Raw genomic sequence first — 72,089 nt, 5'->3', positions numbered from 1 at the left:
ATTGACTCAAGAGCCTCCCATTTATACAACCATGGGGGTTTCCCTTCATACAATTCCATAACACCTGCAGTAAGACTGCAAAATTTGATTCTCGAAGCATGTTCCATCTATTCTTGAATTCCCAAGGCACACTCCCAGTAGCAAAATCATAGACAGCAGCTTCAAAATCAGATTCAATCCAAATATCCATAAAACCATTTTCTATAGCAATCTCAACACTTTCTATGATAGCATAGCATTATGCTCTATAATTAGTAGCTACGCCCAACCCTTTAGTGTAAGTTATAAGAAATGCGCCCTCATTGTTCCTAAAGGTAGAACCCCAACCAGCTGGACCTGGGTTCCCCATATACTTAGAATGTCCTTATCTGTATGTCTCATGTACTTCTTCGTTAAGTGCCCTGCACAAGAAACTTGCCTTCTGACATATCTCTCACAGAACTGGAGATTGAGGTTGTTGCCTTCAAAAAACACCATATTCCTATGCAACCACTAACTCACGACTCCCCCAACAATAGCAGCTTGCCATAAGTCCTTGATCAAAGGACTTTGATTCTGCACGTGTCAATGCACCCTGCAGTTTCTGAAAATATCTAACTCCGAACTTGCTTGCGACCCACCTTCACAACTGTTTTGCAACTGGACATTCCCATAACAAATGCTGTAGATTTTCAGAACTTCCTTTGCAAACACAACATCTGGTAGCGAGGGTCACTCCTATCCTCTGGACTCTCTCCTGTGTAACTGCACAATTACTCGTTAACTTCCATGTTTGTACCAGAAGTCTTGGGATGAATACAGCTCTTCCACACTAACTTGTGCCATTTTAACTTGTCCTTCTTTTTCCTTATCAATTCAAAGGCCGAACCTGTTGAGAAGTCCCCTTTATGATCTGGACACCACACCATTGTGTCTTCCCCTTCAACTATTGGTTTGTTCATGACTTCCGTGCAAGTCCCATGCTCGTGCAGCAGCTCTTTGAAATTATCAGGAGGTCTCCACTAGCCATTCACTAAAAAATGACTGACTTCAGCAGTGCATTTTTAAGTACAGCATCATATAAGTTTAACACTTGCTTAAGTGAAAAATTACCCAACCAATTATCCCTCCATAGGTCGATACAGTTGCCATTACCCACCACCCACTGGGAGTTAGGCTTTATCTCTTTCAGTGTCCATTTTATACCCCTCCATATGGATGAAGGTTTATAAAATTTAATCATATCTCCCCTTTTGTTGAAAAACTTGCTTCTCATAAAGTTAGAGAATTCATCTTTCCCTGTGAGCACCTGCCAAGCCAATTTCCTGAGCATGCTCTGGTTCGCTTCTCTCATTCTCCTCAGGCCAAGACCACCTTCATTTAGTGGCTTACAACAGTTTTCCCAGCTAACAATGACTCTTACTACAAGTTGTCTCCAGACCACAAGTTGTTTCTCATAAGTGTTTCCGCCTCTTGTATGATCCCTTTTGGCCATTTGTAAATAGCCATATTGTCGATGGGGATACTACATAACACTGATTTGATAAAGTAGCTCGACCTTGAAACAAAAGCAACTTCCCTAACCAGCTTGTAAGCTTCTTCTTGATCTTGTCTAATACGCAGTTCATGAATCACAACAACTTTGGTTACCCTCCCTTGCACAATAGGAACTCCCAAATAAGTCTCTGGAAAGCTACCTACTTTAATTGCCAATTCTTGCTGAATCACATATCTTCTAACCACTGTAATAGCCCCAGGAAAAATAGCTTGCTTTTGTCTTGACTAACACATTGCCCAGAAGACATCTCATACTTCTCAAAGAACTCCTTGATATACCTTATACCCCTTATATCTCCTTTTGCAAAGACAAAAATGTCATCTGCAAATAATAAGTGATCAGACCCCAAAGTCTTCTTTACTTTAACCATTGGCTTGGTATATCCATTGTCCTTTAGATAATTTAACCCTCTGCTTAAAACATCCTCAGCTAGAGCAAACAACAATGGGGAAAAAGGATCTCCCTGTCTCAACCCCCTACCAGTTTAAAAATATCCACATGGACCTCCATTAATTAGTACCAAGAGTTTAGTAGAGTACTGACAATAGTCATAACCCAGTTTATCCAATGCTAAGAGAAGCCAAACTTCCCCATAACCATCCGCAAGAAATCCCAATTTAAAGCGTCATATGCTCGCGAGATGTCTATCTTAATAGCCACATTACCGCCATATATTTTCTACTTAAGCTCATTTGCCATCTCTGAAGCACACCCTATGTTAGATTGTATACATCTACCATGCAGCTTGTTCCTTTTACACCAGCTTGTCAATGATCACATTGAGCCTGATTTGCATCACTTTAGACAGAATTTTCTTGAGAGAGTTCCCCATGCAAATTGGTCTGAATCTAGAAATCCTAGTTGCACCTTTGTCCTTTGGGATTAAAGTGATGAAATGAAAATTAAGTCCAGAAGGTAACTCTCCCTCCACAAAGAAAGATCTCACTGCTCTAACAACATCCGCTTTATTATGCTCCAACAATGTTAGTAAGAAAACCCTTGGAACCCATCTGGTCCAGGAGAACTTCCTTGACTCATTGCAAACACAGCATGCTCAATTTCCACAGAATAAGTAATCGCAGTCAACAACACATTATCGTACTCAGTTACCAAGCTAAGCATCAGGTCCACAAGTGTATCATCAACATGTCCTTCCTTATACTGAAATCTTTTGTCAAAAAAATCCACTATATACTTCTTAATATCCTCTTGTTCCACTACTATTTGATCCTCTTCAGTGTGTACCTCACATAATAGAGATGCACTTTGCCTGATCTTATATAGGCATTGGAAGTATGCTCAATTCCTCTCTCCTTCACCATACCATGTTGCTTTACATTTTTGCTGCATCATAAACTCCTATCCATCAAAACCTCACTGAGTTGAACCTCTTTCTGCATAACTTCTTGCTCCCAGTCTTCATTATCCTCCGCATTTTTTGCTAGTTGTTCCTGTGCTTCAGTTAAGTCTCTCTATCCTTTACTTATGTTATTGTCCGCCATTCCCAAACACCTCAAAGTTCCACTTCTTTAGGTCTTGTTTAAGTCTTTTAAGCTTTGATTCACCACATAGAGCGGTGCACCCCATAAGTATTGGTTCCAACTGTTTTTGACTAACTCCATGAATCCTTCATGCCTTAACCAACATTTATTGAATCTAAAAGGAATGTTTGGTGGCTTAGGTACCTTGACTCAACCACCAGCAATAGGTGAATGATCAGACCCCAACCTACACCCCATTTTGTAACTCCAACCTGAGAACTTGTCTTCCCAAGCACTATTAAAGAAGCATCTGTCTAGTTTACCATAGATTCTATTCCTCCCTTGCTGATTATTACACCAGGTTTTGTCAGGTCCCAAATAATGGCTCTCAATCATTTCACAATTATTGATCACCTCCAGGAAATCATTCATAGCACTTCTAGCAGGAGGTCTGCCTCCCTTCTTTTTTTCATACCGCAAAACAATGTTAAAGTCTCCCTGCAGTAGCCATGGTGCCTGTGAATTGATGACCCTTAGATCATTCCATAACCCCCTTCTATTGACAACACTACAACTAGCATGAACAAAAGTCATAATAGCACCATCACTCAACAGTAATATGCTGGCTAGAGCTGAAGTGCTGAACAGACATCTCACTTGAATCCCAATTCTATAGAAGACCCACAGATTTCCAAAATGAGACTCAGAGTCATTATGAATAATATGATGAGAGAAATTATTTAACCCCAAAGAACTGATATTTTTGTGCTTAGGTTTCACCATAGGCTCAGCCAGGAATAAAATGTCAGGCTTTTTAACAGCAACAAGTTCCTTTATTCTGTCTAAAGCAATTAACTTCTTAGTCCTGTTGATATTCCAAAAGAGTGTCCTCATAAGTTCAGGGAGAATAGCAATCTCTTACGGCCTTGGTCTTTAAAGACACAATCCCTTTCTTTGTCTGCTTTCTTTTCTGAGTTTTTGGTGGCGACTTATCCTGTCGAGGAACACTCACGCACCCTTGAGTAGGAGATCTACCAGTAAGTCTCACTGCCTCTCACTACACCCTCTTGAGTAGGAGTGGAGACCTGGCCTGTTTCATCATCTTCTTGTCTTACCAAATCAGTTTCTAATTCTGGAGATTCTGGAACACTCTCCTCTCCTTCACGCACATCAAAAACATTGTTTGTAACCAAAGCTTGCCAAACCGGAGACATAAGGGAGCAGCTAGTATCCATAGTATCCAACACCACATCCCCAACAGAACCCTCCTCTTCCTGTTCATGTCCTCCTTCTATCGTCATGACTGGATCTTCTTGAACCTCATTCTCTACCAATTCCATGTAGCATCTTCAAAAACAGCGGGACATCCTCTTCAGGAGTGGCATGAGCCTCTTCAACATTCTGAACAGTATTATTTTGTTTGGCAATCCCTTCACCCTCAGATACTGCTTCAACAGTAACTATTGGATTTCGATTTCCAACATCTATCTGCTTTCTTCTCCATTCCTTTTTCGATTCCTTGACAGGCCCTCAGGCATGTTAACCTTAGCAACTGGTTCCTTAGCCTGCTCCTTATTCAACATTTCTTTTTTCTTTTTCAAAATCCTTCTTCAAGAATTTACAGTCACAATGTGGCCTACAGTTTTGCAATTGTTACAAAACTTAGGCAACTTACCAACAGAAACATCTTGCCAAAATTCAATATCAGTGTTCTCCACTTCCACCAAAATTTTGTCAGGAATTGTTTGGGTCATATCAACATCCACTAGTACGCTAGCGTAGTATCCCATGTCTCTATCTAGTGTGTTCCTGTCCACATGAATAGTTCTTCCCGTGGACATAAGCACATCGACTTCCCAATACGCTTTACTAAGCCCTGGAAACTTAATCCAAACAGAGGACATTGTATTCTTATACTTTTCCACAAAAATTTGTCCATTTTGAGAATCGAAGGGGCTGACCCCCAAACCAAATTTTCTCATATTCATCCTGATTTTCAAGATTAAAAACCAAGAAGCCCTTCCCCAAGGGTGAAATTTTAATGATGTGAGTAAAATGGTCAAATTTTAAAGTTAACTTTAAAATTTGACATATCAGTTGCCATTTTCCTCACATCAGTGATGTTAAGTCCTTTGAAATCTAAGCGCGCTACCAAGGCAAACTTATAGAATTCAATACCTTTATCAACGGATCTGGCAGATATCTTAATCGAAGGTGTTTCACCTCTCATTCCTGGTGTGGGTAGATCGGAAATATCAACAGTTCTTGACCTCCTATCACGAGCTTTGTCTGCATAAGCTTCTTTCCCAGCTTGCTGCCTCACTACCACTGTGTTTGCAGTTGAAGTTCCAGTTGTATTTAAACTCGAGTTTGTCTTCTCCACCAGTAAAGGAGCTTCCTTTCCAACGCCGTTTTGAGTCTGTTGTGTACCAACGACCTGACTAGGAGCAGGAGGTTGCTCAAACTCAGATATATCCATGGAGTCAGAGCAAAAAGAACTCGAAAAATGGAGTACGAAATCCAACTTGAAGTGTTTAAATCCAACAGAACAATTCAAGCATGCCACCATCAAGCCATATCAAAAGGTAGAAGAGATTCTAGTAGACAGAAGTATCACTCAAGCACATGGTAATTGTCATGAAAGCTTAAATTTTAGCATTTGAGTTTATTGTTGCCTTTTACTTTCACTTACTGCTTGCAAGCTTATGAGCCCCAAGCGCCCCACATGATCTGAGTCGCCTATGCATGTCCAACTTCACTTACAACATTCACTTTTGCAACTAATCAACCATATGTCTAAATTCTAGACAAAACTGACCAATCTTGCAAGTTATTAACCGTATATTGAAACACTAATAATGAGAAGTGGCAGAACTACATACAATAAAATATGGTGCAATGTACATAAACATTTTTTATTTACTTGTTTAATTTCTTGCTTGGTATCGCTTAGAACAATATTGCAACTAGGCAAAAGTTTCTTCCCTGGGATAGCAAGATTGATGTCCAAGGAGAAAATAAAAAATTATCTTCCTCACGGTAAGGATTCACAGATATCTAGGATCCATGTGCACAAAATATAATCTGTATTCTAGTAGACACTAGACAGCTAAATGCTCCCACCCAGCTTAAGCAGGAAAAAACCCCCACCCCCAAGAAAAAGGTCCAAACACACATACAAACAACCACCTTTTAATCACATGCAGATTAAAAAGCTTCATGATATCAGTTGTTGCTAGTGCCAACTCTGCCACAACCAGAGCCTCCTGCTGAGATTCTATCCCTCTAAGCTTAAAGTCTCACGTGTTCTATAATAGAAATAATCTCAAATCACCTTATTCTCATAGACGCATCCCACACTTAACAAACAATACGCTATATTCTAGCATACTGAGAATCTATATTCTATATTCTAGCATATTGAGAATCTAACAATAATAGGAATCCAAATAAGTTAATCGGAATAAAATGGTCAGAGCACTTCGGATAGTACAAATATATGCATGTTATAGATATTGAAAAATGTGTTCATCAACAAATAAGTGAAATTTATAAGGAAATTTATTATGTCTTGAAAGATTTAAAGTTTGGAACTAAAGAGTGGGCATGGGCACCTTAAGCATTTAAAGCAAAGAAGATACCTTCAACAGTAAATTGCACTGTTCTATTGTGCACTCCATGAAATAAGGGTAAAATGTCAGTTCAATTTGGTGAATTTGTTAAACCATAGAGGAATATTCCCCAGTGATAATCCCCACCCAGCTTGGAGGTCTTCTAGAAAATAAAGTTGGAGGAAGCTTGGATTATATAGCTGTACAGTCGGTCAACCATTTACTGTTTTGTTGTCCCTTCTCTTGGCATGTTTGGTTGTATTTTCATGAGGTATCTGAGTTACATTGGATAAGTCCTGGTCGGGTGGCGGATCTCTTTTCTCAATGTCCAGGTTCATTTTCATCCAGAGGCCAATGTATTTGGAATATGGTTCCATTTACAATCATGTGGGGCATATGGTTGGACCGTAATAGATGACAGTTTGAGGGTAGAGCTATGGATATCAGAAGGTCATCCTGACCACAAAATGCCTTATTTGCTATTGGAGTAAAGTGTTTGTGAATTTTAGAAACATCTATTTTAAGACTTTTGTTGCAAGATGGGGAGATATTATTTTAAGAGATGGTGGGGTTGTTAGGGTTTCAGTTTTTGATGATGTTCTTGTGATTATTATTTTAATTTTTTCCTTTTCTTCTTGTACTCGTACATTATCTCAACCCACATTCAAATGGGAACTGATTTCTAGTTGAGTAGTAGGATTTGCATATTTTTTAGGGCTCCACCAACTTACATATTCAATTGACTTCTCTGTTCTCATTACTTTATTCTATTGTCTGTGTCGATGCCTGTGGTTGGTAGTCAATAAATTTGCTTACTAGGCACCAATGTGTCTATAGGATTTGAACCAATGATAACACTATCAACTGCACAACCATAACGGGTGACTGGGTGTGGAGAGAGATGCTCAGAGAGTCACTTTCTGTCATCTTAATTTCCAGTAGTTTAAAGAACAACATACTTAGCATACATGTTTAGAAGCTATCTAGCTCCGATGGTTTCAGAAAGAAAAAAAAAAATCGCAACATAACTATGTTAATTTAGATTGCAGTTGAGTAGACTTAATCTCAAATCATATCCCAATAGATCTAATCTAACAACTAATAATAATACTACGACAAAGTATAATTCACCTTTTTCCAGCAAAGGAGAGGTGGGGCATCTAAATTTCACGGTAAGCAAGAATGACCCATTAGAACTTTCATAATGGAGTGGCTTAATATAGTTTTGAACTCATATTACAAAGTTGATATGCAAAAAATTCACCAGTCCTTGAAGACTGTATAAGGGGTTAAGCTAATGAGTCAACATTTTTGCACAATTATAAGTAAGCTAACCTTTACGTGCCCACCAAGCTTGCCTTCATGTTTTTTTAGCAGCAGGGGTAGTACCAGAAATTGGAGGGTCCATAAGCAAATTCATCCTAGCAAGACAGTAGATGTGTATAAGAAGAGTAGCAAATGTTTTATATGAGCATAAAATAAGCATAAATACTACAGAATTCCCACGATAAATAACATAAAATTTCCCATTACGAATCAAGAATGAAGACCCACCTTTCATTTTCCTTTTGGATGGAAAAGGATATTAGGAAGACAATAAGAGAACGCTCTTGCTTTGGCTCTCAGTAAAGCACAAATAGAGCAAATGAATATATAATAGGCTGGGATTTACAGTAGGCCCAAACTAACTTGAAGACGCTGGCCTAGTTTGAAAAGTGAAAAGGAGGCAATTAGTCTCCTACTCTCCCTGTGTCATCAGTCATCATTTCACTAACAGTTGACAGACCCAAATAACGCTTAAGCATGAAACACAGTCAAATAATGGTACTTTGACCAGGCATTCTCTGTAAATCTTTCTCCTTCACGGCGACTCGAACTTTTAACATATTTTCCCATTTCCCATCTTCACCATACATGTTTGATAACAACAAGTAATAGCCTGCATGCTCAGGATCTAGCCTCAATAAATTCTTGGCTGCAATCTCTCCCATCTTGATGTTGTTGTGAATCCTACAAGCACCAAGCAAGGCTCCCCAAACATGGGGTCCTGATGGAACCGCCATCTGATCAATCAAATGCATGGCCTCATCCAATTTCCCTGTTCGGCCGAGAAGATCAACCATGATACTGTAATGCTCCAAAGTAGGTTCAATGTGGAAGTCACGCACCATCCTATTAAATATTTCAATCCCCTCGTCTACCAAACCAGTATGACTACAAGCAGATAAGACTGAGAGGAAGGTAATATTATTAGGTTTAACTGCTGAGCTCTCCGTCAGTCGATTGAAAACTCCAATGGCTTCTTGACCAAGGCCATGAATTCCATAACCAGCGATCATTGCACTCCAAACAACGATATCTCTTTTGTTCATCCCCTCAAACACCTTTACTGAGTTATCTAAACTACCAGACTTTGAATACAAGTCTATCAACGCAGCTCCAACATAAACTTTGTCATCAAATCCACTACTAATTAAGTACGCATGGAGACAAAGTGCTTGCTGAAGAACCCCAAGTTTTGAACAAGCCATGAGAACTTTGACCATTGTAACAGCATCAGGACGACAACCATTCAACAACATTCTACTGAAAAGCTGCAATGACTCGTTTGGTAGCCCATTCTGAGCATACCCACTTATCAAAACAGACCACAAGACAACATCCTTCTGAGGTGTTCTTTTGAAGAGATATACTGCTTCCTCAAGGCACGAGCACTTCACGTACATGTCAATAAGAGCTGTAGAAACCGACTTTTCTATTTCAAAGGCTTTTCGCCTAGCCAATTCATGGATCCTCCTACCTTCACTAATATTGCAAGCAACAGCACATGCCTGTAAAGCACTGACTACAGTGACTGAATTGAATTCTACTCTCTTCTCAACCATCTCGTTGAAAAGACCCAATGCTTCAGTAGTCTTCCCGTTCTGAGTATAGCAACCAATCATAGAGCTCCATGAAATAATATCTTTTTCATCCATCAGGCCAAACAACTTTCTCGCATTATCAACTGAACCCGTCTTCGCGTACATATTCAACAAGGAATTAACCAAAGACAAACCAGTATTAAATCCCATCCTAATCACAAACCCATGAACAGATTTTCCAGTCAAAAGAAACCCCAATTGCACACAAGCAGTAAGGGCGCTAACAAGCGTCACTGGATCAGGAACAACACCATGTTTCAGAACCATTTTAGAAAAAAATGACAATGCTTCTTCAGCATTACCATTCTGTTGATACCCAGTAACCATAGAAGTCCACAAAACAACATCAGGTTCACAAAACTCTTGAAAAACTCGTAAAGCATCACCCATCTCTCCACACTTGGAATACAACTCTATTAAAGCTGAACCCACAAACATATCAGACCCAATCTTCTTCTCACTCTTCTTAACAAACCCATGAATCGTCCTTCCCATTTCAAGCTCCAACAAACCCGCACAAGCTTTAACAACAATGGGTATAGTAAAATTATCAGGCATTTCAGTTGTAGTAGAAATAGAACAAACCATGTTTTGAAAAAGACGAATGGTCTCTTCCCATTTTCTTTCTTTGTTGTAACTTCGAAGTGTTGCATTCCATAAGTATACACTTCGCTGAGGAGTTTGTTCAAATATTTTACGCACATGATGTATAGATGAGTGTTTTGAGTATAAAGAGACTAACTTGGTAGCAAAGAAACTGTCATGGGTATGTCCATTTTTTAGGATTTGAGTGTGTACTTGTGAAACAGTTCTTCCATCTTTACAGGCTTCTACAAGGTTTATGAGTAGTTGTCTGTTTTTCATACATAAAATGGAGTGGGCGGTGGGTTAATATAGGTTTCAACAATCCTTCAAGACTGTAAAAGTGGTTGAGCTTTTTGGACAATTGTAAGTAGGCTAACCTTTACGTGCCCATCAATCAAGATTGCAGGGTGGTACCAGAACCCCATAAGCAAATTCATTCTAGCAAGAAAGTAGATAAATGTTTTATATAGGAACATAAATATTCCATTACGAATCAAGAATGAAGACCCACCTGTGTGTTTTTCCCTCTTTTAGGAAGACAAAAAGAGAACGTTTTTGCTTTGACTCTCGGTAAATGAATTTACAACGGGCCGGGCTGGGCTTTACATTAGATACACAGTTGTATATTATTCCAAGCTAAAATAAGCTATGTTTGGTTTGATTATTGAGACTATAGCTTATCAATCTAACCAAAACCATATCTATCTTCTTCTTTTTTGGTTACAAAACCAGCACATATATATACTAGTATACATCATAACAGTGGGGGTGAGCGAAGCCCCTGGTATGCTATGGTTATTCAACAAAGTTACTCATTGAACCACATTGGATTGATGACAAACTCCCCCAATATCCAGAAGCAATAACTCTATTGCCTACCCATCAATGGATCAAAGAGACATTGGATTGGATGTTATGATAAACTCCCCTCAATATCCAAAAGCAGTAACTCTATTTCCTACCCCATCAATGGATCAATAGGAGCAGCCCCTGAACACACTATCAGTCTCACCTAGTAGATGGTACCTTGATTTTAACAGATATGATGAAAAAAAAAAGAGGTTTCAGATGAAATTGTAACTGGACAGAAAAGACCTCGTCAACTTTATTAAGAAATTTACTACAATCTCCATTAATGTGGTCCAATAGAATCTAACAACTTCATTATACAGGACCAATAGAATCTATAAACAACTTCAACATATCTACACACTGAGTCAGTGCATTACCAAACTACAAAAAAGAGCACGAGTGCATGCATTATTATTCAAATATTCATATGAATAATGCCCCATAACTGAGCTCGAACACAATTTAAAGTTTTTGGCCTGGGCACACCACTAAACGAACCTACATTCATTTTCACTAGTAACAGTACCAAATATGAATAATGCCCCATAACTGAGCTCGAACACAATTTAAAGTTTCTGGCCTGGGCACACCACTAAGCGCACCTACATTCGTTTTCACTAGTAACAGTGCCAAATATCCACCTTTCCAATAGAGACTAATAGCATCAGCTTGGTGGTGTTATCCATTGAAACAAGATATTAAAAAACCATTCTACAATAGGATTATCATAGAAGCAATCACCCAATTACAAGCAACATAAGTAGATTGTTCCAATTGCCTATCAAATGGAACCCAAGTTCAACACACAAAAGTTCCAAACCAAAACAAAGGAACATAATTGCAGCTTTTGGTTCCATCTACTTAGCCACTTAGACGAAATTAAACAATGAATGAACATAGAAATCAATCTTAATTGATCATAGTGATGAGAGAGAAAAATACCTAATTGCACTTTCATTCGTTCTTCCTTAAATTCAGAGCGAAAAAATTCATAGACTAAGCAGTTTCTTTGTTGATGGGGTATCGAGAGAGAGATGGGAGAGGGCGGGAGAGAAATTTTGAGCAGAGATAAGAATCGTAGCAGAGATAAGAGAGGAGAGGAGACGAGGGGCATCGAGAGAGAGAGAGATGAGGGGGGGCGAGGGAAAATGAGGACAGACATAAACCAACCAAAAGCCTTTTTGGGCCACGTACCCCCCACCCGGCCCTAGATCGTTCGCTCTACTCACTTGACTAGTATACTGCTACGCAGTGGGGGTGAGGGCGTGAGCGGAGAGGGAGAGTGGAGAGGGAGGAGTAGAGAGGGAGAGATTGAGAGGGCGTGGAGAGGAGAGGGAGAGAGACAAAGAGATGAGGAATGAGGACAGACAGACATAAACCAATCAATTTACAATTTGGGCCACATTCCCCTCCCTCGGCACAGAACGTTCGCTCCGCTCACGTGATTATAGAACTAGATAACTGCAAATAGTGGGGGCGTGAGTGGAGGTGGAGAAGACAGAGGGAGAGATGAGTTTGTGGTGGAGAGAGAGAGAGTTGGATTTGGTTGAGAAAGAAGGAGGGAGATTGAGAATGCGTGGAGAGGGAGAGGGATGAAGAGAATAGAAGAGATGAGGACAGACAGACAGAAACTAACCAAACACTTTTTTGTCTGCGTACCCCTTTTCTACTAAGAACGTTCGCTCCGCTCACTTGATTAAAGGAGTACATTAAAAGTCAGAGCAACATTTTGGTAGAGTATTTATGTCAGAAGAGCTATAAGCCCATTTAGCTAGATCATGAGCCTCACCATTAAAATATATTCTTAACCATCTAAAACATGAAAAATTAAATAATATTAGCAGTTTTGATAATTGCTTTTGTAATGTTTTGTAAAGACTAAGCAATACTAGACTCCTGGGAGCTCAAACTGTTGATAACGTTGATGTTGTCCCCCTCAAAAAGAAATTTTCCTCCTCTTAAGTGTTGTGCCAGCTTCACAGCTACCTCGGTTGCAAGAAGTTCACTCTCCTCTACTGAATTTGCTATGAATCTCCTCACTGCAGCAGCAAGTAAAGCTCATTCTTCATTCCAAGTCATAGCAACAGCAACTCCTGATAGAGATCTCTTATTGAAAGCAGTGTCAAACCTAACATTTATAGAATCTGGCATGTGAGCGATGTTACTTATATGATAATGCAAAGTAGATATATTATTGTTACTAGTTACTAGTAAATGTTGAAGCATGTGGGTTATGGTTTGAATTTATATTCCTACGTGTAGTGTTAACAGAAGACGTTGGGTTTAGATTCTCCCTGTCAAAAGCTTTGAGTCTTCTTTCCCATTGAATCATTGTAGCTATTAGTATAGACCCCCTATCCGTTGCTCCCCTATCAAACTTCTCCAAATTCCTATTATCCCACATGGTTTGCAGTAGGATGCATGCATACACACCCAAATTTGCTATGTCAGGGACCTTGTTTTCACACCATTTCATGATCTCATCCACCCATCTTATAATTGACCATCTTATAATGGTGAAGCAAACCACAAAGCTTTTACCCAATCAGATTCAAAAAATATGTGTTCCACATTTTCTTTTTTCCTTAAGCAAAAACCACACATAGTATCATTGTTCCTAATCCTCTTCTGTATCTTCTCTCCAGTTGGCAATATGTCCATATATAATTTCTACATGAAAACTTATTCCCTAGCTGCAAGACGAGCTCTCCAAATCCTTCTAATAGTTTTTGCTTGAAAAGTAGAGTCACATCCTTCCCAATCTTTTGCTTTGAGCATATGAAAAGCAGATTTGACAGATAATTTTCCTTTAGTACCAGGCCACTAGGTTAACTCATCCTCCCCTCCATCATGTGATCTAATGTGTGTTCCTTTAGGGGTGCAAACGGATAGGTTCGGATGCGGATATGTCTATATCCGAATCCGAAAATTTATACCGATCCGATGGATATTAAAAAAATTATCCGAATCCGATTTCGGATATCCGAAATGGATATCGGATAATATCCGATCCGAAAATTAAAATTAATTAAAATTTTATTTGTTTTGAATAATTCATTTTACCACTATAAAAACTAGTATAAATATATATATTTCTCATTTATTATTATTATTTTGTTATTATAGTTTTATATTATTAGTTTATAATTTTATATAATATTTTATATAATAAAAAATGAATAAATTAATTATATATAATAACTATTAATTTTTTAAATCGGATCGGATATTATCGGATGCGGATATGGCAGTATCCGAATCCGTATCCGAAACCAGTTCAAACATAAAAAAAATATCTGAATCCGAATCCGAATCTGAAATTTTTGGATAATATCCGATTTTTCGAATACGAATTTGAATCGGATTCGAATATTTGGATATCCACTTACACCCCTAGTTCCCCTTGATAAGCCCTGCTACTATAGGATCAAAAACTTCATCAATAAGTTGATCATTCCATGCTGATCTTTCCTTATTCATGAGATTTTTCACTTTCCAGTATTTATGAATCCCCACTGGTGGGTGCACATCCTTTATAACTATAGGATGATCATGGAACATAAGCCAAGGATCATTGAACAAAGAGGTGCGAGCACCATCCCGATGGTCCAGATAGACCTTTTATGCACCAGATCAAAACTTTTATTGACCCTCTCCAGAAGTAAGAGGCATTAGGTGGTAACTTTTGTTCTGTCCCCATACCTTTTTTTCCATAAGCCGCATAAAAAGTTTTAAACCAGATTGAATTCTCATCCTTTAAAGCTCTCCAACTCTGTTTAGCCAACAGAGCTTTGTTCATATCAAAAAATTTCCTAAAACCTAGTCCTCTAAGGACTTAGGCTTGCAAAGTTTATCACACTCAATAGTGTGGATACTCTTAGATTCATCATGCCCATGCCACCAAAATTCCCTACACACTTTATCCATATTGTCACAAACAGATACAGGAAAGGAATACGAGGTCATGGCATAAAGGGGTGTAGCTTGAGCTACAGCTTGGATCAAAATTGTTCTACCAGCTTGGGATAAGAGCCTGGCTCTCTAACCTTTTATCTTATTATGTACAATATCCACCAAATAATCAAAATCAGCTTTCTTACTATCAGTGAGTAAAATAGGTACCCCTAGGTACTTATCTTCAGTTGAAAATTCTCTCATGTTTCAGTATTTTATCAAAATTTTCTTGTGTTTAGCATGCACATTCCTACTAAATAGATACTAGATTTATCAAAATTTATCTTTTGGCTAGAGGCCAGACAATGCTCATGCAGAATATCTTTAAGAACACCTGCTTCAGTTAAAGAAGCTTTAGTGAAAAACAGTAAATCATCAACATATAGTAAATGAGCAATGGGAGAAACATACTTCCTAATTTTAATACCATGTATAGCATGATCATTTTCAGCTTTATTAATCATGCGCGAGAGAGCTTCAGAAATAAGAATAAAAAGATAAGGAGATAAAGAATCCCCTTTGAGAGAAGAACTGTTCCAAATGAGAGCCATTAAAGAGCACTTTAAAATAAACAAAAGATAAACATTGATTAATAAAAGTTCTCCATTTTTAATAGAAACCAAGCTTTTCAAAAATATTATTTAGAAAATATCACTCTACTCTATCATATAAGTCTTAGCCATATCAAGTTTTAAAGTTATCTAGCCTTCCTTCTTCTTATACATGTTCTTCATGTTGTGAAACACTTCACTAGCAAGGCCTATGTTATTCCCTATATTTCTACTCTTAACAAAAGCTCCTTGAAAAGGGGACACTATCTTATGAATATGACACTTTAATCTATTAGCTACAAGTTTTGAAATAATTTTATAAACAAAATTGCAAAGACTGATGGGTCTAAATTTTGAAACATGTTCAAGAGAGGAACTTTTAGGAATTAAAGAAACAAAAGTTTCATTGAACTTGGGGTTTAAGACACCATTATAGAAAACATCTTGGACACAATCAATAATCGCTGGTCCTACCATATCCCAAGTAGTTTGGAAGAAAACCCCTAGAAGCCATAGGTCCAGGGGCTTTAAGGGAGCCCATTTTTTTTACCACCAACCAGATATCATCACCAGAAGGAATTTTAACAAACATATCATTTTCAATATCAGTAATACATGGAATAAAAAGATAGTCTATATCAGCATTATTCACAGGCATATTAGATTTACATAAGTCTTGAAAGAAAGAGTTTATGTTCTTACCAATCATGTCCCTACCTTCTAGCCAGTTGTCATTATCATCCTTCAACTTATCGATACAACTTTTCCTTCTTCTATAGATAGTAAAAGTATGAAAAAACTTGGTATTCCTACCTTGTTCTTTCAGCCAAAGAGCCCCCGATTTTTGGGGCCAAAGGTCTTCTTCCTTATCAAGCCAGTCATTAAGTTGACTTTTAAGATCTCTAATCTCTTCACATATGACCTCAGATAGAGTATTTTTCATAAGCTCCTCAAGCCAATTTTGAATCTTTCTAATATTGGAAAAGACATTCCCAAAAACATATTTATTCCATTTTTAAAGTTTTATTCTAGTTTTTGTAAGTTTAGTTAAAACATTGCAGTCCAATTTATTATGATTAGCAGCATTCCATGATTCCTCAATAGTAGGAATACAAGAAGAATCTTTAAACCATATGTTAAAAAATCTAAATGGTCTATACACTTTACCACTGTTACCTTTCAAGTTGATGTTCAAAACTAAATGATCAGATGTAGCACAAACAACAAATTTCACAGAAACATGTGGAAACAATTCAAGCCAAGTTAGGGTAACCATAACTCTATCTAATTTTTCCATAATATGACCTTTAAATCTATGATTGTTAGACCAGGTAAATTTAGGCCTAGAGCAACCTAAATCATTCAAGCCAAAATCATTAATAAAGGCATTGAAATCAAGCATGCATTTAGTAACAATAAATCTACCACCAATTTTTTCATGCAAAGATGTTATGACATTGAAATCCTCCAGAAGAACCCAAGGCCCAGGGATTTTGGGTGCCAAATCCCTAAGCTCATTCTAGACTCTAAGTCTATTACTTGAAACAGGTTCACCATCCACTAAGGTAAAGCACCAAGAATGTAAATCAGGATAGCTTGTGATGTTACCTGTCACATGATTTTGTGTTTCTCCCAAGATATCCAGTTGCACTCCGTCCTTCCAAAAGATTGCTAAGCCACCACTAGCCCCAACAGCTGGTAAACAGAACTTGCCCTTATAATTAATATTATTACCTAATTTTTCTATCCTCTTCTCCTTTGCCTTAGTTCCCAAAAGACATATTATATCTGGTTGATGTTGCCGGATAAGGTCCTTTAGATTATGAACAACTGTGGATGTTCCTATTCCACGACAATTCCATGTTATCATTGAGAGAGAGTCAGCTGTTAGGGAACAACCACCGAAGTGTTCAAAATAAATATCTGGTTCGCCGACAAGTAACTACTCAAGTCATTGAAGACAGGTGATCAAATCAAATAAAGCTTTCAAGTCTCCATGTCCACAACCAACAATAAAACCTCATATATTTAGAGCCCAGCTCAAAAAGAGTCTGCTTAGGTAGAGATGCTTTTCCCTCAGGGCAGGGCTAGCATAAAAGGGAGCAGTGGACTCTGTCACTCCGATAGTCCTAAAGGGGAGTAGGCTCCGCGGTGTTCCGATTTTTTTAGACAAAATCAAAGAGCACCTAGTTTGGATTTCCGATTTTTCCTACAGGATTGAGGAATCAAATTTGTAATGGCATATAGAAGAGCATCAACCAAGACCAGAAATGTTTTTATCCTGACTGGAAGATGAGACTTGGTGGTGCTAGACCCCCGTTGGGAGAGAAGCTCAAGAGAGCTAGTGGTGGTGGTAGAGTTAGACATAGAGAGAGAGAGATCTTCGGTGATCAGATACGGTCGTGGTGTTGCGTTGCCGGATCACAAGGCAATGAGAGAAACTGTTGGGAGTTGATTAGAAAGCAGGGAGGACTTGGGGAGAGAGATGTAGAAGTGCCACTAGGGCGGTGGTGCTCCAATGAGCACCGAAGATGGTGATAGGACACCTTAAGGTGGAGCTCTAATGAGCGCCGAAATAGAGCACAACGGCTCTAATTTGGACCGTTGAGGTATGTGTAGTTGGAGACTAAAGTCACCTAAAAAATCGCCTATGACACCACGGGAGCAAAGTCAGCAAAGCCTATGACGTCACGGGACCAAAACCATATCTATCTAGACGCGATGATGAAATAAAAAAATCTACACGACATGACGATCACGTACTCCTGGTTTACTTGATTTGGGTGTATGTAGTCCACTTATGGACATTCCATAACAACATATGGGAAATGGAACACACATTATGGTAATTAGGTTGCATACTTGCATTTTTTTTAAGTATAACTAAGTTTTAAGAAAAATCAACATAAAATTTTCATCATGAAGTCTCAACTTTACCGAATTGAGATGACAGTAAAAAGACAATACATAAAATAAGAGCTTTTACTATCATTACAATTACTGGTTTACTACGGTATGGACACATACTATTTACTAACTCCATTTGCTTATTGATCAACTACCACTAATATGTGTAAATTCAACAATACTTTTAATTATATATATGCCTTTATTATTATTTTTTATTTGTTCGCACCATGCTGTTTAATCCGTTTATATGTTTAGATGAAGATGAAATCGTCGATTTTTTATTTTATCATCTTTTTTTCAAGAAAGTGTTAAAGATGAAACACTTTGTTTGTTTTTATGGTTGCACATTGCTTGCTGCAAAGTTCATAGATTATGTTATGGTATTAAATTTTTGTGCTAAATCCTACCATAATTGTCTTTTTAACGAGTAGTCCCAGATTATATATGTGATTTCTACCACACGGGAAACCATTGAAGATATCTATCCATAGAGAAAATGAAAAGATTGGCAGGGACCGGACCTTTCCCATTCTTATCAAAAAATTCAAACCAACCACAACTTCGACTTAATTAGAACAAAATATATTACCATATATTGTGATTGGGTAAACTTTGTTTGATTGATAATCTATATATTGATTTATATGCTCACTGTATATAGGGCTATATCGGATTGATGTGGACTGTTGTTCTTTTTTTTTTTGGGTTGTATTGATATATAGAATAATGATATTTTTATAAACGAATCTAGAAACTCATGTTTCAACATAAAGTGCGCGGCTTATTTCTAACTTTTGTTTGACCAAACCACACAACTACATGATACTATGATACCATATCCACTATGTTCATTAATTATCCATGTTGTATGGTTTTGAAGCTAGCTTATTTCTTGATTATTTGTTTTGTACTTAGTTAAAAATGTAAGGATTAAGAGTTGTCTTATGAATATGGTCTCATTGTTGTTCATGACTATGTTTTTATAAATGAGTCTTATAATATGACTTCGTATTGTTATGATTGATATACACTAGAACAAAATTCTCTAACAATTGACTCTTTTTCTTAAATATTAGGGGAACAATCATCATTTTCAGAGACAATTATTTTATTATATGATTTGGAGGTTATAAGATTTAGAGTGTTTGAAGTTAGAGTTGATCTTGAATATATTTGGGAGTATGCTGGTATCAAGTATCATGTTAGTCATGGAGGGAAACAAAATCTTTTGTGACCACAAACAAATGAGGGAAAGATGGAAACGAGGGCTTCCAAGTGAAAGCGAGAGAGAAAGCAAGAGAGTGTGGTATCAGAAAGAGAGCTAAAAGTGAAGAGAACATGGAAAAAAAATAAAGAAAGTGAAAAAGGGAGCTAAGAGGGTCGAAGGGAAATAAAATTGAGCAAGGAAAAGGATACTGAGGAAACAGAGAAGATAAAAAGTGTGTGAAAGATGTTTGAAAATAAAATAAAACTTTGTAAAGGTATGCGACTTGCCTTAATTATCTTGATAGTTAAGAATAACATAAAAAAAAAAAAAAAAAAGCAAAATTTTAAATGGTTGTTTGTTTCTCGAGTCTTCCTTTCTCATCCTGTTCTTTAGACATTTTGCACTGGACACATTTAGGTTCATTATTAGTCAGCAAAGTCAATCTTGGTTGGCTTCAACAGTTCTAGATGGGATGATATTGCAATTAGAAAAACATTTCAACCTTATTATCTTGGTTCTCCTATTCCAGTTGCTACTTTAGATCTGTACAATTGGATTTCTAGACATTTGTGGGTGCCTTGCGGTAATAGCCTAAAGAATTTAGCAGAACACTTACATACAAAGAAACCAGCTCATTGTAGTCTGGGTGATGTGAAGTCGACAATGGAAGTGTTTAAGAAATTTTGTGTGGAAATGAAGTTCCATAATATAGAGTTGGAGTTGTTAAGAAATCTTAAAATATTTGAAGGCACAAATTTTTTCAATTCACTATTTTTTGTGGAATCTTAAATAGCTTTCATAACATTTTTTTTTAACACATATAGTTGGACTAATAAAAAGAAAAATAAGCCTAAAGGTACATAACTTAATTTTGAATTAGTTTTTATCCCATTTTTATGATGTACATCATCTTTTTCCTTGATTACCAACTATAAGTTACGTACTATCTGTGAGTTTTGATGCTATAACATTTTGTTGTTTTGTATAACATGTTATTTGCACCATGATTTTGCAATTGAAGATTAAAGATGTGTAATCGGAATGAAAGGGTTTTTCTTATACTTGGTTGGAGTTTTTCATGCTGGTTGTCTACAACAAGGTAGTTCCTATTTGGTTATTTCTTTATCTTGTTAGGGATTTGTAGTAATCTTTTCTCGTCCACAATAATATTTTTATCTAAGAATAAATATGTGTCACAAATTATTAGATAATGACATACATCTTGATACGTACATTTTTTTTCAATGATGATCCCTTTTACTTCTATCTTTAAAGTGTTGTTGTATATATACATATGAGTATCCAATGAATTGTAAAATAGTCCAGGCCAAGCTTGAATCACTATGTGATAATATCAGCCCAATCCATTGTGATTCGAAGGAAAGTCGTCAAGTTTTCAGGCAATGTTGTTAAGATGTTCAACTGATTCAATTGATAAAGTAAATTAACATTTTCTCCACGCATGCTGCATCATTAGTTGTGCAGCCATGACTTTGAAACGATGATTGTTCTTTTCGAATTTTGGAGATGAGTTGATCGATCATAAAGATGAGTTGTTGGGAATGTGATTTACTAGAAATCAACTCACGTACGTGATGACGCCAAATGTAAATGCAAAATTGATTCTATAAAATAATAAACTAGATAGTACACCAAAACATTAGTTTGCTAAATAAGAAGTGTAGAAAATTAAAATTTGAGAAGACAATGATTCTACATGGTTCAACATACTTTGATCCTACATCTACAAAGAAAAGAAAATAAGATATTGTTGTATACCCCACAAAGATGAGTGGAAGTTTGTCTCCTGCATCGACAAGTGCCCTCATATGATGGGAGGATAAACATACACACTTAGAGCATTCCCAATGCAAGTCAATATTTTCCCCCTCTTATCACCTCCACGTATGCAGTATTTCCCCCTCTTATCACCATTTTGGTGAAAAGCAAGGTGAAGCTGCCCAATGCAAAGGTGAAAAATAATCTCGGACGGGATGTTGGATTCCGTTTGGAGGCTTTTTGATCAAGACGGAATGCAACATTCCGTCTAGTATTTTATAACGAAACGGAATGTAACATCCCGTCTGGGCTTTTATAATGAGACGGAATATAACATCCCATCTGGTGAGTCAAATATAACAGACGCGAAACAGCCCATTTTCACTTTCTTCCAGCACCTCCATTGCGATTTTCTTGCCGCCATTGCCATTTTTTTTTTTTTTTTTTTAATTTCTTCAATTCCTAATGACTTCTCCACCCCCCAATGATTCCCCACCAATCTCACCACATGAAGAGCGTAGTAGATGGTTTTGAAGTTATAAAATATATAAAAAAAAATGGCAAAAAGGATCGTCGTCAAGAACGCAAAATGTGGGCGAGGAGGATGAAATTGAACTTGGGTTTAATTTTCACCGTGTTGTGAAATCGAGGAACACCCATCATTAACGTCAACATCGGTCCAACACGTAGCAAATAGAATGGCGGAGTCTCAAGTAAGTTTTAGATTTTTTTTTATGTTAATTATTATTATTTATGTTAGTTTATATCAAGTTTGTTGTTGTGTAATTAGTTTGAATTTGTTGCATTGTGTTAAAAAAAATTGAGTTGAAATTATATCGTATTGAATAGTTTGTTGTATTGCGTGTAATATGAATGTAGAAAGTACACATATGGAAAGTGCGTTGTGCACTTTCAAATGATGTGTCATGGTGGCATTGTTTGAAATAAAAAACGGATCCTAATTTTGTCACGGTTACTAACATTATAGCCGCCACACCATTTGGGAATTTTTTAAATTAAAATTCGGGACAAAATGATCAAGCATTGTTGTTTAGGATAGTTGAGCGGTGGTGGAAATCTACCTACACATTCCATTTCCCATGGGGTGAGCTTGGGATTACCCCTCTTGATTTCACAATGCTCGCGGGTATCCCAATTGGTTATGGAGATGTCATTCCTTTTTATGAAAATTTGGAGGTTTTTACTACAGCAATGAGTTTTTTTGAAAGTTTTGATTTGGTAGAAGATGATGAGAAAGACGAGTTCTTGAGATTATCGGCTGAGCAGTTTAAGAGAGGAGCTATAAATATGAGTTGGTTTACTTCGAGATACTTGAATAGGCTAAAGGAGAAGCCGAAAGACTACCATATTGGTGATGAGTCGATCCAAGAATATGTATGTGTCTTCCTCTTCTACTTTATCGCTGCGGTATTATTCAGATACTCTATAGTTTTTTACATATCGGGTGGGGCCGCTGTCTCAAACGTAGAGAGGATGTGAGATTATAATTGGGGTCAATCCATCTTGGCGTACCTCTACTGCTGGCTAGACCTCGCAGTTGAAACGAAAGTCACTAAAGGCAATTTGTGCGGCTTTGTTTGGATTATATCGGTAAATCTTATTTATTAAGTTATTGTTTCATTTCATTTATTTATCTAGTTATTAATGTTGACATTTTCGTTATTATATATATATATAATTTTATCTATTGATTTAGTATTGCTGGTACGAACATTTTTCGTGTAATGCATCCTGTGTTGAAGAGGTTGGAAGAGAATGAGACTCATGACCTGATTCCACGTATTCAAGCATGGGGGCTTCATCTTAGGCAGAGGGGGTATGGGGATCTACCGCATAATATTTATAACACTCGTCAACAGATTGAGCTTTTAGGAGCTACCCGAATTGAGTGGCAATCCTAGGCCGAGTCCTTCATGCATATTTCAGACCCCTTATGCGGATATTCCAGATGTTCTAGAGAACACTGAGTACCGTAGGCTATCCTATATGTGTCATAGAGCAAGGTTTCTTTCTCAGTGGCGAGTGATACTTGTAGGGTCAGTAATTGCATGGTACCTTGGGGACAGATGTTGGCGTCAAGTATCTGGAGAGATTGTTATACCTTACCCACCACCCATAGATATGATAGCCTCTAATATTCTTCCTGTAACTCTTGCACACTATAGAGAAAACCCAAATGATTGGCCAGACGCAACAACTGGGTTACTTCCAAAGCATTGAGGTCTGACATTCATTTCCCAGAAAGGAGTGGAGTTGCCATAGTCACAGCCTAGGGTGTTTCATGATATTGAGATGCTGCAAAGAACTTCACAGATATTTGATGAGTCTAACCTTTGGCACTGGGGCATGATTAATTCTCAGGGGGAAGAGATGAGCATACTTATTCCACCAGCAAATGCCGCATTGGTCACAGATTTGTCAGAACAGTTTGAGCAGTTAGCCATGGTTAGTATGATTTAAATTTATTCATGATTTGTTATTATTATTCACTACATGTAACATGCATTTGTTTTGTTAAACAGGAGGAAGTAAGGTCGGAGCTTCTTAACTACAGCTCTCTCAGTTATGCCATGCATGCTTCGTTCATGGAGTCCTCTCGTTAAAGTTTTGAGTACTTACAACAAGAGCGAAATCGAACTTTGCAGATTCAGAGACGTGTGCAAGAGTTGGAGAATGCTAGAAGTGCCACACTTCAGCCAGAGAAGTGACAACGACGTAGGGGGGAGAGCTCTTCGACCGAGCCTTCTCGTAGGGGGAGGAGGTCTCAGTAGATATTTTCTTCTAGTTTGTAATAAGTGTGTGCCATTACTTGTAATATGGTGATTGGGATTGTCGTTTGTAACGACTTCTTTATTAGCAGGTTTATATTGATGAGTTTTAGATATGAATATATCAATAAAACAAAGGAGGTTATGGCAAAAAAAATTCAGGAATTATAAGTTAGTTTTTTTACAGAGTTTTTGTGTTAGACTTGGGTGTTTTTCAGGATTGTTGTTTGTCTTATTTATTATTTCCAAAGTATATTAGCAGATTTTGGATATGAATATGTCAATAAAACAAATGAGGTTATGGAAAAAAAAATTCAAAAATTATAAGTTAGTAGGTTTCCAAAGTATATTGTATAATTTTTTCAGGAATTATAAGTTGGATTTCACTAATTTTTCAGGCTTGGTTCTGACAGAAATTATTTTAGGAATTATAAATTGTATTTTCACTCATTTCCTATGTCTTGGTTCTGACAGGATTTTTTTTAGGAATTTCACTCATTTTTTCAGGTTTGGTTCTGACAGGTTTTGACAGGAATACTGTATGATGTAGACCGAGATGGAATGTAACATCCCATCTGGCAATTTAAATCGAGACAAAATGTAACATCTCGTCTGGTTAATAGGTTTCTTGATTCCATACATTGGAATTATTGATGGTGGACCATACATACACATTATTGAGGGTACGTGTGTAATCACAATGATACATTTGGATAGAATGTGAATGTGTTGTCACTTGAAAAGTGAACAAAAATTTGATAAGATGTGTTGTCAATTGGAGAGTGGACCAAAATCTAACTATCACATGTGACCTTATCACATATAACCTTACCTTTCATATTTCGTTTTACTCTTCTTTCTTTTAGATGAAACAAACAAATAGCCATCTTCTTCCCCACAACCAAGTTAAAAATTGAAAAAATGTCTAGAAAAGATAGAATTGCATTCAACTAAAGTATATGGGGAGGATCTAGTAGTAATAGTTCATCTTCTGGTTTTACCGGGTCATCTTATGGTACTTCCGCTGAAGATGACTACATGGAAAAAATAAGAGATGAGCATAATGATATGATGAGGTGAAGGAGGAGGAGGAGGTTGCAGTTATTATCCACTGCTGGGGCATTAATGACCCAAGCAGCCATTGAAGATGTGGATACAGACAAACGCAATGGATCTGTGATAGGCATAACATATACGTTTAGAGATGGTGGTGATTTACATAAACAACAGATACTAAGGGATTACTTCACAACACCTTGTAGGTGGCCTCCTCATAAGTTTAGGCGAAGGTACATGATGAGTCGAGAGCTTTTTACGTATATGTTGAAAACTGTTGCAGCATTCGACGACTACTTCCAAGACAAGGTTGATGGATTGGGTCGGCAAGCAACTTCTGGGTTGCAAAAGGGATTAGATGTAGTTGAACAATTAGCAACTGCTTGTTCGTCTGATTCAACAGATCAGTATTTTCAAATTGGAGATTCCACAGCAGCTGTATCTATGAAGCGTTAGTGCAAGGCAATAATCACGGCATTTGAGGAAGAGTACTTGAGATTACCAACTGATGCAGACACGGCAAGGATATTAGCTGAAAATGCGGCAAGGGGTTTCCGAGGAATGTTTGGATCAATCGACTGTATACATTGGGTGTGGAAGAATTGTCCAACTGGATCGGCTGGACAACATGTAGGGTACAAGAAGGAACTAACTTTGGTACTTGAAGCCGTTGCAGACAAACACTATTGGATCTGGCATTGCTTCTTTGGCTTACCAGGTTCGCATAATGACATTAACGTGCTTCATCATTCTCATGTTTTTGAATCATTAGAGCAATGTGAGACTCCTGATGTTACTTTTAATGTGAATGGTAATGTCTACGATATGGGATATTATCTTGCTGATGGTATTTACCCAAAATGGGATTTGTTCAATCTATTCGTTATCCAAGAAATAAGCATGAAAAGATCTTTAGTTAACGTCAAGAAGCTGCAAGAAAAGATATTGAAAGGACGTTTGGAGTTTTGCTGGCAAGATGACATATTGTTAAGGCTTCTGCGCGTTGTCATAGTATTGTTGTTCTTGGAGACATAATGAAGGCATGCATTATAATGCATAATATGATTGTTGAGAATGAACGTGCAAGTGGAGTGTTGAGTTGGAAAGGTCAGAGGAAATAAACAATACATATGTTTTTTCAGAAAGATGATGGTTATCATTTTGTCTATCAGATGATTCAAGTAAGAAATAAAATCATAAATGAAGTTACACATACTAATCTTCAAAAGAACTTAGTTGAGCATATTTTTAATTGGACTGGTATTGAAGAAACAACAATACCAATTTATGATCCAAATTGGTCGGATCCAGAGGAAGGAGAAGGAGGGGAAAATTAAAATGGAAATGAAAGTGTATTTCCTATGTATTTCCTAATGTGAACTATGAAGTTCCAAAGTATTTCCTATATATTTCCTAATGTGAACTATGAAGTTTTAAAATATTTCCTATATAATTCCAAAAGTGAGCTATGAAGTTCTTATGTGTTTAATGAGCTGTGTTTTAATGAACTATATTACAATGCATTTTAATTTTATTGGTAACTGTATTTCTATGAAAATAATTATATTAGAAAGAACATACATAGTGCATTAATTAAAAAAAAAAACAGTGAAATTAAAATACATAGTTCAATAATTAAAAATACATTGAAATTAAAATGCATAGTGCATTAATTAAAAAGACAGTGAAATTAAAATACATAGTGCATTAATTAAAAAGACAATGAAATTAAAATACATAGTGCATTAATTAAAAAGACAATGAAATTAAAATACATAGTGCATTAATTAAAATAAAATACTATATATTACATAAGCTTAGTTAGAGTTAGAACCACCTCTAGCCCTTGTCCATTCAGTACGTATTTCAGCTTGTTGTTGCTCGATTATAAAAGCGGTATCAGGATGGAGGACACTTGTATCGGTCGCTAAAATCTTAGCTTCATATTGCATCTTTTGAAGCCGATTTTTTTCCAATTGAACCCGATTTTTTTCCATTTGAATCTGGTTTTTTCTTCTCTTGTCATTACAGTTCTTTGACCATATGCAAGCTCCCTTTCCCTAAGTTCTAATCACTTTTGTGTTTCATTTGCATCCTTTACAAATGTATCATCCAAACATGTAAAATAATCCTCCAACATACCAACTGATTTTTCTTGATTCCTCTTGGACTTGGTTTTCTTCGATCCAAGAGGACGTTCTATTTCTTGGTGAGAACCCTCCAATTCAACTCCACCAACACTTGATGAATTAGAAGTTGAATCTTTACCATCACTTTTGCGACATTTTTCCTTTGTGGGGCGGCTTGACCGTGTCTCAAAAACGTTACTCCACTTTGGATTATCCTTGAGTATAACATAACAATAATCAAGTGAAAAAGACGATATTTCTTGTTGTTGGTACGTCATCCTTGCCTCGGACAACTAAAAAATAAAATGGTGGTAATTAGACTAATATAATCACTAAGACTAAGATAATTAGACTAAGACTAAGATAATCAATAATTGACAAATTGACGAAGTTGTAATTACCCGACTTTGTATTGTTGTACCACTTGTATGTCGAGCCTCCACCGCATTCACAATTACAACAAATTTGTTCATCATTTTCGAAATATATTTATATTTACCACTAATTGAATCGGAAGACCTATCCGACCCACATGTTTGATTGAACTCGTTTGTTATATGATTCCAAAATCATTTTGCATTTTGGAAAGCATCAACAATAGAGTCTTCATTAATTTTTATCCAAGCAAGACGGAGCTTGATCTTCGGACATGCTAAAGTGAGTATTTGTTTTTGCATGAGTGTTACCACTTGCTTGAGTTGCTTGAGATGCTTGAGATGCCATTTGATATATATATATTTTTGAAGAATTGATTTTGAAGAAGAAGAAATATGATTGTTGGAAGTGTGAGTTGTAATGGAATAAATGTTGTATATATACAAATTTTTTAATTTTTGACTGTTTTTGACCGTTCTGACTTTCTGACCGTTGGTGAACTAGCCGTTAGGACTCCGGACGGGATGTTCGATTCCGTCTGAAAAAAAAGAAATATAGCGAGACGGGACGTTGGATTCCGTCTGTTGAGTTTTGTAATTCAACATCCCGTCCGAAGTTCACAAGTCAGCCACTATCTCAGTTGAAGGTACCTTGGTAATGACTTGGGAAAATAGTCACTCTCGTTTTCACCTCTGCATTGAGTACTGGATTTGAACAAAAAAGAGGTGAAAATTTTCACATTCCATTCTTTTTCACCTGCATTGGGAATGCTCTTACATTCTTTAGGATCTCTACACTATAATATAGTTTCAGCATAATATATTTTACATTAATTTATCAGAAATTGGAAAAGAAAAATGAAAATAGTGAAAATACCATTATCTCGCAGCATCAGAGAAAACAGAAAAAGAAAAGAAAAAAGAACGAAAGCCTGTGGTGAAGGGAACCCAAACAAGTACTAGATCTCGACTTGTATTTTCTCTCTCATCCCAACGAACGTGGGCATTAACATTAACATAGAACTTCTGGTCTTAATAAGTAAGTAAGTTAAAGTACAAAAAACTGTCCCAACAAAAAACACTTATTAGGGTTTCTTCCACTGGATCACGATTCTCTCTCTCTACCGATCTATTATTTTCTCTCTTCACTCAATTTAGATCCACTCCCCCTCTTTTTTTTTTTAATTTTTTTTTAATCTTTATCACGTGATTAGCATGTGAGCACCTTCTGTCTTCAACATTTTATTTGAGATCATTAAATTCCACGAACACAACTCAACTCAACTCAACTGATCCTCGAGTTTAAACTCCCTTAATTGTGGTGGCGTGTGTTTTACGTTTAGTTAGTTAGTTGGTTAGTTAGTTAGTTAGTTGAATTAAGTGGCAATGAGACATTAGTATTGTATTTGGCTAACATTTTAAGAGTGAGTGTTTTTTTGGGTGAGCAAATGATGCCGCCGTCTCCGGCATTCAGGGAGAATAATAGAAAAGAGAATCATAGGCGGGGACGTAGTCTTGAAAGTGGACTACTCATTAGAGACAAAGATGATGATCTTACTTTGTTTAACGAGATGCAAACTAGAGAACGGGACAATTTTTTGCTTCATTCCACGGATGATCTTGATGACGCGTTATGTAAGTATACCCAACTTATTATGTCCTTAATTTTTGGAATTGGTGATTTTTCTTATTTGAATTATATGTTTTGCAGCAACGAAATTGAGATACTTTTCAGATTTTAAGCTTGGGATTTCTATTCCGGTTAGAGGAGAGAGCAGTGAACTACTTAATGTGGACGGTGATAAGAATGATTATGACTGGTGGGTACCAATTCTACACTTATGGTATCTTACATTTAATATCTAAATTGTTGTTGACTATTTATTGTTATGCTTAGTGTAATTGCGGTGTAAAGATACTGTTGTAGTTTATGGATATTTATGTTTAGCCTTGTTGTATTTATACTAAAAATACCCGGGCCTCCGGTTTAAATATTTAGAGTAGGAAGAAAATGAGATACACAAAATTTTCGTCTCATGTAATGTAAGTTTAATTATGAAGTGGTCAAAGATTTAATCCTCAAATATAATTCTTATTTCATTTCTTGTACTATCAAAGTGTATTCACAGCCTATTCCTGTACGAGAAGAATCAGATATAAGTACAGGTGTCAATTAACTGTGAAATTAAGATATTTGTCTGTTATCAGGTTGCTTTTGGTCACAGCCCTTTTTTTTTGTCCCAATCAATTAAAGATATGTATTTATCAATTAAGGAAGGTTTCACCCGATTGTGATGTCCCTACCATAGCAAGATGCTAAGACCATCTCCAACCGTTTCCCTCACAATACCCTGCATCTGCATTATCTAGTAAGCAGTGGGTATTAATGGCGGGATGCAATGTCAACCTCCATCAGAGGAATGCATGGGATGCCAGTTGCAATTGTGTCCTAGACCCTACTTCTTACTTTGTTGCTACATTATGGGGCTTTACATATCTGGACGCCAATAAGGATGGCATCTGAACTGTGTGGGGTTCCCGTTGGGGTGGCTCCTGAGACCACTGCATATCTGCAAACTTCACCGTATGAGAAATATGGCATGTGTTTTGCAGATGTGGGAATGCGTTTGTTGGGCATGGTAGGAGGTGAATTTCACTATATTCTTTTGTAATAAGGACGGTTGGAGTTGGTCTAAGCGACTTAAGCATATACCTATCACTTAAATTTTCAATCTCGCACCCCCACCCAATTGTTGCACTCAAACACAACCTTGTACATCCGAACAGCAAACCTATATTGATTAAATTGTATGATGTCGGTATACATATTTTCAAAAAACAATTCCCACCAGAGTCAAATCAGTTTGGCTGTGGTCTTAATCTTCGTTTCCATCTCCATCTTCATTTAGAGATTCCCTATCATCATTTCTGTCTCTAGATAATCATAAGCAAAGACTAGAGGAACTTATAGGAACAATCCTGTTGTAGTTCGACCACTCTATTATATACTGTTTGTACATCAATGGTAGATGAATATATTGGCATCTGAGTAACCTTGACTCAGATGCGTGTCTTGGTGTCTGACACAGCATCCCGAAGCACTTTGAACAGGGGGACACAACTATGTTAATACTTGGTGTTTAGACGAGCTGAGCCCAACTCCTATTATCTACTTTAAATGCGGTATCTGTACCAAATTAATTCAAATTACGGAGTCAAATTGATGATACCTACATAATGTTGGAATATAGCTGATTAATTATAAATATGAATAAGATGCATATTTATAAAAAAAAAGTATTAATGTTTTTTACGTTGGGTTTTATCACCTTAATTAACTGTTTGTGATACTAATACGAGGGTATATGCTATTGGACTGAAGGTTATTGACTCCTCCAGACACCCCACTTTTTGCTTCATTGGATGATGAGTTTCCATCGATAAATCTTTCCCACAGGGGAAGGCCTCGAAGTCAGCCCATTCCTATCACAAGATCAACCACTGTAAGTCATAGACCGGCACTTCTTTGTTTCTTATTTTACGTGCTGTTGATCAACATGGTTCTCAACAGTTTATCTTAAATTAAAAAAAAACGATTGAGAGATGTCTTTGATGGCAAATGATTTTTGTTAACTGCTTATTCTTCTTCAGTTTAGTATCAATCGTTTACTTTATTTTTGCCTTGACTTTTTCTTTTAATGTATTGCAGACAACGAAAAGTAACAGGACCAGTAGGACTAGTGCAAGCCCTCATAGACTAAGCCCATCCCCTCGATCTGGCAGTAGTACATTCCAATCAAGAGGAAGGACACTATCAGCTCCTCACTCCAGTTCAACTCCTATCTTACGACCCAGCACACCATCGCGTAGTCCATCTAGATCTACTACACCAAATAAACCCTCAACGCCTGCTCTGAGGTCTTCTACACCCACCCCCCGTAGGATGAGCACAGGGTCTAGCATCACTGTGGCTTCTTCAGGAAGAACAGGAACATCCCCTGTAAAACCAAGTAGGGGAAATTCAGCTTCACCAAAATTGCATGCCTGGCAATCAAATATGCCAGGTTTTTCTTCAGAGGCACCTCCAAACCTTCGTACTTCTTTGGCAGATCGTCCAGCATCATATGTAAGGGGATCCTCACCGGCGTCCAGGAATGGGAGGGGTTTGTCACCAGCATCCAGCAATGGTAGAGGGTTGTCACCAGTATCCAGTAGTGCGAGGGGTTTATCACCGGCATCCAGAAATGGGAAGGACTCATCCTCTAAAAGGCAGTCAATGTCACCCACTGCATCTAGAAGTGCCAGTTCGTCATGTAGTCATGATCGGGACCAATTTAGCTCCCAGAGTAAAGGGTCTGTGGCATCATCTGGCGATGATGATATTGATTCTTTGCAGTCATTCAGTGTGAGTGTTTCAGACCACTCAGCTGTAAAAAAAGTTGGAACGTATCCAAGTAGCAGACCACAGACATTCTCCAAGAAGCAGCCCAGAGTACTGTCAAGTTCTGCTCCAAAAAGATCCTTTGATTCTGCATTACGACAAATGGTATGCACTTGTTCTCTTGCTGTGACTCGTATTGAAATGATTGTGCAATTTAGATAAATTGGTCAGGTGTTTAGCACTAGAACCTGATTGTCTAATTCAGAAATTTAGATAAATTGGTCAGTTTGCACGATCTCTGTTTGGATGACTTGTATTAAATCCTGGATGCTCTAAACTCACTTTATACACCTCTTTCCAAGCTAGCAGTAGAATTTATGGAGGCTCAGAGGGTATCAGTTAGTATCAGTGATTACAAACTGATGATGGCAAATATTGGCACTAGACCGTGTCTCACTTTTTCTGTTCACTTGTTTTGGTTTCTAATGGGTTAATATCGTCAAAAAGCAGCACGTGGGAAAAAGAGAGAAGATATATTATAATCAATGTGTCTTTAACAGTCTATTTTTGTTTCCAATCTAATTATCTTTTTCGAAGTTTTGCTTAATCTGTACATAATTTTAGTCATCACGATAATGGGGCAGGATAACTAGCCATCCCAAGTAGATACTAGACACCCCGACTCAAAGGTGAACTTACACAAGGAGCTAAGGGCTCATCTTTGGTGGATATGTTCTCCCCATTGTGGAGATCATATCCACCAAAATCAGCTCATTTGAGTATGTCTAACCTAATAAAAAGTGTTGTAAAACTGAAAAGTTATGGACCTTCAGATAAATCATTAAATTTGACCACAACTTTTGACACGGTTACACATAATCAAATGAGCTTATTTTTTATCCATATAATCTTGTGTAAGCCACTTTTGAGTTGGGGTGTCTACTTGGGAATTGGGATGGCTAGGTATCCTGCCCCCACGGTATAAACGGAATAAACTCAATAAAGCGTGACAATAGAACTCAATCATATACCTATCGCTTAATATAGATACAAAATTCTACATGAATTTCATCCTGAATGGTGACAGGTTGACATGAATGGTATTCTGCCTTTGTCAATGTAGGATCGAAGGAGTCCTCAAAATATGTTCAGACCGCTTTTGTCGAGTGTCCCAAGCACTACGTTCTATGCTGGAAAAGGAAGCTCTTCTCATCGTCCTTTGGTCTCTAGAAACTCCTCGGTCACAACAAGCAGTAATGCAAGTTCTGAACAAGGTGCAAGTTTTGCACCTGATACTGAGGGTAGTGATCATGACCAAGAGCACAGAGAAACAGAATGGGGGAAGGCACCTTATCCTGATTCTCAAGATGAGGTATTTATCTTTGATAAGGTGGATGATGAAACTGTTGGGAATGTACATGATGAGAAGCTTGACGTAGCTCCTGGTGAGTCCGAAAGTGCTAAAAGTGAAGTCAAGACAGGTGAATTCAGAAACTTCAGCCAAGACATTGCTTCTGTGGCTGTTATTTCTGAATCTGCTTCTGCCCAGGATGAGCTGTTAGAAGCTGGTGCTCAGGAAAACACAATGACCTGTTTAAAATGTGGCAGGAAGTTCAAAGTCATCGAGCCCATAGAAGAAGAGTACAGCGATATTTGCCCATTATGCATTGAGAAAGGTGGATGCTTTAATCTCTCCACTACCGAGACCTCAGTAGTCCTTCAGGGCCCCACAGTGCACTCTGAGTTAACTGTGAAAGAAACTGAATCTTTTGACGAATTCAATCCTGAGAAGTCAGTGCCTGAGCTGCCAGAATTTACTAGTAAAACTGAAGCCATGCTTTTCCGGGATGAAACAAATGATGGGAAAGGTAAGAGTTGCTTGTCTGACAGTTCCATAGAGAAGTCTATGGAGGAAGGGGAAAAGTATTTTGTCGATCAGCAGCTTTTGAGCCAAATGGAAGTTGGTTCAAATCAGTCTACAAGTGACTCTGTAGATCAGCAATTGCAGCATTTAAATGCCTATCCTAGCTCGAAGGTTGATGTTTCTCAAGGTGTGGGTATTTCTCTACTGCTAAAGAAGTCAAGTAGTAGCAAGTGGCCTGTTGTTCAAGGACGGACATTTACTGCAAGCAGTACACCTTTGGATGAGCTCTCTTATGCCAGAGACAGCTTAAATAGTATTAGGAGCTCTATAGGCCATGGAAGTGCTTCAACGTCATCATCTGTTGATCTAAGCTCGTCTAGACAAACAGATGGCCGTGTTCAACGACAATACAGCTTGCGGAAAGCTGAAGTTGAGAGTTCCAGGCACGCAACAAACATAAAATCTCTAAGTTGTGGATCATCGTTCTCTGGGATTTCAAATCACACGCATCATGGTATGGGATTTGATATGAGCACAAGTGAAGAAAACTTTGATGTTTCTGCTGGAAAGATGGAATTCGAGGCCTTAGAAGAAACAATAGCAGATCAAGAAAAGGTTAGAGATGCAGAATCAGACTCTTTTATGAGGGCAGTCATTCCTGAAGAAGATAAATTTGATCGTACTGAGAGTTCTGGAATGATGGATGCTTCTGGTTTGGATGTTTTAAGCCGAACCCCAAGCATTCAGTTAGCCACATCTTTAAGTGAGGATGACTGTATTTCATCTAGTAATGCTGAGGAGTTTGCCAATAAAGCTAGTCTCTCCGAAATGGAAATATCATCTATAAATCAAGAAACTTTTTCTATAGAGGGAAACACTGTGTTAAACGATGGCATCTCTGGAGTTGAACTCGTCGAAGATTATACCCATGACTCCTCGGTTATGGTATCAGGGAACGTAAGAATGGATCCAGAGTGTACCCCTGGTTCACAAAATGAGTCTCTAAGTTCAAAGATCATTGTGGATGAACTTCAAGAGCTTTCTGTTTCTACGAGTCCAGAGAACGACGTACTGGCCTCAGAATCTTGCATCAAAGCGCTTGCTGATGACATACTCGGTATGTGTTCTCCTGCGTAGTAATTTTTCACTGATCTATAGATAGCGTTACTTTAGTTGTTTCTCCATCACTTTCAAACAAACTACATATGCTAGGATCAGCTGCACATGGGAATGTTTCCCAGGGAAACCACTTTTTAATAGACATGCGATTTGAGCATGCAAGGAAATTTCCTCCACTCTCAAAATGCAGGGAGGGCATGAGGAAACTTTTATCAGCTTTACAAATTCTTAAAGCTCTTGAAGGTGGGGAAATGTTTCCTTGTATGTCTCTATCTCATGAAGTTTTCTACTAAAAGGTGTGGTTCTCGGGTAAAAGTAAAATTCCCATGTGCAATCAAATACACCCTTAGACTAGATCCTGTTCAGATATGATGTTACCATTCTTTTAATTAGTTGAAACAGTTATATTTTGAAAAGTTAACACTTACAGATGTGGGACATTTTATTCGGAACAATCTCATCTAGCCTAGTTTTCACTCTAACGTTGGAGGCACCAAAATGTGATGGGAGGCCAGTTGCTTTTAACTTTAGTTTATCTTGTAGTTGGTATACCGTATTTTCTCCAATTCTTGTTGTTGATTAGTTTAGGTATAAGTTAGTTATTGTTTAGCCTAATTTGATAATTTGGTGTCTGGTACACTGACAGTGTACTTTCTCCAGGCTAATACTTACTGCCAGACATTTATTTTAATGGTGTTTTCATATACCTGTCCATTAAGTACACAACTTTACTACTGAAAGGTAGTATTTCTGCTTCAACCGCAGTCAATGGGGTAGGAGAAGTCAGCCAACTGAAAGGGGGTATTTCTGCTTTTTTGAATCGAGATGCTTTCTGGTTCAAAGACTCATGGGGAGGCTAAAGTCTATGGGGTAGGAGAACTGGATAAGTTGGGGGGATATTGGTAATGTTATGGGGTTTGAAGTGGAAAATTTTATGTCGATTTACTGGGGTAGGGGGCAAAAAGCACGTCAAATGATATATTGGATAAGGTGCTTGAGAAGGTGGAGTTAGTAAGGTTGAGTGTCCTTAATGCCTTTTTTACCAATTTCCCAACTATTTTATTACCTCTTTACAATTAATGATAGAGTGATTGACCAACTAAGAATGGTGTTTATAAGGTTTGTGTGGGGCAGTAGTGAGGATAAGAGGAAGGTTCATTGGGTTGGATGGAAGAGGCTTTGTCATAGTAAGGAAGAAGGGGGTCTTGGGTGTAAGTGTTTATTTGCCATGGGGGAAGCATTGCGAGCAAAATGATTGTGGAGATATGGAGAGGAATAAAATCATCTTTGGAGGAGGGTAATAGCGGATAAAAATGGGAAAATGTATATTGAGATAAATATGGGAAAGGGGGTAGTGGATGGAAACCGAATCAACCTCAGGGGTGTTATGGTATTACAGTATGGAGGAGCATCATGAATGGGTGGGAATTTTTAAAGGGTTTATTCTACTTCTGGCAGAGAATAGTTCCATAGCACAAATGGCTTGGAGAGAGACCACTTTGTGAGCATTATGCTATTATCAATGATCTTATGGAAAACAAAATTGCTAAGGTAGGAGATTATGCTAGAAGAGGCGTGAATGGGATGGAATGGGACCTTGAGTAGGAGTCTAAACGATTGGGAGGATGGGTTCTTGCCAAGAATCATTCGAGAAGAGTGTTGAAACCACAAGGTTATAACAGATTTTCTGATGCCCAAAACACCCCTCATGTGTCTATCATGTGTTTCGTGACAACGAAAGATTGTGGAGGCAATTTTATTGGCGCCAAACTCATTTATTCAGTTAGGATTAAGCAAAAGAAGAGAGCTCATCATCTTCAGTTGGAGAACTCATCGTCTTCGTTATCAAAGTATGTTTCTTTGCTAGGTTATGGCTGTGTGTTTCCTCAGAGTTAGACACCTGGCAGTGGACCCGTATACACCAATATTCATAAATTTAGTATTTGGCCCTTCCTGTAATTCATTTTTTTTTGGTTTTGGGCCCCTTACTATAACTTTAGTTGGAAATTTTGATTCTTCCAAAGTAGTCATTGTCTATGACTCTATGGGTAGCAGTTTCAAACTTCAACGAAGATGCTAGTATGACATTTCGACGAATATGAAGAGGAATTAGCCATTGAAGATGAGTGATGAGATGGGGTTTTGAGGCGGTTGAAGTTGATACCCAACAGCTTAGCCATAGGATGCCCAACAGCTCTATTACAAGATGGATGCACGTGTCCATCTCATTACTTAACTATCTTGAACCAGTTTGAGCAAAACACGTGAAGGGTATTTTGGGCATCAGAAGAAACTAATTGTCAAAACTCAATTCAATTAGTGATCAACAAAGTCAACTGACAGTCATGGGGACAAAATCTAAACAGCAATCTTAGGAGGGCCAAAGCCTACTTACCACATTTTTAGAAGGGCCAAAATCTAAAAACCCAATCTATAATTATTTTTGTCTACGGGATCACTGGAGTGTCCTTTTTGTATTTTTGATTAATGTTTGTAGAAGCTGCACATCTAGGTCATTGATGTGCTGACTGCTGGGTAATGTGGGATTATTTTGTTGACAGATAAAAACGTATATGATCTATGTCGCAAATATCATATGTTTCTACTTTTCTAGTTACAACTCACCACTCCTACATTCATGGAGTGAATTGGTCTCCAATAGTTGAACATGTTTACCTTTGGTTTTCATCTCTTCACAAGAGGGGGACTCCTGCTTCTTAACATAGATATCTATACTGGCTTAGGATCTCCATATACTTTAGTAATGGCTCAGGCCTCAGGAAAACCTATAAGCCAATTCATACAATCTCAATGTGACCTCTAAATCATCATATATTAACACTTTCTTTGTTCTTTACAGAGGAATCAACTGTAACTATTGAGGGACATGGAAGACACAAGTCCAGAAGCCTAACCTTGGAAGAAGCTACTGATACCATCCTCTTCTGCAGCTCTATCATTCAAAATCTAGCTTACCAGGCTGCAACCATTGGGATGGAAAAGGAACCACTGGTTCCCTTGGAGGGGTCCCGACCAACAGTTACTGTCTTGGGGAAATCCAGTCCGGACAGGAAGGATCCACGTGGTAGGAACAGTAATAAACGCACTCCAAAATCAAATAAGTCTAGACCGAAGCAAGTGGAAACAGAGGTAAGAACTGCCTCTCCAAAGACCGAAATAAAAGACCATGCATCTATTGAGCATGGTTTGGAGCTTCCAAAACGTGTCGACAGTGCAAAGCCTCTTAAGCCCGAAGCCAAATGCAATTGCACGGTGATGTAAAAATTATGTATCAATCTACAGGTTGTTCATTATCTTATCTCTACATGACTTGCTTGCTGCATCCGGGTTTGCCGAGTGTTTGTATTTAAGATCTTTCACATTTTGTGGGCATGTCATAGATAGCCCTAATAGTTTGTGCTTGTCCCAATTTATTTGTAAGAGCAAACAAGTTGTGTAAGTTACATAATCATGTAAAGTGTTATTATTCTTTTGGTAATCTCACCATAGAATTCAGAGGTTTTTGCTATCACGCAGTATTTTTTCAGTTCTTCCTGTTCCCAGTCAGTCCTACACAACTTGAAGGTGTATATTGAGAGAGCCAGTATCCAGTGATTTTTGTTGTACATTATTTTCTTTCTTTTAATTTTTAGCTTCTGTCTGGTTTTGGAATGTAGGATCTGGATTTTGGACAAGGGCTGTTGCAATTTAATTTGTGATTCTTTTGGTGTTGAGTATTTTGATCATTATACGCTCGTTTATCAAATCTTTATACTAAATATTCTAAATGAAGCAAATGGGTAATCAGATCATCAGAAATAAGAGGAGATAAAATTGGCTTATTTATAGTCCCGGGATGAGCAGATCGAAACTGAGGAATCTTGAAGGAATATACGATTTCTAGTTTAAAAAAGTTTGAACAAGACTTGAGAGCTGGAGAGAGACAAGAGAAATGAGCGGGTATATTCAAGCACAGCGGGGAATATTGTTGTAGATCGGATCATACGTAATACTATATTTATTATATAATAATAACAAACAGAAAAAACAGAACTAGTCTCCCGCTCACGTTCTTCAGAGAGAGAGAGAGAGATGGACGGTCAGGATGTTTCTTCTTCTTCTTCGTCGAATTATTCAATATTGACAAACTATCCTCTCATCTCTGCTCTTGTTGCATTTACTCTCGCTCAATCCGCTAAACTCATCACCACTTGGTATTTTTAAGTCTCATTCTCACTTTCTTATTCTTGATATCATCATTTCAATAGGCTTCGACAGAACATGTGCTACGAATAAATGGGATGAAATCTCGTGCTAATTTGCTAGATATTTTCTACCTTAGAAGGCTTTAGCCTTTTTGGAACAAGGCAAAGTAAGGTTGTCTCATAGAGAGCAGTCTTGACGGTCTTCTCCAAAACAGGGACAGTTATTCTAGAAGAAATAAGAAATAAGGATTATGAAAGTAAGCGTTGCATCGATCATTCAACCAATCACAGTCAGTCCTCTGATTTGTTTTTTGTTTTTCTAGATCTTGATTCGCTATCCCCTCTTTCTTGGTGAAGGTGGGGAATGCATCCAAATACTGTATTAAGGTTATTTGACTATCCATAGTATATCAGTTTATAAAAAGTACGGATAGTCAATCAAGTTACCGTATAAATTAGGGATTTGTACTATTTTTCAGATTATTTAGCTTCTTACTATATTTAAGGTGTTTTCAATTCCAAATTTATGCTTCTGCTTAAGTTAGCTGTTTGCAAATAGTTTTGGTTTCTTGTTTAGCAAGCATATGAAGGTCATAAATGATTTGAGAAAAAGGTTTTTTTTTTTTTTTTTTTTTTTTTGAAGAGGTAAGGATATCTTGGACCTTTTTTCCAAGTTAATATTCTTGTGCATTTTTGGGTATTAGTTTTTTTGTTCTGGTGTTTTTTAGCATGCAAGTAGGGTTTTTCAGTTTATTTTGTTTCTCCTAAGAGTTATAAAATTTGATAGATTCGCAGGTATACCGAAAACCGTTGGGATGTTAAACAACTTGTTGGATCTGGTGGGATGCCATCATCTCATTCTGCCACTGTTACCGCTCTCGCCTTCGCCATTGGACTTCGAGATGGTTTTGGAGGATCACTGTTTGCTACTGCTATGATCTTAGCATGTGTCGTAAGCTCCTTTTTATCTACAACGATAATGTCATGAATTGTTTTCTTAGATGTTTGTCTCCTCTTTGATTTCTCCTCTTCATGTTTTTCTATCGAAGTATACCAACTGAAACAATAAATTTAACTTGGTTTGTTAACTTACTATTGTTGATATCTCTTCTTCCGAATTCCTCTGGTTCGACTGATTGTTGAAGCATATACTATTTAGATCCTTGAATTTCTCTTGTTCTGGCAGCACTGGCCAGTGTAACCTGAAGATATCACAATTTACTCCATTGTCAGGCATTAAACTTTAGGAGCATCCAAACTAAAACCAATGAATGCGAGTGGAAATGCTCAATAACCTTTATCCCATGCTGCTGCAAGGCTCTAAACATCCCATATGGGACCATAGTACAAAATATCCCGATATATCGCGATATTCGGAGATATTTATCTAGATTTCAGAAAAAGATATATAAATATTACGATATGTTCAGAAATATATACGACTGTAAATATCAGTGATATTTCGATGATATTTGCGATATTTGTGATATTTGGGAATATTTAGAGATATTTTGTGTATATAACAATTTTATTTAATATTTACTATTATATTTCAAATAAATATAAATAATGTATGATGATATATCAAGAAATATTTACAATATCTATGATATTTATCGATATTTTAGATATATCCACGATATTTGCATTGAAACAATATCAAATATCTCCAAAGAAGGAGATATATCCACGATAATATCGATAAATACTTATATCTTGATATTTTGTACTATGCATGGGACTATACGAAACATCTCAACTTGAGTCTAATATGTGGACAACACACTCAGGTGACGTGGAGTAAACTGTCTCTTTGGGCTAAATACAATAGCCTGTTTTGATACCATATTACACTTTAGGAGCATCCATTCAAAACCAATTGGTGGGACTAGTCGAAATATCTCAACATCTGGGTTTAAGCATTTCCTTAACTATAGCTGTATTGACATATTTCTCTATTTCATCTTCTATCTTTCTCTATTTCCTTTAACTTTTTCTTAAAGAAGATAAATGTTTAAAGTTCACTCAGAGAATATACCCAGAACCTATCCTTATAGGCACAAGCAATTAGCAATTATAGCAACTATATAATTACATAGTTTTTAACCTGTACATGATTGACCATATATGTGTGACACATTAATCGTTTTTCTTTTATTAAAAAAGAAAAAGAAAAATTAGCAGCACATTGTTATACTAGCAATGTCCCATGCCTGATCAGAAATGGTGTCTTTGACATCCCCTATGCGGTTGAACTTCCAGAAAGTTGTGATGAAAACTTCCATTATGAAAAAGCTTCGAAGTATCCTAATTTCTCTCCCGCTTATAATTGTCTATAATCATTTCCAGATAGAATGAGGTTGTATAGTTGTTTACAGATCGAATTGTACAATTGTAGAGTAAGTAAAATTGTACTTTTGCCCGATATATTTGCAAGATATTCTAAATATATAATCTCATTCGTCCTTTGTCCCACCGCAGGATGAAATCTCAGCCCACACTCAGCTGATTAATTCCTTGAGATACCTACCTAATATTTTGTTATAGTGATTACTCTATATAGAGTGATCCACATGGACATTGATGCGTATACATATACATGTAGTTAGTGTTATGAGTATGTAACTATAAGACGCACAGACACACACAATTAAGACATTGTTCATGGACTAAGACAAAATAACAAATGGCATAGGAGTTCCATTACATGTTCTCTCCTTATTTAGGAGAGCGAGTCCTATGTAATTCTTTTACCTTGCTTTTATCAATATTATTTGGAATTCTAATTTCTTCATCCTGATAAAATATTTACATTCGATGATAATGTGATATATATGTGTTGCTACTTTTGTCCGCAACTGTTTCAACTGTTTGGAATTTGGATTCATGGGTCATTCGGGTAGTTGAAGAGTTTAACTGGCCAAGTTCTCTTCCTTTCTGATAATGGCAAATTGCAGTTTATTGCATCATTTCTCCTATTTTTCTCATGTCTGTCAGATAGTGGCTATCCTCCTTCCAAGACACTGGTTGTTTTCATATATTTAGAGTTGTTATGAGAAAGAAAGCCTCTTTTTTGTGCTTGCCCATTTTTATGCACTCTAAACATGTTTCTTACTGTGAAAGATGTACCTGCTTAGTGCTTACTTTGTGAAATAAGGAAGTATGTACGCAAATCTTATTTCACAATATGGTTAACTTTAGTCGTCTCCAGCCTTTTCATTATGATCATTACAAAATTTAGCGAGAAGAAAGAACAGAAAAATTGACGTTTATGGTTATATCTTTGGCAGGTTATGTATGATGCATCTGGTGTTAGATTACATGCAGGGCGCCAAGCAGAGGTACATATTCTCTCTATATAGAGTGATGTTTTTAGTTCCAGTCTCTTATTCTTTATAATCTTGAACTTTTATAACGTTCCTAGTTCCTACCTCATGGATAACTTATAAACTTAACTCCTTCAGTGTCTATCAAAAGCGCAATACAATGTTTGCAAACCTAGCAAAATACCATTTCAGGGAAAAATATCATTACCCTTGAAAAATCAAAATCTCTAAAATAATTCTACACCTTGAGAGACATTGATGACTAAATACCGGTTTATGCGAATTTGAAAGTCCAGCAGATATCGCACTATTTTGCAACATTTTGTTCTATAGTTTTAATTAATTGGACAGTGATGCATTGGACTGTTCTGTAGTGCGGTATTATTCTGGAAAGCTGCTGTAACTATTAGTTTGTTTTCACTGTTTTGCAGATACTGAATCAAATAGTTTATGAGCTTCCAACAGAACATCCCCTGGCTGACACCAGGCCACTGCGCGAACTTCTTGGCCATACTCCTCCGCAGGTTGTTTGAATGTCTAGAAGAACATAATTTTTGAATGAGTATATGTCAATTTCATCATTAGGAGCAGTTAAATGACAACAATTGTAAAATGATTGGCTAGATGAGAAAGGAGTTTGTTCACTAAGTCTCTGACTTCAGGATTGTTATGATATTTGCAAGTACCATTAAATGCACAGAAAAGTCAATGCTTGATCTTGATTTCACAATTCATTGCAGGTTGTTGCTGGTTGTTTGCTGGGATTTGTCACTGCAATTATAGCTCATTTGATCGACAGAGCTAGTAGCCAAGCTTGATGCTCATGTACATGCCATTTAGTAGCATCTTCAATCCTTGATTACAGTTGCTTCACAGGACAGGAAAGTTGCTCCCTAACTATTTGACTGCCAATTAAAATTTGTAAATCAAACACACGTTTTCTATCACTCGATCTTTTCACAATTTATACTTTGTTTGCTTTTGTTTCGTAGATTGCTCTACCTCACAGTCTACTGGATGTTAGTAAACAGTTGGTGTTAGAATAATAACTGTCAATTTCCATCATTCTTTTCAAACTAGAATTGGGCTCATAAGTAATGTGGTATTCATCAACCATGCAGGGTTTACTTGAGACAATAAAATTTTCTCAGTTTTTGTAAACTTCTACCGGCATTTATTATACTAGTATACTGCATTGCAGTGGGGCGTGAGCGTAGTATATCATTAATTTGGCTCTGATTTTCTATATATATTTTATTTATTTATTTATTTCCACGACTTGATTAAATTTTTGATAAATTAAGAAAAATAAATTATATCATTGTCTAGTTTATTGAAGTGTAACAATATTGATTGAATATTTTTGCTACGGTAATTTTATTGCGTACTTGAAACCAACAGTCATGTATTAACATGTGTAACACTTTAGCACGTACACAAAATTATCTATCAATAATTATGTTTGCAATAAATGTGAAGAAGTAGACCATTATCCCAACAATGAAATAAGCTAGTATTTGTGGAAATTTCCCCTGCTAAGTAGTCCTGCCTTACAATGGGCACCCCTATAGAGCCCTTTTATGTTTGGAGTTAAGTCACATAATATCCTATTAACATGCATTTAATTTTAAAACAATATTACATTCTCCAAATGGATAAGAATGAAATTTTAGGCAAAATCTTCTCTATATTTTCAACATTAAATCACAGAACCTATCATTCCAAAGAACACATGTTTTTGTCTTTCGTTATTTGAAGAACCAAAAATATATATATATACAACACCATCAGAAAACTAAAGTAATATTTTGAAGGTTTTAAAACACTATACATATAAGAAATTACACAGTTATTTACTTTAGAAGCAAATATTATATTCTCAACGTAGAAAATTCACAACACATATTTTACGAATGAAAATTTCGACAGAGTCTCCTTTGTATTTTCAATATTAAATCATAAAAAACCTGTCATATCTAGAAATCATTAAACCTGTCATATGACCAGAAGAACAGAAATAACAACATCGAACCAAAATAACAACATCCCAAAGGTTCTAAAATATTATACATATAACAAGTTGCACAGTTATTTACTTTACAAACTGCTCAACTCAACTCAAAAGACACAGAAAGGAGGGTTAGCAAAAGTCCAAACAACTATAACATAAAAGGTAGTAGCTGAAGTGACAAAATCCATCTGCAGCAACCATCAAAAAATGTCCTCCTATATATTACTTGTGGAAGAACCTACATAAATCCAAACAACAAAATTAAGCATGATAACGACATTAGATATTCATTTATGAGAAATATAAAACATCTTGATGAAGTGAATTTGCAAACAATATAAATATAAATAAAGATAGAAAGATGAATACTACATACCGAGATAAAAATAATAAATTAACATTTCAAAGGTCAGATTTTCCGATAACATCAAATGGTTGAAGCATATGCAACAAACGATTCTCCTCTTGCAATCGGCCTCTAAGGCCAACACATTTTCCAATCTTTTGAAGTCTCTCCAAAGAGAACATAGGGCTAAATGCTAGATCACACAACTTTCTTGTCTGCGAGACAAAGCAACAAAAGTCAAACCGGTATCCCTTTCACCAATATCTACCACACTCGATCAAGAGTGAGGCCTTAACTCTTGTGAATTGTTATCGCCCAACATAGTACAAGGGGAACCTGAATGCGCTGGCATGAAGCATTACCTGACTTCCAATTTGATGTCTGTGGAGTAATAGGTATTGTATTAGAATCTGGACGGAACCTAGCACTACGATAGTGGTCGAAGTCAACCATAACAGCAAGAGGTATATCTTCTGGTGATTTGCAACCATTTCCGTAAACAATATCTACAACAGTGCCCATTGCACCATTAACCAGTCCATTTGTGGTGGCAATGTTTGAACGAAGCATAACACGTGCACCAAGTGATAGACACAGAACTTTCTCCAAGCTTTTTGCATCATCTGACGAAGCCTTGGTAGCAGTCTCACAATTATTTACTGATACAATTCGAGCAACTGGTTTACCAAGCTCAAGCAGTCGGGTGAGATTGTAATCATGTGCAGGCTGTTTGGTAGGAAAAAGACGCAAAGCATCTTTGAAGGTGTTAACCTCATCCATATTGAGCGAGGAAATATCCCGAGTTAGAAATAATTGCCAATCAATTTGAAGTTCCATTATCGAAGTCCCAATCTGAATGATGCTTGAGCATCCCCTGCTTGTCGAAATATATGTGATAACCGAACACATTTATCGAAACTAGAATATACAATTCCGCCATGTTGTTTTTGAATAGACCCACCTTGTACATATAATGCACTGTCACATACAGGAGGTAATTGACGCATATCACCAACGAGAATAATAGATACATCACCAAATGGCTCGTTCTTTGAGAAAATATCTCGACAACGCCGGTCTATATTTGCAAGCATACTTCTTCCGACCATGCTGTACTCATCGATAATGATAAGTTTGGTGTCTTTAAAGTCTTCTTGCATACGTCGACATTGATCACCTTCAATCTTTTTGGAAGTTTCTTTCACACCTTTCTGTTCCACAGTGAAAGAGAGTTCATGATGGATGGTTGCACCTCCAATATTAAAAGCGGCAACTCCAGTAGGAGCCATGACACGTACTGCTTTGTTTGTTCCGAAAATTGCAGTAATTGAATACACAATTGCATTTATGAGTGTGGACTTGCCTGTGCCTGCTCCCCCACAAACAATGAACCGAATACATGCTCCAGCTTGTAGTGCTCTAACAACCATATCATGAGCCAGTCTTTGTTCATTAGATAAATCATGATCTGGTACAACGGTTTGAGGTTCATGATTTAGTTCATTGCCACCACGCAGAGCATGAACAAATTTTCTATCAATTTCTATATTTGGATATCGATGTAAACCTTCAGCCCAATTGTGTGAAATATCGAAGTCTCTCCTTCCTAATTCCACAGTTTCCCCAAGGACAAACATGGGCCCCATTGCTGCTGCCATCATCCACTCATCCCTAAGTAAGTCTTCAGTACCAAGCTCTACCTCAATACCATCTTCAAGCTCTTCATCTATCGGTTTTGGAAGAATAATCCTATGAGTGATTTTGAAACCCAAGTCATAGTATCTTTCAGACCACAAGGAAAATTCTCCCTGAGCTTCTTCGAGAGTTCGATAATGGTGATGAATTAAGACTTGTTGACGACAAAATGATTCCCATTTTTCAGTATTTGGTAGGATGTCACCGCTAGCTCGAACCAAACGCCGCGATCGGCCCACTCTAGAAGTGTGCCAAACCTGCTGTCTCTTTGCCATATTCAGGAGGGAAGTATTTTCATAGCAAGAAGGTCGTTGCAGATATCTTCCTACAAAGGTTGGATCTGTTCCAACAATTTCATCATCATAGGCCACTCTTCGACGACGTACAATTGATGCTACCATGCTCTTTTCACTAACATTTAAGAGTACAAACTTTCTGGATGATCGGGTTAATGGGTACCCCATTAGCAAGTGACATACTTCCTGGGCAGAAATATCTCTTTCAGAGACACTTTTCATAAGTAGCCGCTTGAAAGCAGATCTTGCATTTTGACAGGGTCGATGAAAATCTTCAACAATATCTTGAAAAGTATCTCCAAACTTTTTGAAGTCGGTTCAGATTTAGCGTATTTAGCAATGTAATTGACAAACAGTTAGACCGAAAGAATGACAGCGACCAATCAATGTTTGCACGCCAGTTCGCAAAATCTTCGATTGTGGGAACACACTAGTTCATCATTCGGCAGCCGAGGAAACGATACATGTTATTGTTGGAAGGCTCTTCTACAATCTTCGATCGACCAATTACATCAAATGGGTATCTAAAGCGACATACCATTTGTTTGGTTGTTTTGTGTAAGCGCAAAACAATGACTCCCACATATAGAGTGTCGCGATGACCCAATTGACCAACGAAACATAGTCATCTTCGTCTCAGTATCAAGTTGTAAATCGAGTGGCAAAGTCGTGCACAAGGATGGTCTTTGCAGATTTCTAGACATCTTTGGGGTTCCGGGTTCACAAAGGCAAACAAGCCTATCAAAATATTCAATGACATTAGATCTATCGATAGCACTTGTAGCAATCTTAGTAACATCCGGAGCATCCGCTAGCCAAAGAAATCCATGAACATGACCACTACCACGATTTTGCCACTCAAACCGGTACCAATGATCAACCACGAGAACTTCACTTTCGTAAGTAATCCCGAAGAAGAATTCCACTCTTGCTTGAAAGAACCAAGCGACAACATTTGGGTTATCATTAATTAATTTTGTGCGTCCCCTTCTTTTATCTAAAGGAGACATCCTTTCAAGATCATTAGAAGGATCTAAAATACGAAACAGTTCTGGCCATTGCATGTCAGCAGCGCTGAGTGTGAAGAAAATGGTTGGTGCACCTAACTGTTTAACCATGGCAGTCAACTCTTTCAATCTTGTATACCAATAAGACCGGGTACCACGAATGTTGTTAGCAAAGTAAGAGACACGATTAGCTAATTGCTTGTCCCCGGACGAAACCATATTTCGAATTTCCTCAATTGACAACTCAGCATCCCCTGGATTCTTCCTCACAAAAACATCGCCTAAAGAAAGTGCCTGCCACCTTGAAAGAGAGTTCCAAGCAAAGTAGCGGAACCTCGTATCTCTAGCAAAACGCCCATCATGATATTTCATAAAAAACTGGAAGTACGGCAATGGATTAACTTTGCGCTGGCGAGCTTGACGTAGATCAGCATCACCGTAAGGAAACAAAGTTGGAAATGCCATAGCAATATACCCTGGGGTTGAAAACTCATCAATGATGTGAGTTGTTAAAGGCATATGAACATTAGTTTGATCTACACTTGGTACCATAAATGCCCTCTGGAGACGTGCTTGTTGATTGGGATCTGCCGCAATAGAAATAGTTCCAACAGCATGAAACTCATCAATGTGCAAATCCTGGTTATCCAAATGAGGTGGCCCGTCATCGTCATCGGCTTCCCTAGGTACGGCAGAAACATCCTCGTCGATATCTTCCACAAGTCGGGACATATGTGGTAGGTCATTAGGTTGTCCATCTACAGGTAGTCCTTCGATAGTTCCATCGTCAATAATTATATCATTATAGTACCGATGATAAGTTTTCAACCAAACCAAGGCTGTGCGTACAAATTCTCGCCGAACACAAAATTCCTTGCTTGCATGTGGCCCCCTTCTATTAACGACAAGAATTGCAGACAAATCAGCGGGGCTTCAATGGAAGAACAAATTGGCAATCGATTGACATCTTGGGAAAAATTGATCACATTACCATCGTACTTGTATTGTTGACCCCTAACACGATACACGATTATCATGGGGTGCACCCCGGCAATGAGAATTCTTTCTAAATCGACAAATGAGACAGTTCTAGAGGTACAATGCCCGATCCATTGAATTGTTAACACCTAACATGCCACGTCGGTGTTGGCCCGTTATCCAACTTGCAAGAGGTACAAATACCATCAATTATTGTTATAAGCGAGGTTAACATATTCCTAGAAAATATACAAAGAAAAGCAAATACCTGCAAAAATCTTTAGATCGGGAAATTTTCTTTTGCATAGAGGACAACTGACCCATGAAATATCATTGCATGATTTTCTAAATACTTGTGCGTTGGAGAGTGGTATGTAGTCGTCTATAGTAGGTGGCATATCAGGGTTTTCACGGATATTGTCTTCACACACCATCAGTTGAACACCAGGAAGTCTTTGATGAACAACGTTTTGTGAAATAACTCTTTGACGAGCAATAACAACTCTTTGACGGGCAATTGTTTGACGTGCAACTCTTAAGCCAACAACTCTGCTTTCTGGTAAAGGCGTTTTGAACAACCCTTTCAACAGGGTTTTGCCTTACAAATGCTGATCTTCTATGAGTTTGTCTGGAATTTCGTACTTCGTCCATGTGCAATGCACGAGCGAAAGCTTTACGAGCAGTGTCTAGGCGACGATTAGCATCTCGGTGCTTGTAGGTTTCGCCAATGCGTGCAAGTTTTCTTCTAGCACTATTAATTGACTGGGTCGATGCATGCTGCTCACTTGTCTGTTTTGCACGGGCTCTTTTCTTTTTTGCAGTATTTTTAGCCCTTTTTTGCTCCACCCGTTGCCTTGTGTGTTGCTCCACCCGTTGCCTTGTGTGGGAAATGCTGTTATGATTGGAACCCCAACTTCTTTGCAAAGAATTATGTCTAGAAGGTTCAGCATGAAACGGTGTCAGGCAAATATTATCAACTGGGCCTGCAACCCTTGGATTACGGAGCCACTGAATGAGGGGACAATTATCTGCTAAATCAAAATCAGATACACTATCTAGTTGCAAAGATTTATCTGCTTGACTTCCTACCCTATCATAACCTCTTGAAGTCTCTGTTGGATCTGGTAGATTGTCAACCCTTTGCATATGGGGTAGATTTTCTGGTAAATCAGATATAGTCTCCCTTGGCAAAGAATTTTGTGCAGGATTTCCAAGCATACGAACCCATTCCATGAGCGGGCAATTTTCATCTAGATCATCGACCCTCTCCCTTGCTGAAGAGATTTCTGCATAATTTCTAACCATGTGATTACTTATAGAGGATTCTGGCTGATCAGGTATCCTATGAGTATGCATTGAACTCTCAGGTTGAGATGCCACTGCCGTCATAATCCGAGAAGAAGTATGTCTGGAACGTATTGTACGTCTTCTAGTAGTTGGATATGCAATTTCTGGTAGGCAGTCTAATCTCCCGATGCATGTTGAAAGTTGGGCGAAAGAGTTACGGGGCCGACGATTATGAAGACGCGGCCGAGTAGTAGTTGGTAGGGGAGTATGTCGATTCCGACGACTATAAAATCTACCAAAGAACCTATCAATTTGGTGCAGTGTTACTGGAAAACCTTCCTCAGCTGCATCCATTGTGCATTAAAACACTGAGAGTGGAAAAGGAGGGACGAGAGGGAAGCCTTCTTATGTCGTGTCAATTGAAATCCCTACATGGGCATTAAATAGTTGAAAGTTTTGTTTAGGAATTATGTTTCTTTTCTCTAACAAGAAGTTAAGGCAGGAAAAGTTGAGTAAACGGATAAAAACTATAAAGTTGAACTACTTCAAACTTATTATTTCAACCGTGGTTGTTATAAATGTGAAAAACTTGCAATATATATGAAACATAAATATGACCACTTACTTTGTTATATCTAAATGAAATAATGAAATTTGGACCATTATTACCCACCTATTAAATGCACCCAAAGTAACTAATGTATTAGGATATATTTAGAATATTAAGCGCAAGAGAATTGCATGAATATTAACGAGGAATGCACGATTTATATAAGACCGTCTCCACCAATTGCATTACCATGTAAATAGTAGTTTCAAACTGAAAACAATTTAAAACAAGAGTAAAGCAAATGCGAATGAATACATACCAATTTCTTTGACAAAAATATCTCCAAGAAACAGAAAGACTTAGAACCAAAAAATACCCAAAAGAACTGAGCCTGCAAGGACAAAACAAATAGTGGTTAGCTTTGGAAATATATTGTAATGAAAACGGGTAGTTAGAGGCCACGAAAATATTTGTTGCAGGATTAGGAATACCACAAATCTGAATGAAAACATACCGCTTCCTTTTAAAAAAAAATCCACAATAACATAACGACCTAGAGCCAAAAAACTGCAGCTGTAAAGACAGAAGAAAATGGTTAGCTCCATGAATATAGATATTTAATCAAGTTAATCTATATAACGATTAGGTTGCTTTTATTTGTTGAATTGTTTGAAAATGATAGAGTAAAGTTGTATCTTAATTCTTGTTATTCCTTTTGGATAATATTTCTAACAAATTTAAAGTAAAAATACATTTCAAAATTTAAAATTGGACTTATATGCAGTTGACATAAACAAACAAAAATTCTGAATCATGATTTAAACATATAGAGATTTGGTTTATGCATCTAATAAGGCTTGGTTCCACATCTTCAAACCTCCCCAGAAGTGTAAACGCTAATAGATCTTTAGTTGGTGATGTGGTTGGGGCTTTCGACACCGACACCAGTGGTGTAACCCACTAGCCGTAAGCCTACTTGCATCCCTTCTATTGGGTTATTGGGACATGACATGGTAGAACATGCATGAATGATATATATAAAGAAATATACAGGGAAAATAGCGCAAAGGAAGTACACATAATAAATGTGTCGTTATAGGACAGAAGCATACAACTATTCATATTTGGCAAGAGTAAAAGATAACACCAAATACGCCAAATATTGCACAGCGAGATGATAATCTGAATGGAAGCCATATCTGGGGAAGGGGGAGTTAGCTCTCACGCTTGAAGACATTGTAGGCATGAATATAAAACATGGAGAGGTAATGTTGCATAGGAAAATTATTCAAAACTAAGAAACTGCAAAAGAGAATAAAAGGAAAAAAATAATACATTTTAAAAATAATTCTAAGAACATCTCATCTAAGAAAACTACATTATACGTTAAGAAATTTTCAAAGTATAGCATGCCTAAAAAGTTGACTGAAGGAACTAAGGCAAACTAATGTCTTTTCCCAAAACAATGTGAAAATAACAAAATTACACTGGACATCAGCACCATCCATAGCTATACACAAGGAGATTATACTCGGACCGTGACTCAATTGTTGTCATGAATACAACCTCCCAGCAGCAAAATCACCTTATGAAATAGCACATCTAATCATATGAAAATTTACCTGAAATAATTGCCAAGTATTTTATGGTGCTCGCTCCACTTGAGAAAGAGCAACTCGAGTTTTTTTTCTTCTACCTTGGCAGCTATCCCCGAGGTCGGAGAGTCTGCAGTAAACATAAGAGGAATTAGGCTATGATGGAGATCAACTGCTAGGTAAATTATTTGGAAGGTCTGTTTCCTTTATTTCAGCCATAGTACAAAAGTAAAGAAGTCAAGAGGTATATCTTGGTAAAAAGTCTCCAATCAAGTTTCATAAATAAGTAAAGAAGGAAGTACACACCAAATTCCTCCTTCGATTTTCTGAAATATTTTCACGCTCTTGTTGACTTAACTTGTCGCTTTCTTCTCGCGCCCTTTGTTCAGCCTACATAGAAAGTTTGATATTTTGATTACTACATGAAAAACCATGCTTTCATATATGAGATTTATAAGCATATTCAAGAAATGCTGCATTAAGGATTCAACATGATACAATACCGACAAATCCCGGATTGTTTTGAAAAAGTTTAAGGGCCAGTTGGGATGAGAAAGCAATGAGTAGCTTCTTTACTACTTAATTCAAGATATTAATACCATTTTGAAAACATAAATGTTTTGGTACAGGTTGGGACACGTCCAAGCTAGGAAGTCAAATCTAATAAGCAATGGCAAATCATTACGGTTTCTCCTCTACAAAAAGAACCACCTCGAAATGAAATGAACCTTCAGGCAGCAGTGCAGCACAGCCGGCACAATGACTCTCATCGTCCAAGTACGATGTGATTTTAAAACATGCTAAAAACTGAGCTGCAAAAATAAGAAAAACAAGATAAAAGGAAAATAGACTACCTAAAGAAGGACCATCTCTTGAGCATGCTTTCAAGAACAACCAACAAAGACATCATACGGTCCCCTCTGGTAGCACAGTTGTAGATGAATTTTCATTGTCGGCTATGTATGCAACAAAATAAACTCCATTAATTTTTTTGAAAAGTTTAAACAAGTTAAAAAGTAATAAAAAAGAATTCATAAATTGATATTTTTTTCCCTAACATGCTTCTAAACACATACTACAAAGGCATGAGATGAACCCCCAGGCTGCCCGATTCATGATGGTTCTTCATACTGAATAGTATTGACTGTTTCATCCCAGTAGATGTGCAAGAAAACATGCTAAAGGAGACAAACTCAGTGTAAAAACTCAATTGATTTCAAAAAAAACAGTGACACACAAAATCACGTAAAAAAACAAACATGAATTTTAAGAAAAGCTGTTTTTCGAAAATGATCGATTGCCCTCAAATGAGCTTCCAGTTTTTCAAGAATTTAATGAGTAGTGTCCAAAACACCTTTTCGCTGGATAAGAGATTTCTTGCTTGCGACAACAACAGCCTAGAGAACAATAAATGTGAGAGAAAACCCAATTTTTTATTTTTGCTATTAACAAGACGAGGAAGAAAGTGAAATTAGGAAAGCAATTGCATACAAAAATTAGAAATAAAGTCTACCCTGCTTTCTAACACAAATTCACCTTCAATTTCTTTCAAGTTATTTTCGCAAGCAAGGTGTTCAATTTCTTTCAAGTTATTTTCGCAAGAAGGTGTTGTTCCACTCATCGACGAGAGAGTTCGCGCAAGGTTGTTCCACTATTGACGAGAGTAAGAGATTAGTCCGTGATGAGAATGAGAGAGAAGAGTTGAGGGAGAAGTTGAGAGATTTGGGAGAGGTTGGGAGAGAACGCAGGAGGAGATTGGGAGGCTTTAAGTGATTTTGGGGTGCGGTCGGAAAAAGGAGAGGGTGACATGTAGCAAGTGGTTTTTTGAGAGACTTTAGAAAAGCGACCTCAAGAGTTCGCTACGCTCACGGACTATTGTAGAGAAAAAGAGGAAGTTTTCTCTATTTAGGCTTGAGCGCACCCTGCGCTCTTTTTTGCCTGGACAAGGGTGTGGGTCGCGCTCATGTCTTGGTCGAACTCCGTGCTCTTTCAACAAGACCTTGCCTTGACTTTGCCTTTTGAGATTCTGGTCGTTTTTAGCACGAATTTGACTTATTTCGGAAGTTTTCTAAAATAGTATAAATATAGGTTTTTTCTGTAGAAACCTAACTTTTTCAAAACCAAGAAAGAGAGAGATTATAAGTGAACAATTCTTTGTGAGTTGAGTGTTCATTCTTTGTGAGTGAATTGAGAGACTTGTAATATGTTACTCCGGACATCTAGTAAAGCTTGGAACTCATAGTGTGGACGTAGGCAAATTGCCGAACCACGATATATCTCATCTTGTGATTTGTTCTTTTTTTACATTAATTGTTTTACTTTGTATGCTTGTTATTTGATATTGAGAAGTGTTGGGATATTACTTGGAGAGTGTTGAAGTCTTGTCTATTGAGAAAGATCTATCCTTGTGTAGGATTGATCTATTTGTTGTGGGTAATATTGTTTCCGCAGTTATTTATTCATAATAATTGGTATCAGAGCATAGGTATACGACCTAGGATTTTGAGTTTAGTGCTCGAAATTTGGGTAGACAAGGTGTTCGATTAAATTCCGAAGTGAAATTATTTTTTGGGTTATTGTGTATAACCTGAAAGATGGCTTTCAAGATGTCAAACACAAGGTTTGAAGTAGAGAAGTTTAATGAGAAAAATAACTTTGGGATTTGGCAAGTCCAAGTAAGGGACATCCTCATCCAACAAGGTTTGCACAAGGCTTTAAAGGGGATTAAATCTGAGGCGGCGAGTATGAGTAATGATGATTGGGAAGAGTTCGATCTTCAGGCTTGTTCATTAATCCGGTTATGTCTTGCTAATGAGATCATGTATAGTGTGATGGGAGAAAATACCGCTGCCGGTATTTGGCTCAAATAAGAGTCTATATATATGACCAAGAGCATGACGAACAAAATGTACCTTAAGAAGCGTCTTTATCGGTACATGATGGTGGATGGTTCAACGATGCAAGAGCACGTTAGTGAGTTCCGTCGGCACTTAGCGGATTATTTGAATGTGGGCATGAAGATGGATGATGAGGATCAAGCGACATGTTTAATATTCTCCTTGCCAGAAAACTATGAGCATCTAATGACTACATTTATGAATAGAGAAGACGTTGATCTTAACGAAGTTCAGAGTGTTCTTCTTTCTTATGAGTTGATGAAGAAGACACGTGTAGAGAATAGCATTGATGCAGGTCAGGGGCTAGTGGCAAGAGGAATGTCGTATGAAAAGGCTTCTACAAGCAATGAGAAGTCTAGGTCCAAGTCAAAGAAGCCTTTGACACATGTGTAGTGCTATAATTGCGATGAAAAGGGATATTACGCAAGTAATTGTCCTCACCCGAAGAAAGAGAACAAGAGAGATGGTAAGAAGAAAGGGAAGGCAAAAATTGAGGCAAGTTATGCTTCATGCACTGAAGGGGACGAGTTGAGTCTCTGTGTGTCCACACAAGACTATATGGCCGAAAGGTGGATTCTTGATTCCAGATGTTCCTACCATATGTGCCCGAATAGAAATTGGTTTACTTCTTATGAGAGCATTGATGGTGGTTCCGTTTTGATGGGTAATGACGTTGCTTGTAAGACGGTAGGAATTGGAACTATACGGATCAAGATGCATGATGGTGTAGTGAGGACTTTAACTGATGTAAGGCATGTTCCTGAGCTAAAGAAAAACCTTATTTCTCTTGGTACCTTGGATTCTAAAGGCCACAAGTTTATGGGCGAAGGTGGAGTCCTAAAGATTGTCAGTGGCTCTTTAACTGTTATGAAGGGTCAAAGACATGGAACCTTGTATACTTTGATGGGTAGTACGGTGATAAATGATGTAGCAGTGGTTACATGTAGTGATGATTCTGAATGCATAAGATGTGGCATATGCGACTAAGGCATATGAGTGAAAATGGTTTGTTTGAGTTGTGCAAGCGAGGGTTCTTGAAGGACTTGAAGAAGCCAAGTATGGGGTTCTGTGAGCATTGCGTCTATGGGAAATAGTGCAGAGTCAAGTTCAAGTTAAGCAAGCACACGACAACAAACATCCTTGACTATGTCCATACAGATGTTTGGGGACCCTCCAGAGTGGCTTCTAAAGGAGGTAACCGTTATTATGTATTATTCATTGATGATCATACCCGCTATGTGTGGGTGTATATGATGAAAACGAAAGATGAAGTGTTTGAGACATTGAATAAATGGAAGACAAGGGTTGAGAATTGCACAGATAGGAAGGTAAAGACACTACGGTCTGACAATGGTACTGAGTATACCTATGGGCCTTTCCAAGAGTTTTGTGTGCAATAAGGAATTGCCGCATTAATCGACAGATTAGGGCACGCCCGATAATGGAATGGCGAGAGGATGAATAGAACCTTGCTTGAAAGAGCGAGATGTTTGTTGTCTAATGCCGTCCTAGGCAAAAGAGTATTGGGCAATCACGGTTATCCATGACGTGTTACCAGATAATAGGTCACCAGTTCCAGCCTATAGATTGCAAGACACCTTATGAGGTGTGGTCGTAACCCACCGGATTATAGTACTTTCTGAAGTGTTTGGATCGACCGCTTACTACCATGTGAGGGAGAGCAAGCTAGATCCTAGAGCTAAGAAAGCCATATTCTTAGGCTTCACAAATGGGGTAAAGGGATATAGATTGTGGTGTCTAGAAGACCACAAGTTCCTGGTCAGCAGAGATGTTACGTTTGATGAGACTTCCGTGTTATCTTCGATGGCTTTCCGGAAAGAGTCGGGCGAATGGTGAGACTATAGAAGTTCAAGCCACTGAGCTTGAGTTGTCTGATGCAGCAGATGACTGGTTGGTTCATGATGAGGTACCAAATCATGGAACCACACAACAACAGGAAGAAGAGTAAGAGCATCCGCAACTTGTATTGGCTGACCCTAGGTCAAAGAAACAAGTTAAAGAAGTGCACAAGTATGGGCACGAGAAGTCGGTGAAGCACTATGGTCAGGTGGATTTAGTGGCATATGCACTGAATATCGAAGATGATGAGCCAGATAGTTTCAAGGAAGCTGTTAGAGATGCTTATTACAGAGATTGGTTGGTTGCTATGCAAGAAGAGATGGAGCCTTTTGATAAAAATCACACATGGGACCTAGTTTTATTGCTAAAGGGCAAAAAGACTATCGGCAGTAAATGGGTGTTCAGAAAGAAAAGGTCCTTCCTGAGTCCGACAGTATTGGGTACAAGGCAAGAGTAGTAGCAAAGAGTTTCTCACAGAAGGAAGGAGTCGACTACAATGAGGTATTTTTCCTGGTGGTCAAACATACTTCCATTCGTGTGTTATTAAGTTTAGTTGCTCACTTCGACTTGGAGTTAGAGCAACTTGATGTGAAAACTGCTTTTTTGCATGGGGACTTGGAGGAAAAGATCTATATGAGACAACCTGAAGGGTTTGTTGTTGCTGAGAAAGAAGATCATGTATGCAAATTGAATCGGTCACTGTATGGGTTAAAGCAATCGCCCAGGCAATGGTACAAGCGCTTTGACACATTTATGATGCAACATGAGTATATCGGAAGTAAGTATGACTGTTGTGTTTACTTTCGTAGACTTCGTAGTAATGACTTCATCTATCTCCTGCTTTATGTGGATGACATGCTTATCGCTTCCAAAAGCATGGTGGAGATAGACAAGTTGAAATCTCAACTTAGCTCTGAGTTTGAGATGAAAGACTTAGGTGGAGCCAAGAAGATACTGGGCATGGAGATTGAGAGAGATAGGAAGAAGCGATGGATAGTTGTATCTCAGAAGAAATACCTTCAGAAAGTAATTTCTCGATTTGGTATGGAGAATGCAAAGTCGGTTTCCACACTTTTAACTGGGCATTTTAGGCTTTCAGCTAAATTCTCTCCTAGTTCGGTGGAGGAACAAAAGCATATGGCTAATGTTCCTTATGCAAGTGCTGTGGGCAGTTTGTTGTATGCTATGGTGTGCACACGCCCAGACATTTCACAGGCAGTTAGTGTTGTAAGCAGGTATATGGCAAATCCTGGGAAGTAGTATTGGGAGGCAGTGAAATGGGTACTAAGGTACTTGAAGGGCAGTTAGTCATCTATGAATGTAATATAATAAAACTTCCCCCCTCTAGACATGGTACTTCTGAATTCACCCAAATCCGTATGAATAAGAGTTAGTAATCCAGTTTTATCTCTAGAAACAGATTCTTCGGGGTTTCTTTTGTGGCTTTAGTCTCAAGACATATCTCACATTTATCATTAGAAAAATCCAAATATCGGACAATAAACCACATGCTTTCATCCTTTTCATATCTTGAACATTCACATGTCCTAGTCTACCATGCCATATTTTAAAAGAGTCAAGCAAGTAAAGCGTAAAACATTCATTCTTATTAATAATAATGTTGTCAAGTACATTCAACATGAAAAGACCACTGTTATTACAATAACCTTTACCAACAAAACCCTCATTCTTTGTCAAAACGAACTTGTCACTCTCAAAAGTCACCTTGGCCTTGACTTTTTTTCCAAGAAGGACCGTAAAATCAGATTCCTAATTTAATCTCGGAACATGAAGAACATTACTAAGTGAAAGGGTTTTCCCCGGTTAACTTCGAAGAATCTTGCCCTGTTCCCTCAACGAGAACGGACCTAGAGTCACCCATATAGACCTTTTCATCTTTCACTAGTATGTAGTCTGAGAAGGCTTCAACATCACCATAGACGTGGCTGGTGGCACCAGAATCTAGTACCCAGTTCTTCTTCCTAGTGGCCATGAACACTTGTGACACCACAACAACAATAATATCATCTCCCTCAACTATATTAGCATTGGGAGGATCATTAGTGTCTTTCTTGTGCCTGCATTGAAAAGCCCTATGTCCAAGTTTACCACAAACATAACAATTTCCATTGCCAGTACCACTCCTTTTAAAAGAAGTGCCTCTAACCTTGAAATTCTTATTTTTGTTGTACTTCTGCTTTTTAGAGGTTTTGTTAGATTTGCTGGGATTACCTTCAATGATATTGGATTTAGAATGGAATTCCTTAGATAACACCTCATTCCGAGTCTTGTTCTTTTCCTCTATGTGAATGTGAATGATCACATCCTCAAGAGTCATCTGCTTTCGCTTATGCTTCATACTATTTTTATAGTGTTTCCAAGACTCGGGGAGTTTCTCAATCAAACATCCAGCAACAAAGGTTTCGGGTAAATTAATACCCTCAGTTTTCAAATCATTAATTAGCACATGAAAATCATGGATTTGAGTCGTTACATCTCTATCCTCTCTCATATGGAACTTTAGAAAATTCCCAATAGCATATTTCTGAGTACCAGCATCCTCTATTATGTATTTTTTGTTCAAACTCTCCCATATATCATGTGCATTCTTATTTGAATAATAAATATCAAAATTTCATTGGACAAGGTACTTAAAATAGCATGACAACATACCTTATTCCCATTGAGCCAAGCAGCTTGATTTCTTTCGAAATCATTAGAATCCTCCACGGGTGCTGTATCAGTGAGATACTTTGCATAGTTGAGTACATTTAGGGCTGTGAATACCCTTTCTTTCCATCGCTTGAAGTGTGAACCGTTGAAGGATTCAATCTTTGACACATTGGGTAAGTTGCGAGCATTCAGTAGAGGTGCAACACCTCTCATAGTCGAAGTAACTTCCATGACTCCAGAATTGGTTTCTTTGATCGGCGTGGTGTCAACAGGTGTAGACATCTTGTTCTTTCTTTAAGATTGTTGTATGCAGATAAAAGAAAACAATAGAAGACAAGGACAGAATAACAGGTAATAACCAAGGCGCGGATTAGGCTGTCATTAAGGAAAGATTTCGCCCCTTCCAATGGTGCAGAAAGGCAACAGTGGCGTCTTCCTCACAGGATTCAATGGTTAACAAAGACTGACTTTTGCACTAGAACATTACCCTCTAGAACAACAATATAACTCTCTCTCGGGCGGGGAAGAAGAAGAGAAGAAGAATATGGCAGGTAATGGTTTCTGTTTCTCTGAGATGGGTTTCTTATGAATTGTATCAGGTATGGACGTACAGCCCCTTTGTATTTATAGGTGTAGGTCGGTCACAACAATCCACAGTCCAACTCGCACAAGGACATGGTCGGTCAAGAGACCAAGCTAGGACTCTGAAAACCGATCTCACAGCAAAATAAAAACAGTTTAGGCTTTTGGTCAAGAGACCAAGCTAGGACTCTGAAAACCGATCTCACAGCAAAATAAAAATTGTTTAGGCTATTGGTAAGCCACTACCCACTAGATAGCAAGCCCGAGCCCGACGCTACTTGGTGCGGGTGCGCGTGGCTTTGGGTGAGTCTTCCCTCCTAACACAAAAGCATTTGTACCCTAAGGGGGCACCCTTATGGTAGAGGAATTCCTCATATACCTCACTTGCTAGTGGTGATTCACCAATGTGGGACTAAACACAATGCACTAAAGTGGAGAGAACACACATAGTTCATCTCCTCCACTTTGCACACACACAAGTATTTTGAAATACTCTTGGAGATTCCAACAAGAACCACGAAAGCCTGGGAAACTTGGCTTTTATCTGAAAAATATCTTACTAGTTCATTACTTCATTTCGTATTTTATAACATATGGGAGAGACAAGGTTGAGACCATCTGCCTTGGAAACATGTATAATTGCCAACAACTAGGATAATGTAAGCATTTTCTTGTTTCCTAACCGTCAATAGCCTGTGTATTGAGTTTTGGCACTCACAGAGACTGAGAGTGGCATCCACTCTTATATTGAGACAGCATAGAGCATCTAATGAGCCTTAAGGTCCTTTCATTAAAATTAAAAACAGTACACATTCCATTTGAAACCTATCCATCAATAGAGTACATCCATAGATTATTATTAGTAGTACTTAAAGGAAACATAGAAGTGATCAAAGATGGTCAAACACGAGAATGACAAGAACGGAAGATGAGCCTGAACACTAGCGAAGATAATTAGACTTGAACATGACGAACTTGTTCAGAGTTTAGAGGTTCCTTTGGGGTGATGGAGAACAATGTGGTTATAGGCATCAAAGGTCAGAAAATCATCAAGTGTGGGTGCTGTGCATTGGCGAGTGAAAATCTTGCACGCCTGCTTATACATTCCTCGCTTGAACCGTTCTGGACCAACCTGTCTCTCAATCCTTGCCATCTCTTCTTCAACCACCCTCCCAAAGAGCTCCCGATTTACGTGTACCCCAAGCCCATCTCCATCCAAATCTACCCCATACTTCAACCACTGCCAGTTTTGAACTCTGCTAATTTCTGCAGTAGCAGCGTCCTCCATGAGGTTGTAAAGAGGCACTGAACCAGTTCCAGTGAGCCATGCAGCCAAGTACTGAATTCCAACCCTGGTGTTTAACCGAAGACCTTCCATGGTTCGGACTCCTCTAGGCCTCTCTAAGAGGTCTTCTTCAGTCAGGTTAGCTGCATCTTCTCGCTTCATTTTCTCTATCAGGTTAGGTGTGTTGCCCATGTTGGTCATAAAGATTTCCATTATGGCAGGAATGAGACCAGGGTGGGATGCCCATGTTCCATCATGTCCTGCACGCACCTCTCGCAGCTTGTCTTTCCTTACCAGGTCTAGTGCCGCTTCATTTGCCTTTGGATCATCCCTGATGGGAATCTGAGCTGCCTGTTCAAGAGCAAGTAGATGGAAATCTGTTAGGAAAACCGTTCCTCTATGCATGTGTAAGAATGAACGGCACATGCACGTACATAGTGCAAGCTACCCTGTAAAAGCTACAATAGAATTGTAAGCACAACATCCCATGTTATGTGGTGATCATGTTCAGGAATTTGATGAAGAACATACCATGCCTCCCATAGCGTGAACACCACGTCTATGGCATGTGCGAATGAGGAGGTCAGAGTAGCTTCTCATGAAATGCTGACCCATGCCAACCAGAAAACGATCAGGGAGCAAGCGGTCTGGGTGTCCCTGGAAAGTCTTCACGTAGCTGAAAATGTAGTCCCACCTTCCACAGTTCAACCCAACTGAATGATCTCGCAGCTCATAGAGAATCTCATCCATTTGGAAGACAGCTGGTAGAGTTTCAATCAGAACAGTAGCTCTTATACTTCCTCTCTCTATTCCAGTCATCTTCTCAGCTCTCTCAAATACAGAGTTCCATATTTTAGCTTCCCTGCCAACAAAATGTAGACACTGTTATGCTTTGGAAGGGCAGAGAATGTTGCAGTATAGCAGGTATTTGCTTACCTTGAGTGCTCCATTTTGGGAAGATAGAAGAAAGGGCCGAAACCAGCACCTTGTGTGCGGCGAAAGTTTGCAAAGTTATGATAGAAATAGAGTCCAAAGTCGACAAGGCAACCAGCTGCAGGCTCTCCGTCGATGAAAATGTGAGCCTCAGGTAAGTGCCACCCTCGAGGACGAACAAAAAGCTTGGCAGTCTGATTATTGAGCTTGTAAACACGGTTTCTGGCAGTGTCATTGAAGCTTATAGTCCCTTCTACTGCATCCTTCAAGTTAACTTGACCTCTCATAAGGTTCTCCCAGGTTGGAGAGAGTGCATCTTCGAAGTCAGCCTACAAAAACACAGTTAAACGTCCAGTCTCTTTGTCATTTACCTAGTAGGATTGAAGGAACTGAGAATGTATTTCTTTGCTGTTACTTCTAAATCGGTCTCAACTCTCAACATTCTCAAGTGAAATTCTTACCTAGTACGTACTTTAGTGTGTTTCTTCGATTTGTCTCTTACTTACTGCATAAATAGTACCATTTTTGTGTGATCTAATCTATAAGTATACGAAAGTATGTTAGTATAAGATCCTTGAAGCGTACTAATCATAGTTTATGAGGAATGTGGCAACCTGATTTGTCAGTTGCATACATGCCACCTCACGAAACGATACATTTTGATCTGATATATCAAATGCATTGTTAGTTTCTTAGGAACTGTATCTCTAAAGTATTGTTAGTATCTTAGGAACTGTATCTCCAAAGTATATGTCGTTTTAGTGAGCTGCTGTATGCAACAATTCATAAATAAGTTATTTAAAAAAAAAAAAAAACAATTCATAAATATTTGTATTCGTAATTGGAGAACAAAATTAGGGATGTAAATGGGCCGAGTTTGGCCCCAGTTGTGTTAAAGTTTCATTAGCCAAGCCCGATCCGACCAAGAATAAACATTTAAACAGGCAGGCCCATTAATGGCCTTAGCCAAACTTACGGCCTTCGGCCGTGCCATTAATTGACCAAATTTTGGGCTTGGCGAAGGCGGGGTTCAATATTAATCATGTGTCTCACCATGAACACTTTAGCTCCAGAATTGAGTGCATTGATGATCATCTTGCGCTCCACTGGTCCAGTAATCTCCACCTTCCTATCAGCCACAGCAGGTGGAACTGAAGCACATACCCAATCCCCATCTCTTACATACCTTGTTGCAAGATCAAAACACGGTAGTGCTCCCTCATTGTACCTCCTCTTGGCCTCCTTCCTACATTCCATAGCATACTTGATGTGATTCCGGAACTCACGTTGCAAGTCAGCCACAAATTGCAAAGCATCTTTAGTAAGGATCTTTGAGAATTCTTCGTTGTATCGGCCTCTAATGTCGACTCCATCAGGAACATTGTAAGCACCTCCACCAATCTTTTGCAATGCATCATAACCATGATAACCAAGTCCCATCATCTTCTTTGTTCTTGTTTCTTTACAAATGAAACAGTGGCGTTTGAAGTTCAAAGTGTTAAAGTAGTGAAATATATGAACGAGTGTTGTAGTTAAGTGGAATAGTGGATTAGGTACCAACATCGCTATGGTCTATATTTACAGGCTGCATGGCTTTATGTGCGTCAGAAGATGAGGCCGGGCCTTGAGAAATGGGATGAGGATAAATGGACTACTTGTCTTGATCTTTGTGCCGACGTTGGGAAGTGCAGTTTGTTTGGAGTGGCCGTGTGGGTAGATAGATGGTGGACGCCTGGCAAGTGGCATCACCACCCTTTCTTTTTTCGATAATAAAGGCATCACCTCCCTGTAAATGCTTATCATCGATTTTTATGGAGGCATGCCTATCATCATTCATCATGCATCAAATAATTTCCTTGACGAACAGCAAATGGGCTTTAGTATGGATAACAAGGAAAATGGGTATGAACCAATACCCAATATCCCAAATGGCACACCCTATCAAGTCCGCACAAGCTGTGGTTTTTTTTTTCGATAATTCAAGCTGTGGCTCATAGTTGGTGAAATATCCTCTTTTATAAAGTCGGCACAAGCTTATTTTGGTTTGGTGTTTTTTACAATAACTAGGCGTTGCCTGTGCCCGGAGATGAACAGTCCACCACTTGAGGCCCATACCCTTTAAGCCTTTTCCTAGAGGCCCATACCAATAGCCTTTGTTGAGTTGTAAGTCTAATCCAGTGTCACTAGCAGTTTTTAGCTAACCATCACACTATTTGAGCTTACTTAAAAGTGCCATGTCACAATTTGACTTGTGAAATGTTAGTCGCTGGATGGGGCCTTGTGGCCCTGTACTGACCATTTTTATTAGATAGATACTTTAGCCACATTCTAGCCACATTGTAAACGGTTTCAAGTAAAATTGTAGACTTAAAAGTTGAATTAAGAGCTGAATTTTGTAGATATTATCTCCCAACCATGGACAACATGCTCACAAAAATTCAGGTTATTCAAAGAAATCTAACTTTAGAACATGCTCACAAAAGTTTTAGAGCGTTAGATGAAAAATTCAAAAATGAACACTAATTTTTACATGTTAAGACATATCCAAATATTATAATTTTTGTAAGAATGATTTTCATAGTGGGGGAAGAATTTGGAATTGATCGAATTTGGTAGTTTCTAAATTCATATTAGAAGCAGAAGCACCGAGATCCAATACCACAGGGTTTTGGTTTCCAGCCGCACACCATATTGGTAACATTGTTCCCAAATATGGCTTGGTTTCCTATTTCATATGGGATACCAATTTGACACCCGACCATGACCTTTATAAATACCATTGCTATTGTGTAGTTTAAGACAAGCTCAAGTTTGGATGCTCAAAGTTTGTAAGCTAGAAACACTTCAACTTTAGTTTAATTGGTGAGATTTGTAAGCTTCGTTTGTCAGAGATAATTAGTGAAATCTTCAGGATTTGTTTGGGAGTAATTGTACTATATTTGTTTATCTCTTGATTAGTAAAGTTTTCCTCTTTTGTTTGGTGGATTAGGCTAACGCTAAACCACGTAAATCTCGTCTCCACTTCTATTGGTGTTTCAACCCCCACCTACGTGGCAAACGTCCATTAGTAGGGGTTTCCACTTTATTCGTTTAATCGACAAGGCTAATTAATGCTCAATTTACAATATCATGGATCAATGTACATACCCAATATCTAACTTTTGTGTATAGGGCTAAACCCTAGCCACATGCATGGCTTGCCACTTACGTACATTAATTTATGTCCAGATCCGTTTCTTAACAAAGAGATAATCATCAACTAAGAGTCAAACTCCATTACAATTACTTGAGCTACAAGAAATCTCTATTCTACACATATAAATACCAAACTATTTTTCATAAAGAACTACATTCTTGAGACTTGATCCCATCTAATATTTGGGTACGTAGGTAACCGAAAGGTACAATCTCATCATTCCCTCGATCACCATCACTTTTCTACGTTATTCATCTCTTTTGTCACCACTTAGTATTTTGATTATATTTGGCCGAAACATAATTGGCGCCGTCTGCGGTTCTTATTCAAAACCCTCGATCATGTTCTATAATAGTTCAAGATACACTTACTGACGAACAACCCAAACATGATGTTCAAGGTCAATCTGGCAACAACGGAAAAAAAAAAATCTCTTACTCCTCTTCAACCCCATAATCCACGCGACACTACTACTGTTCCACCAATGTGTGAAATTGTTCAGCACGAAGATATTGCCTCTAAAAATTCTCCACAATCTGATACTAATAATATAAGTCAAATGTCTCGAGACTGAAGCACTTCTTTAATAGTTCAAGTGTGTACGGAAACAAAACAATTACTACAAGCGTTGTCTGAAAACGAACCATTCCTTTCGAAGATGATGTGAAATCTATCACACCACAACATAACACACCCTAATGACATTGTAGAGTGTGGAATTGTTTACGTGTTGAGAATGAGATTTTCGTTTTTCACAACGTACGGTCATCCATGAGTTCTCAAAAATGGTGTTGTATCTGTCATACCACAATGTAACACACGCCAACAACATAGTTCCGTGTGGGATCGTTTACGTGGTGATGATTATATTCTCACTGTTTGCAATGGTTACCTGATAAGAACCCAAAAATATAATATAAAACCCCGTAGAGACATAGCATTTTGGTTAATTATGTGTTTAATAATCATGAAATAATTGTATTTTCGTGCTTTTACAAGTTTGAGCAATCAACGTAAAAATGAGGATAAAGCCAGTATTTAAACACGGAATAGTGTGTCTACGTGAAACATTCCGATTTAGCCCATGCAAAGCTCAATGAAGCATGACTAAAGCCCGGGGACTCAAACAAGACGGTTCCAGGTTAGAACAGGATCAATGTGCCGGAAAACATCAAATTTCTGAAGCCTATATCTTTTGAACATGGATTACAAAACTGGTAAGTGAACCATCGGAACGATCAGTGTGACAAACTCTATCTAATGCTAGATTTTGTAGAAATTGACTTTCGGACCCACCACTAGACAAAGCACGGGCCCACTATGTAGACCCATAGAATTTGGTGATCAAGCTTCTGCACAAGTCAAGCACCTTGGCACAAAAGTCTTGATAGGTGGCAAAAATTAATTAGGACTCACAAAGTCTTGATTAGTTGGATGGTGGGAGTTAAAATTAAATGTGCAAAAGTCTTGTTTGAAGAAAAATCAATTTGAAGCATTAAATGAGATGAATGTCATTCACTTGGGTGGAGAAGAAATTAAGCAATCTCTTTTGCTTAAAAGGGAGGCTTAAGAAGCAAGAAAAGTTTCTTCTCTAGTTTTAGTTTTTGGTTTTTAACTTTGCAGTTTGTAGTTTTTCCTTTACTCCATAGTTAGTTCATTTTCTTCCGAGTTTCCATTTTTAGTTTGTAAGCAAAAAAATTAAGTGCTAGCTTGATACAAAGCATTTTAATAAAATCTTTTCTTGTAAAATTAGGATTTCTCTATCTTATTTCAATTCTTATTCTAACTCTTTATTTTTAAAATTAGAAACATGAGCTAAAACTCTCCCTAGGTGGAGGGTTAATGACGCTCATGTGAAGATCAAACTCCGATTTAGGAGTCCTGGATCATGGCTTAGGACTTAGGTTGTATTTAACATCCTGTAACAAAATGACAGTGATCATCCAAAAGTGGAGCCTGTACCTCTAGATAAGATCGCATGTGAGACCCAAGTGACACTAAGGCTAGTCGCGCGCGGGACCCTTTGGTGAATCTAGGCTCTCAAATTTGAGCGGCTGGTGTAGAATAGAACCAGGGGTTGAATGGATAGTTCAGAGATGAATATTAGTTCAATCCTTCATGCTAACAAGATGAGCTTAGAGATAAGTTCGTGTTGTTAGGGATCGACGTCTCAATGTGTTTTGGGTTTGTCTATTAACTAACCCAAAACAGGTTAGAGACAACATGAATTAGGCTTCTTAAGTATGGAAATGATTTAACATGAGTCGAATCAACTTTCCACCTTTCTTTCTATATATCTTTTCCGTGTTAAGAAAATCAGCTTATGTAAGTTTTAGTAATTGGAACTCTAAGTAACGCCATAGTGTAATTCGAGTAATCTCTGAAAAAATCCTTCTCACAAGTTCCCTAAGTAGTAAATCTAGTGAAGTAATTAAAAGTACAACAAGGGTTCTAGAATTTTGATAATCAGTGTTTTAGGTTTGTTCTTTTGAGTCCAAAGTCCGTAAAACATATGACTAGTCAAGTTACCTTACTCCACGTGGGTTGGTAGCATAGATCGAGTAAGGGATCATCCAAAACTTAGGACTAGGCAAAATTCACAACTGAATTACAGCTTCAAGGGAATTAGTGAGTAGGATTTTAGGTTATTTCTTAGGTTGCTCAATTAAAACTTAGAATGCAAGTTAACGTAAAATTACAAAGATTGATTTCTTAGTAAACTAGATAGAGAGAGAGAGATACAGGGAGAAGGTTAATCATAATCATGCAAGGTCAGTTACAAATTTTTAGAGTACCTTATCACTACAGCTCTAATCCTTCTCGAGTTCATAGACAAACTTGAAACGGCGTCGAGTATCGATCCCTAGTAAGATGTACTCATCTCATGAGGAGTTGAATTAACATTCTATCTTTGGAATATCACTTCAACTCCTGGTTTAATTATATACCAGCTGGGCAAACCAGAGGGCTAACGGCTACCATAGGGTCTTGCACGAGACTGGTCTGGAGTATCAACACTCCAAACTTGGTCAGACTCAGTCATTTTAGGATCGGATGTATAATAAAAACCTATTTTCCTAAGTAGTGATTATGGACTACTAAAATGCACCCTGATCCTCACATGAGCATCATTAACCCTCCCCTTGGGAGGGTTTTAGCTCATGGTCCTTGGATGGATTGATTTCTTTGATGTATAAAAGGAAAAAGTGAAAAAAAGTAAAGGAAGAACTAGAAATTTAACTTGAAAAAAATAGATTTTATTTGAAGTTCAAGACTTCCTGTACCAACCTAATATAAAAGCTTCAAAGAAAGGAAAATACTATGCATGAAATGTAAACACAAAATGGAATGGAAGAAGATCCCCCTCCTTTATCCGACATCCCAAAATATATATCCCCCTCTCTCACGTGAAGCCTTCCCACATTTATTATAAGTTTGTCTTTTCCTCTTTCAAAACATCCAAACTTTTTTTTTTACAAAGTTTGTCCTTTTCTTTTCAAAACATCCAAACTTTCTAATCAACAATCTAATCATGCATTTAATTTCTTATCTAGTCTTTTCTTGCAAGGTGTCACAAAAATGTCCATAACTTGCCACTTGTTTATACATGATGACTCATCATTTCTTGTGGGCCTGCAGAGTGGGTCCACGTGCTGTGTCCAATGGTGGCCTGGATTTTGGCATTTTAAAACTTTCTGTCTTTGCGTAGAGCTCGTTGCCCTAGTCGTTCTGGTAGTTCATTTGCTGAAATTGGAGTCCAGGTTTGAAAGATGTGAGCTTCGGAAGTTTGCTGCTTCTTTACACGTGGTCCTGTTCTGCACTGGTTTTGTCCCTTTAGAATCTTCGGCTCTAGTCAAGCTTTGTTGGGCTTCACTGGGGTTGAGTGGGAAGACTTCATGTATGCACAGTATTCCCGTACTTTGATGGAGGTTTTATCATCATATTCACGTTAACTGCAAAAACCTGCAAAAGTACGAAAATATAATTATTTCATAATTATTAAATACATAATTAACCAAAATGCTATGTCTTTATGGAGTTTAGTATTACAGTTTTGGGTGCTTATCATATTTAGGCGTGGAACGGTTCCCTTACTCGAAGTGTATTCCAACGTGCACATGAGTTATGTAATTTATTGATTTGTGTCTTAGCGTGTATATAATTTAAACTTGTATACACATGAAAGAAGTGAACATTACCCATGAGTTCGTTCAAGACAATAAATACAGACTTCACAATGGTTACTTTTCACGAATCTCAGCAAAGCATATCCAATTCATATTTGTCTATTGTCGTTTGATAGTGACGATGGTCGTCTCATATTCTTTATTAGCAAGATTCTTATATCAGCTGAATCAAGATATTCTTGTATTGAGAAAATTGCATTAGCCTTGGTTCATGCTGCTATACGTCTTAAGCCTTATTTTTAGGGGCGAGTTGTCAAAGTATATACTGAATATTTGTTCCGCACGATTTTCCACAATACTCAAGAATCGAGTCTCCTTGCAAAATGAAAAAAATTACCTTAATGCTTATAACATTGTCTTTGAAACTCGAACAGTTGAAAAAGGAAGCTTTTGCTTCGCTAATGGCCGATTTTTCTATTGCTGATATTCCAATATCATACACATTACTTAATGAAGAAAATGTCGACACCAAAATGCATTACCTCCTAGGGGCGATGACTTGTAATATTTATCACATTTATCAGTTAATTATTAGATTATGTATCCGTTAATTGCTAGATTATTTAAATCGATAGTCCACAGAATAAGTCTGGTCCAATCTTGGTTGTGTCATTTGGAAGCTGAATGGAAAAAAAAAATTGAGAAGTCAGTACGTTTAGGTTTTGGCGCTTTAAATAATATAGCCGAGTTCAAAGCTGTCATTTGTGGTATACGCACAGTTCTTCAACTGGGGGCGACTAAGTTACGATTAATTATTCTAAGTTAGTCATTGGCCACTTTGAATGATAATATGCGGCTCGTGATGATAGAATGATAATTATTTGGACTTAATTCAATGAATTGCATGAAATTTTGCATCTATCAATATTGTGCAGATCCGCATTATGATATAAGGCATCCTGTTTTATCGCATACTTATCCGTGGAAATCAAGCTGTCGCTGCCAAGACAACACTAGATCAACAACTTATGTTGTCAAATGATTCCAAAGAGCTTGGCACTAATAATGTCTCGGTATCTACCATGGCTACTGACGATGATCATGCAACTGACAATGCTCCAGAATTCCTGATGACCAAAAAATTCTATCACAAAGGCACAAGTCTCAATCATCTCCATCGTTGTTTGAGAAGAACGAACGATTTACTAAGCCTCAAAGAAATTCATTCGGGACTATGTGAGCACCACTCCCGGGGGCGAAGTCTCGCTCACAAAGCAATGACCCAATGGTATTGGTGGTCATATATGCAAAAGGATGTTAAACGTTTGTCCGAGAAGTGTGTCCCTTGTCAAAAACATGATAATATGGGTCAAACTTCCCGCAATGAAGCATCATCCAATCCATAACCCTTGGTCATTTGTGAAATGGGGTCTTGACATTGTTGGTTTATTTTCGACAGCCCCTTGGCAGTGTTTGTTTCTTGCTTGTCACAACATATTATTTTACTAAGTGAGCGGAAGCCCAGATCTATGATTTAGAAGTTAAAAATTTCTTATGGCATGAGATTATTTGTAGTTTTAGTTTTCCAACATCGTTGACTTCCAATAATGGCAAATAATACGACGTGGAAGAAATTTGACAATTTTGTTTTGACTTTAATATTACTCACAATTTTTCGTCACCATACCATCCTTAAAAAATCGACAAGCTGAACGAAAAAACAGACAAAAAATTGTTAGTCTATTTCCAGTTCAGTAATTTCTTTTCCATTATTATCTTTCCATTTTTCAAGATTTGGTGATCAATAAAGAAGTATTTCTTTCACTTAAGTTCTAATGGTATAATTTTGTTTCCATCACAACATTATTATCGATAAGACAAAATCTGACTAAATTACCATGTTTAGCTTAGTCAGTCTAAGTTTGAACATTTTTACGCTCACTTAGTACGTTACTATTTATTATGACAAATCTGACTAAGTTACCACATTTAGCTTTATCAGTCTAAGTTTGAACACTTTTACGCTCGTTTACTACGTTACTACCGCTACAACAAAATCTGACTAAATTACCATGTTTAGCCGAGTCAGTCTAAGTTTGAACGCTTTTACGCTCACTTAGTATGTTAAGTTACTATT

The 72,089-nt window shown here is 37.8% G+C and overlaps 4 protein-coding genes and 1 long non-coding RNA gene across 9 annotated transcripts in view; 2 read left to right on the top strand and 3 right to left on the bottom strand.

Moving 5' to 3' along the window:
• LOC147496942 (Tetratricopeptide repeat (TPR)-like superfamily protein) overlaps window positions 1-11,171 on the bottom strand; it is a 16,492-nt gene extending 5,321 nt beyond the window's left edge. For 2 of the 3 annotated variants that reach the window (XM_086559769.1, XM_086559768.1), the window contains exons 1-2: window positions 8,184-11,171; window positions 7,965-8,050 (exon numbers count right to left, since the gene is read on the bottom strand). In XM_086559769.1, the coding sequence (XP_086415895.1) occupies window positions 8,444-10,417 (1,974 nt within the window). In that variant the 5' untranslated portion in view covers window positions 10,418-11,171 and the 3' untranslated portion in view covers window positions 7,965-8,050; window positions 8,184-8,443. Of the gene's footprint in view, window positions 1-3,380; window positions 8,051-8,183 lie in introns of those variants that run through there. The other variant, XM_086559767.1, reaches the window with a different exon arrangement.
• Window positions 11,172-28,675: 17,504 nt separating this feature from the next.
• On the top strand, window positions 28,676-38,632 carry LOC147496941 (RUN/FYVE domain protein). Its single transcript, XM_086559763.1, has 6 exons — window positions 28,676-29,374; window positions 29,451-29,559; window positions 31,122-31,242; window positions 31,449-32,285; window positions 33,244-35,101; window positions 37,964-38,632. Exons 1-6 carry the CDS (start codon window positions 29,188-29,190, stop codon window positions 38,383-38,385), a joined length of 3,534 nt encoding a protein of 1,177 aa, XP_086415889.1. The 5' UTR covers window positions 28,676-29,187; the 3' UTR covers window positions 38,386-38,632.
• Window positions 38,633-39,020: 388 nt separating this feature from the next.
• Window positions 39,021-43,795, top strand: LOC147496940 (uncharacterized). Of its 3 annotated transcripts, none has more exons than XM_086559765.1 (5): window positions 39,021-39,565; window positions 40,096-40,260; window positions 42,599-42,649; window positions 43,066-43,158; window positions 43,375-43,795. In XM_086559765.1, exons 1-5 carry the CDS (start codon window positions 39,560-39,562, stop codon window positions 43,450-43,452), a joined length of 393 nt encoding a protein of 130 aa, XP_086415891.1. In that variant the 5' UTR covers window positions 39,021-39,559; the 3' UTR covers window positions 43,453-43,795. The 3 variants fall into 3 exon arrangements, with proteins under 3 accessions (XP_086415891.1, XP_086415890.1, XP_086415892.1); XM_086559764.1 differs by having other exon boundaries at window positions 39,039-39,317; window positions 40,104-40,260; XM_086559766.1 differs by having other exon boundaries at window positions 39,429-39,565; window positions 40,104-40,260.
• Window positions 43,796-52,252: 8,457 nt separating this feature from the next.
• LOC147496939 (uncharacterized) lies at window positions 52,253-53,991 on the bottom strand. Its single transcript, XR_015194973.1, has 2 exons — window positions 53,254-53,991; window positions 52,253-52,789 (listed from the first exon to the last, which is right to left on the bottom strand). It is a non-coding gene; the product is annotated as an uncharacterized LOC147496939 (long non-coding RNA).
• Window positions 53,992-61,171: 7,180 nt separating this feature from the next.
• Window positions 61,172-64,387, bottom strand: MLS (malate synthase). The gene is made up of 4 exons (XM_086559761.1): window positions 63,683-64,387; window positions 62,633-62,958; window positions 62,228-62,558; window positions 61,172-62,047 (listed from the first exon to the last, which is right to left on the bottom strand). The coding sequence occupies exons 1-4, from the start codon at window positions 64,190-64,192 to the stop codon at window positions 61,391-61,393; spliced, it is 1,824 nt and encodes a 607-aa protein (XP_086415887.1). The 5' UTR covers window positions 64,193-64,387; the 3' UTR covers window positions 61,172-61,390.
• Between the last annotated feature and the right edge of the window lie 7,702 nt (window positions 64,388-72,089).

This window comes from Coptis chinensis, chromosome 5 (genome assembly GCF_015680905.1).
Source record: "Coptis chinensis isolate HL-2020 chromosome 5, ASM1568090v1, whole genome shotgun sequence".
Lineage (NCBI taxonomy): Eukaryota > Viridiplantae > Streptophyta > Magnoliopsida > Ranunculales > Ranunculaceae > Coptis > Coptis chinensis.
Note: the sequence above shows the minus strand (reverse complement) of the source record. Positions and strands in the feature narration are given on the sequence as shown.

What these genes read in the sequence shown, in the direction of transcription:
- LOC147496941 (XM_086559763.1), top strand. Translation starts at nt 29,188, where the DNA reads ATGATGCCGCCGTCTCCGGCATTCAGGGAGAATAATAGAAAAGAGAAT. An exon ending in TGATCTTGATGACGCGTTAT is followed by an intron (nt 29,375 to 29,450) that starts GTAAGTATACCC and finishes TATGTTTTGCAG; the next exon opens with CAACGAAATTGAGATACTTT. An exon ending in ATTCTGCATTACGACAAATG is followed by an intron (nt 32,286 to 33,243) that starts GTATGCACTTGT and finishes TTGTCAATGTAG; the next exon opens with GATCGAAGGAGTCCTCAAAA.
- LOC147496940 (XM_086559764.1), top strand. Translation starts at nt 39,196, where the DNA reads ATGGACGGTCAGGATGTTTCTTCTTCTTCTTCGTCGAATTATTCAATA. An exon ending in GCTAAACTCATCACCACTTG is followed by an intron (nt 39,318 to 40,103) that starts GTATTTTTAAGT and finishes ATAGATTCGCAG; the next exon opens with GTATACCGAAAACCGTTGGG. An exon ending in ATGCAGGGCGCCAAGCAGAG is followed by an intron (nt 42,650 to 43,065) that starts GTACATATTCTC and finishes ACTGTTTTGCAG; the next exon opens with ATACTGAATCAAATAGTTTA.
- MLS (XM_086559761.1), bottom strand. Translation starts at nt 64,192, where the DNA reads ATGTTGGTACCTAATCCACTATTCCACTTAACTACAACACTCGTTCAT. An exon ending in CCCAAAATGGAGCACTCAAG is followed by an intron (nt 62,559 to 62,632) that starts GTAAGCAAATAC and finishes TTTTGTTGGCAG; the next exon opens with GGAAGCTAAAATATGGAACT. An exon ending in TTCACGCTATGGGAGGCATG is followed by an intron (nt 62,048 to 62,227) that starts GTATGTTCTTCA and finishes GCTCTTGAACAG; the next exon opens with GCAGCTCAGATTCCCATCAG.